This window comes from Pollachius pollachius (genome assembly GCF_949987615.1).
Source record: "Pollachius pollachius genome assembly, chromosome: 6".
Lineage (NCBI taxonomy): Eukaryota > Metazoa > Chordata > Actinopteri > Gadiformes > Gadidae > Pollachius > Pollachius pollachius.
In genome coordinates this window covers 25,659,961-25,725,958 of record NC_136939.1, presented here as the reverse complement: position 1 = coordinate 25,725,958, position 65,998 = coordinate 25,659,961, and the positions used below count along the sequence as shown (strand labels likewise).

The following is a 65,998-nucleotide window of genomic DNA, read 5'->3' as shown; positions in this document are numbered from 1 at the left end:
TGACACACTTTTATATTATATATATATATAAATAGATAAGGATATTATATCCTTTTGTTCAGAGGATTTACAATTTGAAATAAACACCGTTCAATTTCCCAATGTACGCTACCTAAATCAAAACGTGATTTGTTATGCGCATGCGCACGCCGTTAATAGCCCTGCGATGTTTTTTCGGGCTTACGGTGTTACGTGTTTTTAATTGCGCGATTATCTAACAAATATGGTTTATATTGCGCCTCCATTACCCCAACCGCCCCCTCCCCTCAAGGTGACCAGGTGCGCGCGCATCATCCCTCTCCCAAAACTTTCCACCGCGGATCTCAGGCAACGTCGCGCGCGCGCTCCCGCGTCTCCGTAACACCGGCTGACTTTCACGCTCCCTCGCGCTCGCTCGCTCGCCGGTTGATGGAGCGGCTCGCGCACTACTCCCCCCCGCCCTCCCCCTGTCGTCATCCGGTGACATTGCGTTGACTTTGCAGTCGAGCGCCAACCGCTCGAGCGGTCTGCGGAACGGCGCGCGATGCAATAACACCCGGGAACACGTGCTCCGCGCCACGTGACCGGCTCGTTTTTCTCGTTTGAGGGAAAAGTTGCAGAGTCAGGGGCTGGAGAGGAGGGAACAGTGTGTGTGTGTGTGTGTGAGTGTGTGTGCGTGTGCGTGTGCGTGTGTGCCTTTGTGCACCTGTGTGCATGTGATGTGCGGATGTGTGTGAGTGTGCCTGCGTGTGTGTGCCTTTTCCTCTGTGTGTATGCCTGTGCGTGCATGCTTGTGCCTTTATGTGTGTGTGTATGTGTCTGTGTGCGTGCGTGCCTATCTGTGTGCGCACTGCATTTGATAAAAGACTCGTTGGTCGCAGTAAGCCTTATGGTCGTCGTGACGACTCGACCTGGAGTCACTTCCCGTCTGAGCCAGTTCAGCCTATAGTGTGTGTGTGTGTGTGTGTGTGTGTGCACGTGTGTGTGTGTGTCTCACTGTTTATATTTGTATATATTTATAAGATGTGGTGATATGTATGTATATGTGTATGTTCTTTTTTGTGTTGCTTTGCAGCCCAAACCTTGCCTGAAACACACACAGACACACATGAAGAAACACACCATTATGCACAGAAAGGCACCCATGCACACCCATCCATGCACACAAAGTCACACATGCATACAGGAACGCATGCACACAAGTACACACACATTAACACAAAGACTCAAAGTGACACAAGACTCACACAAGTGCCCTCCCTACCTTAATGCTCAGATGTTTCTGTGTTTTTGTGTGTGAGTGTGTGTGTATGCATTCCTGTGTGTGTGTGTGTGTTTGTGTGTGTGTGCATTTGTTCGTTCATGTGTGTGTGTCTCTTTGTGTGTGTGTGTGTACAGCATACCTGAGGTCTGGCGACCTGTGTAATCACAAATCCCACCACCGGGGCCAAGGGACCAGAGGCCCCTTGGCCCCGCCCCCTAAGGGGCCCCTCCCCCCCACACACACACTAAGGCCCCCCCCTCTAAGGGGCCCCTCCCCCCCACACTTAGGGCCCCCCCCACTAAGGGGCCCCTCCCCCCCACACTAAGGCCCCCTTCCCACTAAGCCCCCCCCCCACTAAGGGGCCCCTCCCCTTCCCACTAAGGCCCCCCCCCCACTAAGGGGCCCCTCCCCATCCCACTAAGCCCCCCCCACACTAAGGCCCCCCCCCACTAAGGGGCCCTCCCCCACACTAAGGGGCCCCTCCCCCCCACACTAAGGGGCCCCTCCCCCCACACTAAGGGGCCCCTCCCCCCCACACTAAGGCCCCCCCCACTAAGGGGCCCCTCCCCCCACACTAAGGGGCCCCTCCCCCCCACACTAAGGGGCCCCTCCCCCCCACACTAAGGGGCCCCTCCCCCCCACACTAAGGGGCCCTCCCCCACACTAAGGGGCCCCTCCCCCCCACACTAAGGCCCCCCCCACTAAGGGGCCCTCCCCCACACTAAGGCCCCCCACACTAAGGGGCCCTCCCCCCACACTAAGGGGCCCTCCCCCACACTAAGGGGCCCCTCTCCCCACACTAAGGGGCCCTCCCCCACACTAAGGGGCCCTCCCCCCGTGTATCTTGTGTTTGTCTTTATGTGTTTAGCGTTTGTACGTGTGTATGTGTTTGTGTGGGGGGTTGTGTATTGTATGTATGTGTGTGTGAATGTGTGAGTGTGTATCTTGTATGTATGTGTACCTTGTGTGTACGTGTGTGTTGTTACGTAATTATGTGTGTATCCTGTGCGTATGTGTTTGTATTAATGTGTGTGTCTTGTGTATGTATTGCTTGTATGTGTGTGTCTTGTGTATGTTTTGCTTGTATGTGTGTGTATCTTGTGTATTTGTGTGTAGTTAAGAGTGCATCAACTCAACTATTGTTCTTCATAAGTTTCTTTCTTAATTTCTTTATTATTCTCTCCAAACTTTGGGACCTATCTCCTTCCTCAATTTTTCACCTAGAGACACCATTCGAACATTAAAATGTTCAGAATAGCTTGGAATCGTGCGCTTCTTTTCAGATTTGTTTTAATATTTTATACTTTGTAAGATATTCTACTTGTAAAATACTATCTTTTTTAACATGGGAGTCAATGGGAGGACGGCAGAGGCGTCCTCTGGTGCTTCAACTGTTTCAGACGTAATTAAATACATTTTCAACTGTTAATCATCTTTCAAACCATTTAACAAATCTACACACTTGTATCTTCAATAATATCCAAACGGAATTTCAATATAATTTAAACTTTATTCAGCATCACAGATTTAGTTTCGTACCGGCTTCGTTTTCAGTTGGTCTCATTGATTTACGTTGACGCTGGAGCGCGAGGACGTTCAGCAGTGTTGCCATATTGGGCGGTTTTCCCCGCCGGATTGGGTTACTTTTGCAGGGCGTTCAGGCAGTGTTGCCAGATTGGGCTGTTTTTCCCACTCTATTGGGCTGCTTTTAATCACGCACCGGCTCGACCGACACACACACACACACACACACACACACACACACACACACACACACACACACACACACACACACACACCAGCAGTGCAGGGCAATACATTTGACCTTTCAGGTTCTTCAGTTTAATTAATTTTACATTTCTGCATTTTTAGCAATGCTTTGCGCTTTTCATTCAGCTGTCACTTTATTTGTTTCCAACCATTTACATTTTCTTAAATGGTGTGCATGTTTACATTGTTTACTCCATTTGGACTTTTGGACTTTTGTTAAAATCCCTTCACTTAATTTAAGCCATTTAACGTTTCTTTATGTTTTAATCTATGTGGCTATATTAAAAAATATTTTCAGCCTCACACTCACTGCATTTTCTACAATAAATTTTCTAGTTAGGAAACTACACAGCCTATACCATAAGTCAAAAACTTTTGAAATTTTCAGGTATGGTTACCAATAACCCCCTCTACCCATAAACCCAAATTTGTGGTACTGCACCCAAAGGTGGAGCTATTGTAAAAAATCATGAATTAGGCTTATTTCTCCACACCAGATTGACCTGGACTCAAAATTCTCTCAGAATATTAATCTCTAGAATCAGAAGCATTTATAAGAGCTAAACATGATAAAAAGATTCACAGGCTACAAAAATATTCAAAAATTTACAAAATCGCCACATAAAATCTTTAGACCAAGCCTCACAAAAATCATCGTACAGAATTTGTTTTATTTAGTTCTATTTGAGAAACATTGGCCAATAAAGTTAGAGCAGTTAGCCCATTTTTCTTATATGACCATTTTGTTATTGTATAAAAAAAAATAAGACTATTATTAGATTGATACCAATACCCCCCACTACCCATAAACCCAAATTGTGGTACTGTACCCAAAGGTGGCGCAATTTAAAAATATATATATAAAAATTATGAACTAGACTTATTTCTCCTTACTAGATTGACCAGGACTCAAAATTCTTTCATAATATTAATCTCTAATATCAGATGCATCTTTTTCACCCTGGTCTTCTGCTCTTAAATGTTCCCACAATTTCATAGAAAAGCCAAACGTACACAGTCTCAATCCATTTTGCCTATATGACCATTTTGTTATTGTATAACAGTCCAAATTTTCAGATCTGTACTCTTTTATGAAAGCCCTAAATTCTCTTGTGAAATGTGTGCTTGGAGTTTTCTTGATGTTGTGTGCTTATCAATCGACATTTCCACCATGTGAATGAGGCTTCATTCAGTTCAGGAATGTCAGTGGCTCAACGGGATAATACAGTGTACTGGTGATCCTTAGGTTGAGAGTTTGATTCCTGATAAGAACAAGCTGAACATGACAATCTGTCATTCCCCCTCATTTAAGAAACACAACATTGAACAGCACCTGAAATTCATCAGGCAATCAACATTCCGGCTCATTAGTTTCCAAGAATCGGACTGCCAAGACACAGTATGGCATTAAAGGTCCCATGGCATGAAAATCTCACTTTATGAGGTTTTCTAACATAAATATGAGTTCCCCTTGCCTGCCTATGGTCCCCCAGTGGCTAAAACTTGCGTTCGGTGTAAAACGAGCGCTAGGTGTTCTGCTCGCCTTTGAAAAAACGGAGGCTCAAGCGCGGTGATTTGGAATGGGGTCCCATATGTCGTCATAAAGGATCTAAGCTCCTCCCCTTTCTCTGCCTTGCCCCCCCAGAGAATTTGGCCTGCCAATGAGACACGACCGTGAGAGCGCCACATGTGTGTGTGTGTGTGTGTGTGATTACACATCACACAGTGTAACACAAGTGTTTGCTGTTGGTGTTATGGCGCATAACACGTCGGTTCTTTGACGTCTCTTGTATTTCCACAACGAGACTGTAGTTGGGGTTATCTCAGCCATGGTTGAGAAGGAATTGGGGGAAAGGAACTTTGACTCCCTGAAGTACATGAACTGCGACACGCTGCCTGCTGTCGGTTGCCGCGAGGCACCACCGCCGCGAACCACCACCGCCCAGCAGCGGGCAGCCAGCAGCAGGCACCGCGCGGTTCAGTCTACTACAGATTGATGTGGAAGTGGAGGAACGAGACGAAGAGACGTCGGAGAACCCGACGAAGTCGTTTGTGATTCATAATATCGTCTGGAGGCGCACACAGATTTTGGCCTTGATAATATGTATTATATGATATAGATATCTACATATTATATGATATTATTTAGATATAGAGCTCCAGGACTGTAACACAAGTGTTGTACACTTCCTTGTTATTTGGATAACCGTTCTGCTGTTGGTGTTATGGCGCATAACACGTAGGACTCTCGTCTCTGGTATTTCCACAACGAGACTTGTAGTGGGGGTTATCTCAGCCATGGTTGAGAATGAATTGGGGGAAAGGAACTTTGGCTTTGACTCCCTGAAGTAGATGAACCACGACATAGAGGAGAAAGGAATTGTTGGCCGCGAATGGCTCCCGCTTGAGCCCTGCTTCCTGCTGCCGAGGGACCACCGCCTCGGCACTGCAGGAGGCAGTGGTGCCTAAGCGCTGACCGCTGCCGAGGCGGCGGTCCCTCAGCATCGGGAGACAATCGTGGGCAACAATCCCTTTCTCCGCTATGTCGTGGTTCAGTCTACTTCAGATTGATATGGACGTGGAAGAACCAGAGACGTCGGAGAACCCGACGCGATCGTTTGAGATTCATAATATCGTCTGGAGGCTCACACAGCTTTTGGCCGTGATAATATATATTATATGATATAGATATCTATGTATAATATGATATTTTTTAGATATAGAGCTCCAGGACTCCAGTGTGTTCTAGAATATTTACAGAACACGGCTAAAGGCTTTGTGCGCCTCGCCATTGCGATACATCCACTGTAAACAGAGCGCATGATACCGTGGCTGCAAGCTGCTCAGGGCCACACCCCCACCCTCCTCCTTGACCCGCCTCTCTCCTCTTCATTTGCATTAAAGCTACAAACTCCGAAATGGCGCATTTAGGGAAAGCTCAATGTGCGACTGGCTCGTAGTGGCTGTAATTCTGCACCACGGCTGAATTTCGGGAACTTCTTCAAATACTGTGTTTGGGGCCTACTTATATCTATATTAAAGCATTGATAAAGTAGCATGCCATGGGACCTTTAAGGGGAACTTCTTCATTAACAAATTTTTCCTTAATTAACTCTGTCATATTTATATTTCTTCCGTTAGTGTTCTTGACTAGAAATGTTTAATTTACCCAGAATTTCTAAAATTTTTCAGGTATATGGTTTGAAGAAAGCCCTTAATTCACTTGAGAAATGTGTGCTTTGAGTTTTCTGGATGTTGTGTGCTTATCAATAGACATTTTGACCATGTGAATGAGGCTGCAGTTCAGGTTTATAAGTGGAACATCTTTCCTTAAATATGACAATTATATGCTATGTTTATATATCTTCCATTAGTTTGTTCTTGACATTTAATTTTGCTCAGACCCCGTTAATCACCGCTTGCGGTTATATTTAAGTTTGTATCTCGTGTGTATGTATCTTTTGTATGTATTGCTTGTATGTGTGTGTATCTTGTGTGTATGAATTGCTTGTATGTGTGTGTGTGTTTGTGTAATTATGAGTGTATGTGTGTGTAGTTAAGTGTGTATCTTGTGTGTATGTATTGCTTGTATGTGTGTATATCGGCGAAGTGTGTGTGTTTGTGTGTGTGCAATTATGCATGTATGTGTGTGTAGTTAAGTGTGAAACTTGTGTGTATGTATTGCATGTATGTGTGTTTCTTGTGTGTATGTATTGCTTGTATGTGTGTGTATTTGTGTGTGCGTTTATGTATATTGCTTTTGTGTGTGCAGATGTGTCACGATGATTTACGGTTTACGCCCGAGTTGTGCGGCCGAGCCCTTCATCAAAGTGTGCGTCCTTGTGTACCTCCACTCTCCCTCTTTGTAAATGTGTGTGTTATTTTTAAATCTATTTTGTTGTGCGTAACATTTGTCCCTTGATGCGTTCGCACGTGTGTACGTGTGTGTTGGAATGTGTGTGTTGGCCTCATTAGTGTGTGTGTCTGTGTGTTTGTATTTGTTTGTGTCCATGTGTAATGTAATCCTGTGTGTGTGTGTGTGTATCCGTTCGTGCCTGATTGTGGGTGTGTCTGTGTGTACATGTGAGTATGTGTGTGTGTGAGTGTTATGTGTGTGAGTGTGAGTGTGTGTGGATGTGTGTGTTTGTGGATGTGTTTGTGGATGTGTCATGTGTGTACGTGTGAGGGTGTCTGTGATTGTGGATGTGTGTGGGTGTGTCTGTGTGTGTTGGGTGTGTGTTTGTAAATGTGTGTCTGTCTGTCTTTGTTAATATGTATTGTATATTTCAGCGCACAACAATGTTTGTCATACACACACACCTAATAAATCGTCCCCTGATTTCTCCACACACATCCTATCGCTGATTTCCGATCCGATCTCCAGGCGGTAACCACGGTGATGTCTATTCGATAAACCTCCCGTCAGAGAGCGGCCGAATCCTGATTATCCTTCAAGTGTTTTTCCAACCACAGATACTGAGCTGAGAGCTCCAAATATAGCAACCTCTACACACACACACACACACCCCTTGGTCCTGTGAAGTTTGCATCCTTGATGTACTTGTCCCAGTGATGTCCCAGTGTCCTCTGTGTGTGTATGTGTTTGTGTAAGTGTGTCTGTGTGTGTGTGTATAGCTTGAATGTGTGTGTGTAGTGTATGTGTCTGTATTGATGTGTGTATCTTATGTGTATGCGTCTGTATTGTTTATTGATTGTGTGTGTGTGTGTGTGTATCAGGGTGTAGAGAAGTGTGTGTGTGTGTGTGTGTGTCAGGGTGTAGAGAGGTGTGTGTGTGTGTGTGTGTGTGTGTGTGTGTGTGTGTGTGTGTGTGTGTGTGTGTGTGTGTATACCAGGGCGTAGAGGCGTGTGTGTGTGTGTGTTTGTGTTGCTGTTCCCAGGTCGAGGGTCAAGTTTGTGCGACGCTTGGTCTCGACCAATCAGGTCAGACTGCAACTTAGTCTAAAGATTTATTGGAACCGATAAGACTTTAATGTTTACACAAAGTAAGACAAATATGAAGCTTTGAATTCCTGTTCTTTAAACAGCGAGTCGGTAGAGTAAACAGAGCTAGCTCCCCAGCTAGCCTGCCAAAGGTTAGCTGGTAGCCTGCCAGAAGTTAGCTTTTATGCAGCCAGAAGTTAGCTGGTAGCCTGCCAGAAGTTAGCTTTTAGGCAGCCAGAAGCTACCTGGCAAAGGACAGGTGTTAGCCTGCCAGATGCTAGCTGTTAGCCTGGCAAAAGTTTGCTTTTAGGCTGCCAAAAGCTACGAATCCTCCTAGCTTGTCTTCAGTAAAAATAGAATCCTACAGCAATAAACGGAAAAAGTGACGTACAACATTTATCGGCACGGTACTATTTCACAAGCTACAAACACTAACGTTAGAGCTTTACAGGTGTGTGCCCAGCTGCGTCGACAGATACACAAGGTGAACTTATTTCAGCAGCCCGGTGCGAATCCGTTGACCCCATTTCAAGACTGAAACAGGAACGCGGTACCATGGGGAAATCATCTGAACACACACTGCAAATACACACAGCTAAACAGCGATTTGTTCTGCCTTGTGAAACAGGGACTTATGGGACGTGCGTGGAGGTACGACCATCCCCTATGGAGGGATTTGATCCAAAATTGATGTGGCTACATTGCATTAGAATTAGCATCAGAAGTTAGCCGTAAGCCTGCCAGAAGTAAGCCGTTAGCTACACAATGCTCAGTACTGTTTTAAACTACCAGGACGTACAATATACATTAAGTGATGCTTAAACTAGCAGGATTGGTACCCAGTATCATCACTCCTCAGCATCTCTATCACAGGGGATCGAAATGAACCTGAGGGACCCTCGTCGAATCCAACCTCCGACAGCTCAGACCTGTGTCACTCTGGCCAGGGCATAATTCGTTCTGCGATCACGTCGTGTTTGTGGTGGTTATTCGGTGGCTGCACAGCTGAGCCACATTTGTTTTTTTAATAATTTATTTTATTTTATATATATTTATTATCTAGGTTTATTTTATGCATTAAGGACGGACGTGACAGCTGATGGAGGAAAGTCCCAGAAAAGACTGGACACGCGTCGACACTCAAACAGAAATAAAGCCACGTCGTCCAGATTCCCTGGCTTACAGCGCCCTCCAGTGGCCGATCTGAGAAATGAATTATCCAGCGAGCCACAGAATTGATCATAAATTACCAAGTAGAGCCGATTAATGAGATTATATGAGTCAGATTAGTAATTATATGGAACTTCTGTGAAAATCTAAATTGTGTAATCCTTCAGTCCTGTAATGTTTTTGTGGTATTGCTATAAAACACAGCACAACACACAAACAAAGACACAACATACACAACAGAGACACAAAGACACAGTAGCCAGCTGCATGTTTGACGTGGTTTATTTTTCGTGTCCGAAACTCAACCAGAAACAACCACCCACATCCGCATGGGGGGGGGGGGGGGGGGTTCCACAAAAATAAAATTAAAATTAAATACAACTAAAAATTGTAAAAACACTTTTCTCCAAATAGCTTTTTTATAAAAACTTAAAAATGTCACCCAACAACGTATCTTTCTGGAACCGGGGTGCTGAGAAGGTAAATGCTCTGAAGTGCATGCTTCGAAGGTCACCTCGCTTAAGCAAGAGACACGATTTTTTCTTAGGTCAAACTTAAACGCTGCGATGCCCATTTCAAATTAAAAGCCTTTGTAGGAGTCAACTTAAAATGGTCGGGCGAATCCCGTCAGGAGAGAATGCAGCAGCCAACCAAGACTTTACGCTTTGCGTCTTTATCAACGACTTTAAATTAATAAATAAGGGGTCTCGTGGACGCACGAAGAGGTTCGATTAACGTCCGATAAACGTCAGATAAACGTCAGATAAACGGCCGCAGATCGGAGCTAATTTTCAAGACAAACCGAACTCTAAAGTTCTCTCCTGTAAGAACGAAAACAGGTTTATCCTTAAACAAACACATCTGATCACTTTAGCGATTCCAAACTCCAAATCAGGGGGTGGGGTCATTACTTTGTGACATCATGAGTCATGAGCACCGGATGCAAAAAATTGTATTTTTGGGTTGGTTTTTTTTTGGCATTAAAAATAAAAATGACCGAGGGACTCAAACCGGCCTGGGGGAGGAGGTAGTACTGTCTGTACCTGTATCATAGCGCAGAGGGAGGGGGCGCGAGAACCCTACCCACTAGAACCCACCCCCCACCACCCAGTAGGAGTGAACCGAGGATAGAGGGAGGGGTGGAGAAGGAGGAGGTGGAGTAGGGAGGGTGGGGGTCGAAGGAGGGGTGGAGGTAGAGGAAGAAGAGAAGGGAGGGTTGAGGTCGAAGGAGGGGTGGAGGTAGAGGAAGAGGAGGAGAAGGGAGGGTTGAGGTCGAAGGAGGGGTGGAGGTGGAGTAGGGATGGTGGGGGTGACCACCCGTGAATAGAGCATTGAGGAAGAGGAGGAAGAGGAGGAGTAGGAAGAGGTGGGGTAGGGAGGGTTGAGGTCGAGGGAGGGGTGGAGGAAGAGCTGGAGCAGGAGGAGGAGGAGGGAGAGGTGGAGCAGGAGGAGGAGGAGGAGGAGGGAGAGGTGGAGTAGGGAGGACGGGGGTAATCATTGAAGAAGAGGTGGAGGAAGAGGTGGAGTAGGTAGGGTGGGGGTGAGCGTCGAGGAACAGGTAGAGGAAGAGGTGGAGGAGGGAGGTTGGAGGTGGAGGTGGAGGAGGGAGGGTGGGGGTGGAGGGAGGGGTGGAGGTGGAGTAGGGAGGGTGGGGGTGAGCGTTGAGAAAGAGGTGGAGACGCGTTCGTCGTGGTTGCGGGTGCCGTCATGGCGATCAGTTGCCGTTGGCGTCCGGGTTCGGCCACGGCTCGGAGCTCCGTCGATGCCCACCGCCCCCGGCCCCGCCCCCGCCCCCGCTGCTGCCGCCCCCAAGGGTGGGGCGCCACATGCTCCAGGGGTTGTAGGCGGGGCTGAGCTGGCCGGGCGGGGCCGGGACCTGGGGGGAGGCGGGCGAGGGGGGGCAGACGTCCCCCCCAAGCAGGAGGTCGGAGAGGTGGCGGTTGGGGCCGGGTGGCGAGGAGAAGGTGTGGAGGGGGGAGGAGTCAGCGCTGGTGGACCAGATGGAGGGGCTGAAGGAGGGGCTGAAGGGGGGGCTGGTCGACCACAGGCTGCTGCTGCCCAGGATGGACTGGGGGGGGGGCACATCGTTAACAAATTAGTATGACGACATTGCTAACCAATCAGCACAGAGACATCGTTAACAAATTAGCACATAGAGAGCGCTCTCTCCCTGTGTAACACACACACACCCACTCTCTAAACCCCTCCCGCACAGACTAAACCCAGAACACAGAAAGGAGGGGTTCTTAAAGACATTAGGGTGGGGGTTCTTAAAGACATTAGGGTGGGGGTTCTTAAAGACATTAGGGTGGGGGTTCTTAAAGACATTAGGGTGGGGGTTCTTAAAGACATTAGGGTGGGGGTTCTTAAAGACATTAGGGTGGGGGTTCTTAAAGACATTAGGGTGGGGGTTCTTAAAGACAAGAGGATAGGAGGTTCTTAAAGACATTAGGGTGGGGGTTCTTAAAGACATTAGGGTGGGGGTTCTTAAAGACATTAGGGTGGGGGTTCTTAAAGGCATTAGGGTAGGGGTTCTTAAAGACATTAGGGTGGGGGTTCTTAAAGACATTAGGGTGGGGGTTCTTAAAGACATTAGGGTGGGGGTTCTTAAAGACAAGAGGATAGGAGGTTCTTAAAGACATTAGGGTGGGGGTTCTTAAAGACATTAGGGTGGGGGTTCTTAAAGACATTAGGGTGGGGGTTCTTAAAGGCATTAGGGTAGGGGTTCTTAAAGACATTAGGGTGGGGGTTCTTAAAGACATTAGGGTGGGGGTTCTTAAAGACATTAGGGTGGGGGTTCTTAAAGACAAGAGGATAGGAGGTTCTTAAAGACATTAGGGTGGGGGTTCTTAAAGACATTAGGGTGGGGGTTCTTAAAGGCATTAGGGTGGGGGTTCTTAAAGGCATTAGGGTGGGGGTTCTTAAAGACAGGATAGGAGGTTTTTAAAGACATTAGGGTGGGGGTTCTTAAAGAGGGTGGGGGTCTCACGGTGGTGGTGCTCCCGGTGGAGGCGGTGCTGCAGGGCCAGGGCTCCAGGGTCTCGCTGGGCCAGGCTGAGGTGGGGGGTGGGGGGCAGGGCGCCGGGGACGACAGGTGGCCGAAGTCGGACCAGCTGGGCGGGGGCTCCACCACGCTGCGGGCCAACGTCATCCCGCTGAACACTGGGGGGCGGGGGGGCGCAGAAGGTTGCTGGTTGACTAACGAGACCTCCAGGACACTGTATATCATGGTTGTACATATTGTAAGCCTCATAGCATAATTGATATCTTTAGCCTGATAGCATAATTATTTATCCTGATAGCATAATTAGAATAATTTCTTAGCCTCAAAGTATACTTTGTTAGCCCCATAGAATAATTACTAGCATTATCATAATTTCTATCGTTAGCCTCATAGCATGATTAAACACAGATAGCTAGGATAAGGATCATGTTTAACTCGATGGACCAAACTCTATGCAGTTGTTAAAGCGGGGAAAATTATCTGTAAAGTACAAGAAGTCTGAAGTTTGCTATATAACACTTTAAAGATTGGCCGTTTTCCATTGATTAACAAACTGGCTCCTGATAGGCTGAACAGACTCCAGTTTACCTCCTGATAGGTTGAACAGGTTGCTGCTGCCGAAGGCGGAGAAGGTGTTGCTCATACCCGATGTTGCCCGGCCGTTACCGATAGGGCTCAGAGGACCGGGGCTACAGAAGACACAAAGAACGTAAACCAACAACCTTCTGCAATCTGTAACTTTACAGTCAATCTGTAACATTTCAGTCTATCTGTAACTGTAAAGACGTCTGTCTGGGTGTGAGTCCCAACCCAGACAGACATGCAATAGAAATTGCATGCCTTTAGGTCGGGTTGGAGTCCTGACATGGGTAACTTTGAAGGGTTTGAGACCCGAGTTCTTCCTGGGTTAGAGTCCTACAATCCGGGTTGGAGTCCCAGAGAAAGGACCAAGTTCCTTTAGGTCGGGTTGGAGTCCCGACGTGGGTACCAGAGAGACTGTTGATCTGATCTTAAATACATTGCACAAAATGTATTTACTGATTTGCTGATCTATTTTACTAATTTCTTTGCATATATTTTCTTTTACTTATCTATTATTTTATTTTAGTGTGTGACAATGTTTATATGTGAATCACTTTGAGTCTGCCTTGTGCATGAAAAGTGCTATATATAATAAAGTTGCCTTGCCTTGCCTATAGTCCATCTGCAACTGTAAATTAAATTTGCAACTGTAAATTAAATCTGCAATTTAACAGTCAATCTGCAATTTTACAGTTAATCTGTAACATTACAGTCCATCTGCAACTGTAAATTAAATCTGCAACTGTACATTCAATCTGTAACTTTACAGTCCATCTGCAACTGTAAATAAAATCTGCAACTTTACAGTCAGTCTGCAACTTTACAGTCCATCTGCAACTTTACAGTCCATCTGCAACTCTAAATTGAATCTTTACAGTCAGGCTGCAACTTCACAGACAATGCTTGTAAAGTTTCAATCAATTAGAATATACTGTCAACGTCTGCCTCAAATGTCTCGGATCGCAGTTATAAGTATTATATATTTAAAAATAAAAACGTCTACTGATCAAACTGGCACATTAATGAAGTGATTCGTTTCATCTCTGCTTGTAACTTAGTGATGACAGTTAGGTCTTATATCATAGTGATGATAGTGTTGTCATGACGATTCAGAGGTAAGAGGGAGAGAGAGACAGACCTGTCGGAGCAGTCACTGTCCACCGAGGTGGACGGTGCCACGCCCGTCCTGCTCATGGGGCTGCGGCCAGAGCTGCTGCCCCCTGGTGGACAAGGAAGGAAAGACCGCACGTGAACAAGATGCATGCGTGCTTCTGGTTCACACACACACACACACACAGCCGTACCAGCAGATCGATTCATTCTGGAATTCCTCCATTTGATAATTTATTCATTCATTTGATAATTCATTCATTTGGTAATTCATTAATTATTTCGAGAATTCATTCACACACCTAGAGCGAATCACGTTGCGCGCGTTGAGTGACGTCCACGGCTGCGCACAGCGTGATTGGCTAAAACCAAGGGTGGAAGAGGCGCAGCCGACCCAAAAGGTATAGGTGTCGTTTACCTGGGCTTTTGTCATAACCCGCGGCGACGGCGGCGAAGGTGGGGTTCCCGTTCTGCCCCGGCAGGGAGGTCGACTTGATCAGCTTCCCTTTGGGGGCTGGCACGACCTTTGACCCCAGGTCACTTTAAAGAGAGAGAGACAAAGGGGGCGGGGTTAAAGAGACAAAGGGGCGGGGTTAAAGAGAGAGACGCCGTCTACAGCGTGGACACGGATCAGACCCTTCATTTATTAATTCGAGAATTCATTCATTCATTCAGTCCAGAACGCATTCATTAGTTCGAGAATGCTTTCATTCGAGAATGCATCCATTTATCGAGAATGCATTAATTCATTCAGTCGACAATGCATTCATTCATTCAGTCGAGAATGCATTCATTCATTCAGTCGAGAATGCATTCATTCAGTCGAGAATGCATTCATTCATTCGAGAATGCATTCATTCAGTCAAGAATGCATTCATTCATTCGAGAATGCATTAATTCGTTCTAGAATGCATTCATTAATTCGAGAATGAATTAATTCGTTCGAGAATGCATTCATTAATTTGAGAATGCATTCATTCATTCAGTTGAGAATGCATTAATTCATTCCGTCGAGAATGCATTCAGTCGAGAATGCATTCATTCATTCGAGATGCATTCATGCATCCATTCGAGAATGCATTAATTCATTCGTCTGTCTGTCTGTCTGTCTGTCCCCTACCTGAGTGGTGAATGTCCCAGGCCGCTGGCCCCGGGGTAGAGGGAGGAGCTGGAGGAGGAGGAGGAGGAGGGGGGCGGGGGGGGCGTTCTCATGGGCCTCTTCAGGAAGGGGTCGGCCTGCATGGTCTGGAGGGAGATCTGGTGGAGGCTGTCCACCGCTGGGGGAGGGGGGAGAGGGGGAGGGGTTAAGGACCAATGAATCCATCCAGTAGAGAAATCATCCATCCGTTCATTCAAGGTTTCATTAATTAGTTGAAAAATGCAGTAATGCGTTTGAGAATTAATCCGATCATTCGAGAATTCATTAATTCATTTGGAAATTCATTCAATCCTTCACTCATTCAAGAATGCATTGGGGCATTCATTCAAACATCACGCATTCATTCATTCATTCATTCGTGAATCAATCATTGCTGAATTCATTCATTCGTGAATTCATTCACCCATTCATTAATTTGTGAATTCATTCGTGAATTCGTTCATGAATACGTTTGTGAAAACATTTGTTCATTCACTCATCTGTGAATTTATCCATCCATCCCCCTGCTCCTCACCGCTGGTGTTCTTGAGCAGCGGGACACAGTCCCACTCGGGGGGCGGCGACACGTTGCTCTCCCCCTCTGAGCTGCTGCCGCTGCTGCTCCTCCCTGTACATCCTCCTCCTCCAACACCAACTCCTCCTCCTCCGGCACCGCCCACAGCGGGGCTGGGGAGGTGCTTGGGGAGCAGCAAGGGGCGGAGCTCTTCCAACTTCCCTCGAGGCACTGGGGGGGGGGGGGGAAGAGAGAGAGAAGGGGGAGAGAAGGGGGAGAGACAAAGAGAGACAGACAGACAGACAGACAGACAGAGAGAGAGAGAGAGAGAGAGAGTGGTCCATGAGATGATGGAGGAGGATCTCTGAACCTCTGCAGAAGGTTCTTCTAATCCACCTCAAAGAACCATGAGGTGATTAAGGATGGACTCCGAACGACCCACACACCCACAGACAAACACACACACACACAGACAGACACACGCACACACAAACCCACCTCTGGGTTTGGAGGGGAGGACCTTGGTGACGGCGGCGGCCCCAGGGCCGGTCAGGGCGGGGCCCAGGGCCGTCTTGGAGGTGAAGGCCTTGCGTTTGTTCTCCAGCGGGGTGACGTAGGGCAGCTCCAGAGAGCTGAGAACCGGGAGAGGGAGGAGCACAGGGAGGGGGAGGAGCAGAGGGGGGAGGGAGGAGGAGACACATCAATTAATCATACGCAGGGGGGAGGGTGTTTGGGGGACAGAGGGAGAAAGAGAGAGAGAGAGTGGGGGGGGGGGGGGGGGGAGAGAGAGAGGGGGACACACAACACCAACAGACCACATCACGACAACCTCTGACCTTTTAAGTACACTGGTATAGTCATAAGCAGGGGGGAGTATGTTTAGGGGAGAGGGGCAGAGAGGGAGGAAGAGGGAGGGAGAGGAAGAGAGAGAGGATAGAGAGAGGGAGAGAGGGGGGAGAGGGCCAGAGAGAGACTGGGGGAGAAAGGGAGAGAGGGGGAGAGGACCTAGGGCATAGGGTTCTCCTGGCAAGGGGGGGGGGGGGCGGTCGGATTACCCAGCAGAGGGCCTGTGAGGGTGAGTTATGATTAACAACTGGTGGGGAGATCTTCACCCACAGGGGGGAGGAGGGGGTGTGGGGGAGTGAGACTGAGAGGGGGGGAGAGAGAAAGAGGGAGAGAGAGAGAGAGAGAGACAGAGAAAGAGGGGGGAGAGAGAATAGAGAGGGGGGAGACAGGGAGAGAGGGGGAGACAGGGAGAGAAGAGGGGGAGGCAGGGAGAGAAGGGGTGGCTCCTGACCTGGAGCTCTGACTCTTGTCCTTTGTGTTGGTGGCTGGCTGCTGCTTCTTGTTCTTGGGTTTGAAGCTCTGCTCCTCCTTCTCCTTCTCCTTCTCTAGGGGAGGAGGAGGCTGGCTCCTCTTCACCGCCAGCTCCTGGAGAACGCAATACCGTCACAGACAATGTTATAAACCAACACCAGCTCTTATAAAAATGAACTATAACATCACACACTGAAGGTTATGAATCAGGGATCAAAAACTACTGGATACTGTGAGGAGCATATGAGGTACTGAGAGAGGGAAAGAGAGTGAGGTAGTGAGAGAGTGAACAAGAGTGTGTGTGTGTGTGTGGGGGTAAACGATAGTGAGTGAGATAATGAGAGAGTGGGAGTGAGTGAGTGAAAGAGATTTTGGACAGAGTATGATTGAGTTAAAAAGACTGAGTGAGTGTGAGTGAGTGAAAGAGTGTGTAAGATGGTGAGTGAGAGAGATAATGAGTAATTGGGAGTAAAGAGAGAGTGAGTGAGTTTATGTGTTAAAGTGAGTGAGTGAGTTAAAGAGATTATGAGTGAGAGGCTGAGTGAGATGGAGAGTGAGTGAGTGAGTTAGTGAATAAACAGTGTCATTGTGCTACTGTGCGGGTCTCTCTGTGTGTCTGTCCATCCGTGTCTCTGACCTCCCTGAAGCTGGCCTCCGTGTCCGTGGTGCTGGTGTCCGTTGCGACCGACGAGCTGTCATCCGTCTCCTCCCGCGGAGGCTCCTCCCCCTTCCCCGCCTTTGGCCGGAGCTCCGCCTCCTCCCTCCTCTTGGGCACCTTGGGCTTTCGGGGAAGCTTGACCTTGGCCCCTAGAGGTCACAGGTCACAGCGGAGGAAGGTCGTCAATTGACTGACGCCTGACACACGGTGTGTGTGTGTGATTGTGTGTGCTTGCGTTCGATGTTTGTAAGTAGCATTTTATAACGATCCATGACGCTAATATTTCAACGTGTGAAGATTTTAGAAGCAAACATTTGGTAATAGTACTCGATAAATGACCTAGCCTGGAAATCCAGACCCGCATCTAGAAAGCTGTAGGGTTTGGCAACGAGTAATGAAAATGGCCCAACTCGAGGGGCGGCACCAAGCATGCATTTGAAAATAGCACTGCACGCAATTGGATAACACTACGACCAATCAGAAAAATACAAGGGGTGACGTATCCAGACTAGCGGAGCTAACTAATAGATAAGACTCTTGCCGTATCCGGTCGGTAAAACAGTTTCGGCCCGCCTATATCAGATACACCGATGTGATTGGTTAATGTTTGGATCCAGGGTAATTGGGGAGTGAGTATATTGCTCGTTTCCATAGTAACTCTCTGAGAAAATTAAAATTTTGCTCTCGCAAGAACTCTGGATTTCCAGGGTAGACCTCACCCATGAGGCGACTAGAACCAAGTCTAAATCTAAATCTACTAGATTTAGTCTCAGACTTTAGTCTTTATTTAGTTGATTAAATCAGATTTTCTGATTAAAATCGATAATCTGGTTTGGTTTGAAAAAATCGGAGATTAGATTTTTAGGCGAAATCGCCCAGCCCTCCTTGGGGCAATAAGGTTTGATAGAAGCTGATGAAATAATAGTAGGATCAGAAGTATAGCGGAGCTCACAACCTCAAAACCAATCTCTTCAAACCCCCTCTCTCCTCATAAACACACACACCTCTGATCTGCGGGCAGGGCGTTGCCTCCCTCCCCCTCCCTCCCTCCATCCTCCCCCCCTCCTCACCTCTGATCTGTGGGCAGGGCGTTGCCTCCCTCCCCCTCCCTCCCTCCATCCTCCCCCCCTCCTCACCTCTGATCTGCGGGCAGGGCGTTGCCTCCCTCCCCCTCCCTCCCTCCCTCCTCCTCCCCCCCCTCCTCACCTCTGGTCTGCGGGCAGGGCGGGGCCTCCGGCTCCTCCCTCTCCGTCTCCGGCCTCTCCAGATCCTTATCCATGGCCTCCAGCAGCTTGTTGTACTCCAGCTCCTCGTGGCCCCCGGCCCCGGGGGGGAGGTCCCTCACCCCCGACCCCCCCGCCGCAGCCCCCGCTCCGCCGGGGGCCCCGGGGCCCGAGCCCTGTGCCTGGGGCTGCTTGGGGCCCGAGGAGCGCGCCTTGCGTCCGGGGTGCTGGCCCCCCAGGACTGGGCCGTCGGGGGCCCGGGACGCCGCCTGAGGGGGGTGCTGTTGGGGGGGAGGCGGCGGGGGAGGCGAGGGCCGGCCGGGACCCCCGGGGCCGCGGCTGGGCTTAGCCGTCGCCGGCCTGTAGGGGGAGGAGGGGAGTGGGAGACAGCGGTGAGGCTGGGCGGCGAGGGGCAGACGGCCTACGCTATGACGCGTGAGAGGTGTTTACTGTAGGTGGTCGATAAGGACACCTCTTAATTGAATAACTCTTAATTTAAGGCCTCTTAATTGGATAACTCTTAATTGGAGGCCTCTTAATTGAATAACTCTTAATTGAAGGCCTCTTAATTGAATAACTGTTAATTGAAGGCCTCTTAATTGAATAACTCTTAATTTGATAACTCTTAATTGAACGCCTCTTAATTGAATAACTCTTAATTGAAGGCCTATTAATTGAATAACTCTTAATTGAATGCCTCTTAATTGAATATCTCTTAATTGGATAACTCTTAATTTGAGGACTCTTAATTGGAGAACTCTTGATTGAAGGCCTCTTAAATTAACCCTCCCTCCCCTCCTCCCCCCCCCCCCCCCATCCTCCCGGTGTGCGTGTGTCGGTGTGAGTCTCCCCTCCCCTCTCTCTCTCCCCCCTGGTGTGAGTCCCCCCTTACTGTGAGGCGGCGTTCTGCAGCATAGCTCCCTCTCCTCTCCCCCCTCCCTCCCTCCCCCCTTACTTTGAGCCGGCATTCTGCAGCCTGACGATCTCCCTAAGGTCAAAGGGCTCCCTCCCCTCCCTCCCTCCCTCCCTCCTTTCTGAGAGGCGGCGTTCTGCAGCCTGACGATCTCCCTAAGGTCAAAGGGCTCCCTCCCCTCCCTCTCCTCCCTCCCTCCCTCCCTCCTTACTGAGAGGCGGCGTTCTGCAGCCTGACGATCTCCCTCAGGTCGAACGGCTTCCCGGTCTCCAGGGGAACCATGGCCGCCTCGTAGCAGAGCCTCTTCTTGAAGCCCTCCCAGATGCCCAGGGCCTCCAGGTAAGCCGTCACCACCACCAGCAGGAACATGGAGCTGGGGTAGGGGGTCACAGGTCAGGGGTCAAAGGTCAGGCTGGGATCGGCCTGGCCGATACTGGCCTGGCTGGCTGTGCATCTCAATCTGTGTGTATGAGTGTTTCTCATTCTTTGTGTGTGTGCGTGTGTGAGTGTCTCATTCTGTGAGTCTGTGATTGTCAAATTTTCTGTCTGTCTGTCTGTCTCTGTTTGAGTGTGTCTCTGGCTCTGTGTGTCTGGCAATGCAATCGGTTTTGTAGGTGGCAATTTGTATACGGGGAGTGGGATAACCTAGTGATTGTTAGTGCTTGGCACTTGGTTCTATGAACATCCTTACTGTACCCACAGAGATATATTGTTGTTTCTCTTACTTCTGACAAATGAACTTATTGTAAGTCTCTTAGGATAAAAGCATCTGATAAATGCCCTGAAAGGCAATTTAACATGATGGGAGAATAGTATGTCCTCTGTTTGAGACTTGACTTCCCTTGTCGCCCTGGACACAAGTGTGGCTGTGAATGGCTCAGAAGAGATGGTTGTGTTGGATTGGATCCTGTTCTCGGGGGATGTGAGTGTTGCTATCGCCCATCCCCGGTCTGACAGCGACCTCTCGACAGACCGCATGCTTGTGTGAGTCCGCATGCGAATGCGCTCTTTGCATTCTGAATCAGAAACCATAACATTGGGTGTTTTACAAAGATAAAATCCAAACTCTCATCGTACTACCAGCCTGCTGTCCGATATTCAGTATTTGTTTATTTGAGATAATGTGCATGCTCGTGTGGAGGGCTATACAGGAAGTCAAATCTCAAAAAGAGGACGTTATACAGGGTTTATACAGAAATTCTTAAGTTGAATTTACTACCTTTTAATACCTTTTTAATAACTTCACCATATTTTTTAATACCAGCACGACTTCAAGAGAGAGAGAGAGACCATAGGAGTTGGATTAATCAAGATTACCCAACGGGACTTGGTCCATAGTTTTTAATTAATATGTTATAAAGTAGACATAGACAGAGAGTGCCAGAGAGAGAGTTTTTGTGTCCAGTGTTGAAGTTAAGTTATAATTACCTCGTTAAATATTGTTATTACAGTGTAAAGGTTTTACATGAAAAAGTACTGCGTAGTAACGCGTTACACACAACACTAGCCGCGTTTACATGGGACACTTCTGATCCGATTAGATTACTAATCGGAATAGATCTATTCCTATCATACAATCCGTATGTACTGTATATAGGCCTATGGCATTTACAAAAGTGGTAAGCTTACGTTCGTATGTCTCTCGCGCACAACGGTTATGTTGGTCTGGACTTATATGAAATATGTAAGGGATAATGTGGAAGCAGAGAACGCCGGTCATTATCGGGTAAATAAGCACCGACAGGGCAAACCGGAAAGCGATGCGAAGCGTCTCGCTTCGCCCTGAAGGGTATTACTTTCAATAATGACCAGCAACATTCTATACATTATTACACGGCTCCTTGCCTAAACGAAACAATATTCTCACACGGTGTGTCATTTTACAATTACCATTCGTAGTGTTGATCAGCAGAGAAATAGTCCCCCAAAGACGTTGACGTCGCTTAGAAACCGGACACGCTGGGGTTGATAAGTTACCGGACTACTTACAGAGTGGTAAGAATGGCAATCAGGCAAAAAAATCCACTTTTCTTGACAGCGGTCAAGTTCGGTATGCATAAAAGTACCGACTGACCAATTGCGAAATACTGCAGCTGCTGACGCCATCTCCCTAAGTTAAAAGGTAGCCGCACCCAACCCAAACCAATCAGAATAAGTGAATACATGTCGATTATAGCGGACTACCCACCTCTTATATTCCGCATGGAATTCTATTCCGATCAGAGAGTTGTATTCCGATTGAGCCGTATATATGATAATTTTTTATTCCGATGGAGCTGTTCTTCCAATTCTAATCGGATCAGAAGTGTCTATGTAAACGCGGCTGTCTACCGCTCACACCGGCCTCACGGTCACGACAAAATCCATACCGTAGCGCAAATTCACACCAGTGTACTTTCTATAGAGTGATTATCAGTCTACGTCACTCCCCGCTTTACGCACATGTCATATGCAGAAAGAGACGAGAGCGACAAGAGCCGCAATCATGTCTTGTTGTGTGGTTGGTTGCATAAACCGTTTTAATAAGACTGATTATCCCATTTATTCTTCTTCTTGCTTGCCAACATAATAAAACAATTCAAATACTTTAATAATTATTCTTTTTCTTATTCGTATTGCATGCTTATTAAATGTATACTGTTTGAGTTCACCTCCCTCAAAAAGGAATTACGACCAAACATGTTTATGACACCTCAAAGGGCATTATCCCGCTTATACCATGGTCACTTGCCATGGAAAAGAAACTTAGATCATTCATTCATATTTTCATGCGTTTTACAATCCAAATATAAAGTTTTTCACTTGGCAACGGGATGTATTCTAGTCCACTGAGCTATGAGCCAGAGAGCTAACTTTATGGATTGTACATATTTATAATTCGAAATTCATCCCGGCATTTATACCACAGATACTCTAGTGTATATAGCATATAACCGCGTTGTCTCATGACAGTTTAATTCATTTTTCACAATTTACCAGCTCTCGTTTTGAAGAATAATCACCGCGCCATTCGTTTCAATGGGATCGCGACGGTCTATAATTTCAACGTAAAGTGTACATATTTATAATTTGAAATTCGTCCTAGCCTTTATACCACAGATACAATAGGGACTATATAGCATACAACCGCGTTTTCTGATTACAGTTTAATGTAACTGTAAGCTGACAACATTGCTAATTAACACCGCAACTGCAAATTACCAACACAGAGATAACCATGGCAAACGGTCAAACCAATGTTCTTTTTGCGATCATTCTGTGCGCGTATCCGCCGTGTTGATAAACAAATTATCCCCCATACGTTTATACCGTACAAGTCTTTAAATATCGATTCCTCCAGCCAGAGGTCCAAAAATTTGCATTTCCCCATTATTGTTTTTCAAATGACTTTGAACTAACAGAAGCGAACTCGCGAAGTGGTTTGGCAGAAAGCCAGCCGGGTATATCCAGTTTGTTTCAGCGCGCGCACCACGTGACATCATTGATATCACTCAAGTCCTTTTCGTAACATAAAAATAAATCCACGAAAGTTTTAGTAATTTTAGGAGATAGGCCTGCACGTAAATTACAAAAATTGAAAAACTCAAGCCTTGTTGGAAATTTAATACCTTGTCAGATGACGTTTATTACTTTTTAATGGCCTTAATTTGGGCTAATTTAATTTACTACCTTTTAACAACTTTAACAACCACGCGGAAACCCTGTTATAGGATCCCATAATGCCTTTACTTGTTCAGTTGCTGTCAGTGTCTGATAAAGGGTCCGTTGCGAAACACACACACACTTTTTAAGGACATAGAACCAAGTGCAAAGCTGTGTGTGTGTGGGTCTGTGTGTGTGCCAGTGTGCGTCTCTGTGTGTGTGTGTCTTTGTCTGCACCTGTGCGTGTCTCTGTGTCTGTGTCTGCACCTGTGCTTGTCTCTGTGTGCATGTCTGTTTGTGCGTGCGTGTGTGTCTGTGTGTGTGCCTGTGTTTCCCTGTGTCTCTGCGTCTATATGCGCCTCTGTGTCTGTGTGTGTGTCTATGTGTGAGTCTGTGCGCCTCTCTGTCTGTGTGGTCACCTCATGACCACGGAGATGATGATGTCTGTCTCTGTGTGTGTCTGTGTGTGTGTCTGTGCGTGTCTATGTGTCTTTGCGCCTCTGTGTCTGTGTGTCTGTCTGAGTGTGTTTCGGAGTGTGTGTCTGTGCCTGTGTGACTGTGCGTCTGTCTGTGTGTGTCTGAGTGTATGTGTCTGTGTGTGTCTCTCTGTCTGTCTGTGTGTCCGTGTGTCCATGTCTGTGTCAGTGCCTGGTGTCTGTCTGTCTGCGCGTCTGTGCCTGCGTCTGTGTGTCTGACTGTGTGTGACTGTGTGTGTGTGTCTGAGTGTGTGTCTGATTCAGTGTGTCTATGTCTGTCTCTTTGTCTGTCTGTGTGTGTGTCCGTGGCTGTGTGTGCCTGTGTGTCTGTCTGTCTGTGTGTCTATCTGCGTCTGGTCACCTCATGACGACTGAGATGATGATGTAGAGCTCCAGCTCCCAGCTGGGCCGGGGCAGGGCTGAGGAGCAGGACGCCAGCATGTGGTACGGCAGCGAGGCGTTGAGCGAGAACACAAAGTGAGAGCCCCCTGCCGTGCTCAGCCTCAGCTCACGAATCACCCGCGACGCTGTGAAGTCCGGTGTGAACCTGATGGGGGGGGGGGGCGACACGGAGAGATGGGTTATGGATCAACAGAGGCATCGTCGTGGAACCGGAAGGTTGCTGGTTCTATCGCCGGGGGAGAGACATCAATGGATGAGTTTTAACAAAATACTGAATATAGATGAAAGAGAGACACAGAGACAGAGATGCTACCCATGCTCTGTGAAGGTTAGGCGGTAGCTAAGGAGGTACAGAGGGTTGCCTTGCGACCTGAAGTTGCTATTTGGATCCCCGGCTCCAAATAGCACCGGAGTGTGGAGGTGTCCCTGAGCGAGACGCCTCACCCTGACTGCTCCTGATCAGCTGGCTGTCGCCCTGAGGGGTCGACTCCGCTGTCGGTGGGTGAATGGGTGAATGTGTGTATGGATGGGTGAATGTGTGTGTGAACGGGTGACTGTGTGCCTGAATGGGTAAATGTCAGGCAATATTGTAAAGCGTTTTGAGTAGCCCCTGGTCAGAAAAGCACTGAATAAAAGCAGTCCATTTACCGTTTACCTTTCAGAAATAAGAAAAAAGCAGGGGATTTCTTTGTTGACATTAAATACATTGGACAAGTGTCCGAAAAGCCCAACTTCCTCAAGGACATCGCTGGCCAGACAGAGCTCCACACAAAAAATATTCTAAGACAAATAGCCACTTTTAAAACGGAGAGAAAGTGGTTCTGTTCGTTATCTGGCCCTTCAAGACTCTGCTGCTGTGATCCTCTGATATAGCAGGGCCTGGCTGGTAGAGTTATAATCAGTGTTATGAGTGACACCTGGGTCTGAACTATGAGGTGGACAGGCTTGTTATGCCCGGGACAGAATGAACCAGCTATCTGTGCTGGGAATGGGTTAACCTATCGATTTCTATGAACATCCTTACTATTTCTATCAGTGGCGGCTGGTGATCAAAAATGTTGGTGGGGCACGGTAATAGACAGGGGGTCTGGGGTTTCCCACCCCCATAAAAGAAATTGAATTTGGGGAGTGGGTGACCCGTCGATAGCGATGCCGGCGTAGTTTTTGACTCTGCTCTCACAGTCTTATTCTTTCAGTAATCCTATCATATACCTCGAATACTTCGACATATTATTCATTATGAATCCTTCCCCAAACAACGATGCACGGAAAAGGGAGATTGGACAATCGCCTGTAAAGAAGAAATTCAGAGATTCGGCCATTTCCAAGGAAGATCTCGATGAAGCTATAGCTAACGGGATAAAGCTAGCCCTCGAAGCACAACAACGTGGTCTAGAAGTTGCGGTAGCCTCCGCTGTCAGAGAATCTGTGGACTCTATCCTGGTCCCAGCGCTGAGTGATTTACGAACCGAAATCCAAAAGACCAATGAAGCTGTGACGGAGATCAGCAGTGAACTTGAGCGTGTAGCCAAATCTACTAAGAAGACCCAAGACCGCGTGGACTCTGTTCAGGCAGCTGCACGAGAGGATAGGCGCTCGGCCGTTGAGTTAAAAGCACAGCTAGAACAACAACAAAGTAATAACATAAGGCTGGTTGGCTTACCAGAATCAGTGGAGGGTGCGGATGCAATCGGCTACCTCAAAGATAACCTCCCCAAGTGGATTCCTTCATTGGTGGGCCGAGACATTGGCATTGAGCGGGCGCATCGTGTGTATGGAGGAGCGGCTAACTCCAACAAACCACGCACCCTCATCGTCAGATTACTGTGTTGGCAAGACAGATCGGCTATCCTTAACGGGGCGCGTCAAGTTTATCCTGTGAAGTACACCTCCAACAGAGCCACTTCGGCAACATCAGCAAGCACGCTCCTGTTCTTCCCAGATTACAGTCCAGCGACGACAGCAAGGAGAAAGAGCTTCAGTTCTGCCATAAAGAAAGCTAAAGACATGAACCTGGAGCCATTCCTCATCTACCCTGCGCGGATTAAACTGCAGTACAAGGGTGAAAAGAAGATGTTCGACTCCCCCGAAGCCGCCGAGGAGTTCCTCAACTCTCTTCCACGGAGGTCCGCCTTCACACCTGTACGGCGCGACGGTGGTGCTAATGTCGCAGTCTCAACTCCGATCGTTGAGAAGAACCACGGGGATCCTCCGAACGCAAGAGAAGGCAATTTGGTGGGCATGAAGGAATGATCTTTCATCACTTAACATATACAAGTTAGGTAGCGATGGACAGTCTCAGCATCCTTATTAAGGTACTTTGTAATGTTTGGAATATAGGGTGACCTAGGCTCTTCTGATAGTTCCTTCCAGTATAAGCCTAGCTTCACCAGTTCGAGAGGTAATGTTTTTTTTTTTTTTTTGTTATGACTGTGTGGGCTTATCTTCTACTGTAGCCATGCGTTGGTGTGGATCGGTCACGTATCAGACGATGTTTGTGTTTTTACAGACCTACGGTTTTTTGCTTGTGCGGTTTTTGTATATAGTTTTTCCTACCCCTTCCCCGTTACAGACGTATTCATACTCTTTGTTAGAACATCAGCGTTGGGGCATCTGCGCAGTAAATGGCAGGACGATCGCACACATATGCTCCATCTTATACTAACACGTTTACATTTTAAGACAGATCTTAGCCATATAATATGTCAACGCAGTCATTGAAGGTATTATCACTTAATGTGAATGGCCTAAACTCCGCTATCAAACGAACTCGTGTTCTTGAATATCTTCATCGTAAAAGGTTGGACATTGCCCTGATCCAAGAAACGCACCTAAAACAATGCGATGTGGCACGGTTTCAAAATAAACATTACAGATTAGTTGTATCATCATGCGCCCTAAATAGGACCAAGGGAGTTTGCATTCTTCTTAACCGGAAAATGTCCTGCGAGGTGAATGTCACTGGTAAGGATGAGATTGGGAGACTTGCTTTTGCCCGTGTTAGCATATTTAATCACAAATTGGCCTTCGCATCCGTATACTGCCCAAATGAGCCTGATAGAGACTTTTTTGCTTACATTGGAAACACATTAGAACAAAATGACTGTTCTTTGGTGGTGGGGGGTGATTTCAATGCAGTCCTTAATCCATCTCTTGATAAATCTAATTCGGATGCAATAACCAATCCTTCATCTACCCTATTGAACGCACTTATCACAGACTTAAATCTTGTTGATATTTGGCGCATGCGGAATGCCACTGCTAGGGATTATACATTTTTCTCTAATAGGCATAAGACATTTTCCCGGATAGATTATCTTTTTCTTAGCCCAACCTTGGTTGCCGGGCATACGTCCATTGCTATCTTACCAATTCTGCTATCTGATCACTCTGCACTGTTATGCAACGTTGATCTGCCCAACATTAGGACAAAGGCCCCCAGGTGGCGTTTAAACACATCCTTACTAACTAACTCTGGCTTTCTTAGTTCACTCAAAGTTCAATTAAATGATTTTTTGGATATTAACACAAAAGAATGCTCCACTCCACAAATTTTATGGGAGGCCACAAAGTGCTTTATTCGTGGTTTCTGTATTTCATTCTCCTCAACTCTAGCTAAAACAAAAGCTTCCCAGATCACAACTCTTGAATGCAAAATAGAATCGTTAGAAAACTTACAAAAACATAGCTTCTCAGATGATCAGTCTAAACTGCTGAAATCTTTGAAAGGTGAATACAAGACACTGGCTGTATCAAAGGCGGAATTTATCCTGCATAGAACTAGACAAAAGTACTACTTTGAATCAGAGAGGCCTAGTCACCTGCTGGCTCTAATGCTTAAGGAATGTGAAACGAAAGCTCACATCCCAGCAATAAATAAGCCTGATGGCGAAATTACGACCAATCCGCAGTCCATTAATAATTCATTTTTAACATTTTATGAAAATCTATATAAATCAGAAATTGCTTATGACGACACAAATTGTAAACATTATCTTGACAAATTGGATCTTCCCTGCCTTGAACAAACAGACCAAGACGATCTGGAAGCTGCGTTAGAGTTGGATGAACTACATAGAGCTTTGAAATGTCTCAATAAAGGCAAATCGCCTGGCTTGGATGGCCTTCCCCCAAAGCTTTATTTAGAACTCTGGGATTTGGTGGGCACACTCATGCTTGATTCATTTAATTTTGCAATCAAGAGTGGGACCTTTCATAGAGACCAAAAAACAGCACTCATCACCGTACTCTTGAAGAAAGGTAAAGATCCCTTGGAGTGTTCTAGTTTTAGACCAATATCTTTACTTACAAGTGATCTTAAGATACATGCCAAAGTTCTTGCTCCTCGCCTTGAAAAAGTTATTCAGTCTCTAGTCAATGACGACCAAACAGGCTTTATCAAGGGACGCTATGCATCTGATAACATGAGAAGGCTGCTACACATTAAAGATGTGGCAGAGACACACCCAAATCCTTGTGCCGTATTTTCACTTGATGCCGAGAAAGCTTTTGATAGGATAGAGTGGAACTATATGTGGGCAGTTATGCAACGTTTTGGATTCAGACATAATTTTATAGCAATGATCAAGGCGCTATACCACTCTCCCTTAGCAAGTGTTCTAACGGGGGGCACAATCTCTTCTCCTTTTACCCTGCAGCGTGGAACAAGACAGGGGTGTCCACTCTCGCCACTTTTATTTTGTCTATCTCTGGAACCCCTGGCACAAGCCATTAGGCAATCTACAGCTTCCCCTATGAAAATTGGTCGTCATAACCATGTTATATCTCTTTATGCGGATGATATAATTTTGTTCTTGGATAGCTTTGACACCTCTATTCACCCAGTCATCAAGGAATTTGATCTTTTCAGCAGCCTGTCAGGCTATAAAGTTAATTGGTCTAAATCTGCACTTATGCATCTAAATAATATTCAAACAAAAGCTCCTATTCCCACCTATGTTCAGACCAAAAGCTCTTTTACATATCTGGGCATTACAATCTATAGAAACATACATAAAATTAGCAGAGACAACTTCAACACTATGCTAAGCAGAATAAAGTCGGACATTCATAGATGGAGGAATCTAAAGACATCTCTTCAAGGTAGAATTAATACAGTTAAAATGAACGTATTGCCCCGTCTCAATTTCCTTTTCTTTATGTTACCACTCTGCCCCCCTCCAAATTATTTCAAAGACATTCACTCCATGATTTCCAGTTTTATTTGGGATGGGAGACGGCCTAGGGTTCGTTTGACTACACTGCAATGACCCAAACTGCTAGGGGGTTTAGCAGTACCAAACTTTGAGCTTTACTATTGGTCTTTTCAGATCAGAGCACTCAGCACATGGATTGACCCACAGGCTACCACCGCATGGAAATTGATCGAAGCCGCTAAAATATTACCACACAAACTGCAAGAAATCCTATTCTCTAGTGTAACAAACAAAGTAATTAAAAAGAATTTTGGGCCCATCATTGCAAACTCTATACGGGTGTGGAAGAAAGCAGAACGTTGGATGGGTGCCCCTTCTAAATTCTGTCAGAATACACCACTATGGCATAATCCAAAGTTATTATCCGGTAAAAAGCCATTTCATCAACCATCTTGGTCATCTCTTGGAGTGAATACATTAGGTGACCTATATAACGCTCAAGGTCTTTGCTCCATACAAGACTTAAGAACACGCTTTTCTCTTACTGCGTCCTCTTATTTTGTTTACTTTCAGCTAAGATCTGCCTTAAAAACGTATGGGGTTCCCTGGAATTCTCCTCTCCCCTCACATCCCTTGCTAAAATGGATTGCACCATTACTGGGCAGATCTTCTGTCTCCATAATATATAATTCACTGGTTCAGCACGGGGCCAAGGCTTTACCAATTGAATCCATATGGAGCAGGGAGCTGGGGGGCTTGAATGTAAACTTGGATTGGGAGAGAATTTGGTGCAATTTAAGTATGACTTCTAAGAACCTAGCTCACCAACTAATTCACTTCAAGACCATACACAGGGCCTACATCACACCCTATACGAGATTTCAGATGAAATTGCAAACTACTCTCAACTGTCATATATGTAACACTGCTTTACCCGGAACATTCTTACACATGTTTTGGGATTGTTCGGTCATCTCTAAGTTCTGGTTGCATGTAAACTCAGTGTTAGCGGATATACTTGATATTTTTTATGTTCCTAATCCTGTTTTTTGTCTGCTTAATGATAATTCTGATATAAATCTAAAGCGAATTCAGCTCAAAATGCTATTTGCAGGGTTTACCTCTGCAAAGAAAACAACTTTGAAAAACTGGTTTACTCCAGATATGTGTATGAAGTCATTCTGGATCCATAGCCTGCTCAACATTGTCAATCTTGAACATACAACTGCCCGACTTAATATGGCACGACCAGTGACTGTTCAAGCTTGGTACTCTTTCTCATCCAAAATAATCTCTTGGGCTAGGGACAACAACAACTAGACAGTCTTTGTTGTGATTTACCTGCTGAACATGTTTTTGTTGCTGTATGTATTGTCTTACCAACCTGATATTTTTTCTTCTTTCTTTTTATTTTCTACCTTTAATTTAACATATGACTTTTGATATGTCTGTAACCCGAATGACCAATAACTAGCCTAGCCCAAATCATTGACGTTCAGACGCATTTAAATGGTTGCTGGCAGTGACAAGTATATCACACAATGAAACAAGGATAAACGCTATGTATTTTTGTTGATTTATTTCGTATTGATAATAGTTGATTAATAGTTGGCAGATATATTCAAGGTTATATTTAACGGAGGGGCGGCGCCCTAGCGCCCTCTATTGACCCACCGCCACTGATTTCTATGAACATCCTTACTATACCGATATATCGGTAGACCGAAGAAACCTCAAACTCTCCAGAAATCCCGACCTCTCCAGAAAACCCTGAACTCTCCAGAAACCCAGAACTTGCTCTACGCGACCCAAACAAACGCGCCAATGGCATGGGCAACTCACATGATGACGATGTCCCTGGAGGCGTTGGGCTCCAGGGAGAACTCCTGGCAGTGGAGCACCTTGAAGCCGAAGCCCTCACAGGGCCTGCCGTTGATCTCCAGGGACCGCACCACGATGGGCAGCCGGCCCGTGTTCTCCACCTTGAACGACCGCCGCAGCGTGAAGTTGGGCTCCTTCGGCCGGTTCTCTGAAACATGTCGACCAGGGGTTAGGGGGAGGATGTCGTAAATATAAGGCATGTTAAGCCCTTTGAGACTGCACCTTTGATTAAGGGCTATACAAATAAAATACAAATTCACCACGGGCATGGTGGGGGTTAGGAACGATGGCGTGAAATGAGCTAGACAACTTTATTGACAAAGCGCTTTTCGTGCAAAATAGTGTTCGCTTAAGGAGACGTAATACTCAAGAGACAAAGTGTTACTTTTAAGGGGAAACTATTTACTTTAAGGGGACAAAGTGTGTCCTTAGGGGGGCAAAGACTGTTTTCATCACAAAGTGGTGTCATATTGACATCTTCTGTGGAATGACAAATTTTTATCAATTTTCTTTTTTAAACCACCAGATGTCTCGGATGACCCTAGGGTTCACACACACACACACACACACACACACACACACACACACACGTACGAGTAAACACACACATACATGTACGGGTAATCCCACACACACAAGTAAACACACAAACACGTACGAGGACATACACATACACACAAGTAGGAGTACACACACACACACAAGTAGGAGTACACACACACACGTGTACGAGCACAAACACACACACACCATCGACCACACACACTCACACACACACAGGGTGTGACCTACTGTCAGTGCACTCCTTGAGGTGGGACTCCACCATCTTGAAGCGCAGGAAGCCCCCCGGCCCCGGGTACTTCCCCCCGAGCCTCAGCCGCTCGTAGCAGCCCTGGCCCTGCACCACCAGGAACTCCACCACCGTCAGGTTGTTCCTGGAGGGGGGAGAGACACACACACATACACACAGAGAGAGACACACATACACATAGAGAGATACAGAGAGAGAGGTGCACATACACACACACACACGCACAGAAACAAACACACACACACACACACACACACACAGACAAACACATTTAGATAAAGCGACACACACAGAGATAGAGAGAGACACACACACACACACAGACACACACAGGTCAGAGGTGAAGGCTTTTGTCAAAGCGTCACCTTACAACCACCACGCGACACATTCAGCGCTATATTCCCAGCATGACCCTCGTGAAACGCACACCGTGGGGCCGTACGACAAAAGCTGTAAGTAACACAATCTGCAGTTTGACCCGCTGTGGGGGAGCTCAAATTTAGTTAATTGGATCATGACTTAACGAGCTACACCTGTGTGCACTTCGACACACGCTCTGTGTGTGGAGAATGAATGCGTGTACGTGTGTGTCTTTACTTGTATCTGTGTGTGTGTCTCTGTTCTATGCTCTGTCTGCCTGTTCTGTGCTCTGTCTGTTCTGCGCTCTGTCTGTTCTGTGCTCTGCCTGTTCTGTGCTCTGTCTGCCTGTTCTGTGCTCTGTCTGCCTGTTCTGTGCTCTGTCTGTTCTGTGCTGTCTGCCTGTTCTGTGCTCTGTCTGCCTGTTCTGTGCTCTGTCTGCCTGTTCTGTGCTCTGTCTGTTCTGTGCTCTGTCTGTTCTGTGCTCTGTCTGTTCTATGCTCGGTCTGTTGTACGCTCGGTCTGTTCTATGCTCTGGCTGTGTGGTCTATGGAGTGTGTGTGTGATTATGGCCCGCTGTAATCATGGCCGACTGCTTAGAGGACATTCTTTGGACACGGCTCCACTCACTTAAGTGTGTTAAGTGGCTTCTAATTGACGTGGAAATGCGGTCAACAATTACAGCTAAATTGTTGCGCTTTCTCTTCTGGAAAATCTCGTTTTTGATTGGTATCGGATATTGTTCTTGTCTTGTATTGTTTCGGATATTAAACAGAAGAAAGGCCAACACTACAGTACATAGCAGACTATTCAGGAAATAAGTATATGGGGAGTGCACCGCAAATCCATCTGTGTGTATTCTACACAATATGGAGCCCAAGAGGACCCTGTGGGGCAGACCCTAGCCTCCCTCCAGCCCCGACCCAGACCCCCTACCTGAGGATGAGCAGCGAGGTCACCGTGTGGTTGCCCTGCGGGGAGAAGCGCAGCCTGAGCCTCCGGTGTTCCTCGGGGTTCAGGGGAACGTTGTAGACGTGGGGCCGGGGAGCGCCTTCCACGAAACCCCCGGAGGACCGGGGGGCTGCCGACTAGGGGAGGGAGGGGGGGAGGGAGGGAGAGAGGGTGCACCTTTTATGTTTACATTCAGGGTGTTGAGCAGAAACATGTTCACCCATTCACACACACATTCACCTGTTCATACACATTCACCATTCATACACACACTCACCTATTCATACACACACTCACCTATTCATACACACATTCACCCATTCACACACACATTCACCCATTCACACACACATTCACCCAATTCATACACGCTCCCTTTATTGGCAGTGTCCCCAGGTGAACTCACCTGGTTCCTGTGGATCTGGAACTCCAGGGTGCTGGCGTCAAAGTTGGGAAGTCGCTCCATGGGAAAACTGGGAAGGGGAATAAAGAATAGTGGGAACAGCCACGGGGACACAACCCCAAAAAGGGCAAGAACCAAAGCGCTTACTCACACGTTCGTCACATATCGTTAGCCTCATTGCACATATGATATCGGTAGCAGAGGGGGTGTGTCCCTATACAGTTGGAGGCGTGTCCATTTAGCAAGGGGCGTGGTCTTACACAGAGGGGGCGTGTCCCTACAGTTGGGTGTATCTCCCAATGGCAAGGGTGAGTGGTCCTATACAGAGGGGGCGTGTCCATATATAGAGGAGTGTGTCCCTATATAAAGGGGCGTGGTCATACAGTGAGGGGCTTGGTCATACACAGAGGGGGCGTGTCCATATAGAAAGGGGGTTTGGTCCTACACAGAGGGGGCGTGTCCCTGCTAACGTTTGAGCCTTCTCACTATGTTTCAATGAAAGACGATAGTGAAGAGGTTTGGCTATAGAGGGGGTGTGTCCCTATACAAAGGGGGCGGGTCTTAGCTTACGTTTGGGCCAGCGTGTGAGTGACAGCGGCGGGGTTGGAGTAGAGCGCCAGGGGGAGGATCTGAATGTAGAGACGGCTGTCAGCAGGGTTCTCCAGAGTCACCTCCACCTCCTGGAGAGAGAGGGGGAGAGAGGGGGCGGGAGGGGGAGAGAGAGAGAGAGAGAGGGGGGGGGAGAGAAGGGTGAAGGGGGAGGGGGGGGATAGAGTCAGAGACACAGAGAGAGTCAGCCCACTGAAGACTCCCTTGACGTCATGGTGTCATAGTGTCTTAGTGTCATGATTTCTAAACGTCTTAACGTCTTCATGTCTCTTAAAGATCTCCTATTATACTACTTATCTGGTCTTAATTTCTTATTAATGACTCCTATAGAGCAATCTGACACAAATCACAGCACAAAAAACTATGTAGATTTTCTGTAAACTCTTCCTCTCATCTGGGCGCTTTCAGCATTCTCTGTCAACACTCGGCTTCGTCCTTCTCCGCCCTCTCGCCCCCTTCCTGCCAACCCCACTCCGTTGTGATTGGTTACCTTCCGGAAGAGCATGTTGCAGCATTACCATACATGGAAAATCCGGATTGTTCTACGTAGATAAATCCTGGATATTTGAACAAGTGAATTGCGACTGGCGTCCCTAGTGTTTAGAGCTCTGTACAGCCACCCCAAACGGTCAGCAGGGAATACGTCTAAATGCATGTACGTCATTATTTGACAATTTAGTATGGTTAAACATGCCTATAAATCATTATAACAACGTTTATAGATCATAAAAGTCGAAAAAGCATAATAGGTGAGTCTCTTGTATGCCGCTGTGTCTGTGTGTCTGACCGAGGAGCTGTTGATGGAGGTGAGGGGGAAGATGACGTGTCTGGAGGAGTTGATGATGGACGGCCACTTGAGCTGGGCCAGGACGCGCGTCTGCATGTTCTTCTGGAGGTCGGCGTTGGCCTCGAACACCGCCTCCGCTCTGAGGGGGGAGGAGGAGCAGGAGGAGAGGGTGGAGGAGGGGGGGAGGAGAGAGAGGTGGTCACAGAGATACAGACAGAGAGACAGAGAGAGAGGGTGGAGGAGGAGAGGGTGGAGGAGGAGGGGAGAGAGAGACAGACGGACAGAGAGAGTTATTGAAACATAGATGTTGAACATACACATACCATACCTGTAAGGGAACCTTAGTTAAGTTAAGGAGACCTACATGTGCTGGGAGCTCTCCTTGAGGGCCTTCCACCTCTTGTTCAACATCTGGTAGAGGTCCACGTCTGCGTCCCACATGTCCTCCTGCAGGGCCAACCCGGGCCCCGGGGCCTCCGCTGAAACACACAGCAGCTGGGGTCACTCACCATCACTGGACCCTACCCTTAAGGGTGGCCACACTGTTATACGGCCACACTTCAATTAGCTCCTTAGTGCTTAGTCAAGATGATCTTAAGAACTTAAACCCGCAGTATCTCTACCCTAACCCTGGTTAAGTTAAGTGAAAATACACTTAACTTAAGTTACACAGTCATGGGGAATGAGTGATGTTTTGCCTGCATATTGATAGAGAAAATACTAAAGTATGGATACATGAATGTACGGTCATGTGTCCATACTTTCATGTGTCCATACTTTAGTATTTCTCTCCACTCCAACACAATCAAGGTGAAAGAGTGATGTGTTGCCTGCTTAGTGGTGGAGAAAATACTAAAGTGTGGACATGATTTACAAATATAAATGTCGAGTTGAAATTATATTTCTAATTTTAAAAAATATAAATATTTTTAAATATTATTGTAAGGGATTTGTAGATAATAAAAGCAAAATGTCAATATTCACACACAGCTATTACATGTATATGACTCCAATGAGATATGAAATATCAAACATATTTTTGAATACAATTTCATATTTTGTGAGCAGGACGGACTCACATTTCAGAATAAAGGGCAGGCCCACGTAGCAGTAGTCCCCACACTGCAGGCTGGCATCAAAATATATCTTTGCCACCTGAGAAAAAAAACAAAACACAAGGGGCGCTGAATATTAAGACATTCAAACTACGAAACACAGGAGGGAGGGAGACGTGGAGGGTTGGCGTGATGGGAGAATGGAGGGAGGGAGAGAGGGATGGGAGAGGGACACAGAGACACAGTGATGGGACAGATTGAGGGAGAGAGAGAGAGAGAGAGAGAGAGAGAGAGAGAGAGAGAGAGAGAGAGAGAGAGAGAGAGAGAGAGAGAGAGAGAGACGGATAGATGAGATGGGAGGAGGGATGGAGAGATGGGAGGAGGGATGGACAGATGGACAGACAGCCTGGCGGTACCTTGGACTTCCTCTTGGACAGACAGAGGGGCAGACAGACAGAGTGACAGACAGAGGGCGTTCAGGCGTGCCAGTACCTTGGACTTCCTCTTGGGCTCTAGCTCGTCCCGGCTGGTCTTCAGCCTGCGGTAGAAGAAGCGCTTGTCGTCGCTCAGCGAGCGGATGTGCAGTAGCTTCACCCGCTGGGAGAAGGAGCTGATGATGCTGAAGCTCTGGTGGACTGTCTTTCCCTGGAAGAGGGGTCAGAGGTCAAAGGTCAGAGCAGAGGTCGGGGTATAGGTCAGGGCAAAGGTCAGGGCTCTCCTCTACTGGATACCCACAATGCACTGCTGAATACCCACAAAATGCCCACAATACACTGCCGAATACACACAATACACCACTGAATACCAACTAAATACCCACAATACACCACTGAATACCCACAATATACACACATGCACTACTGAATACCCACAATACACCACTGAATACCCACAATTCACTACTGAACCCATGAAATACCCACAATCTGGAAGCAATACAACTACGAAAAATGTATTTATTCTGCACAAAACGTCCTAGCGGTCTGATTCCCTGAGCAGCGTTCTGCGGTCCAGAAAATAAACTAAAAGCTTTATTAGCAGCACCTACCGGGAACGACGGGGGTAGTACGATGTGTTTGGGGTGGCTGGTGAGGGTTCCCACGGCGATGACCGCCTTCACCGGTACGGTGAGAATCTGTTGACCGAACACAACGTTAGACACACTCTCAGCATCATTATCTAATGCAAATGTAGAAAAAATAAAAAACACGCAAATGTGCTACAGACACACACACACTAAGAGGACACAAACATGTAGACAGACACACACAAAGACAGAGAGGAAGACACACACACACACACACACACGGTGGGATGAGACAAGAACAACACACATGGGACAGACATACTCACACTAATAGGACACACACCAACAGGCTGAAAGACACACAAACATGCAGACAGACAGGCAGTGGGAAGACACAAACTGGCACAAACGGGACACACACACACACACACACACACACACACACACACACTCAGCTGTGGGCCGGTGGTACCTCATAGTCGGTGGTGATGTGTATGGCGGCGTTGTAGTGGCCCTCCAGTCCCCGGGCGGACAGGGTGACCCTGAACACGGCATAGTACCCCGAGGCCAGGATCACCTGGGGGTCAAAGGTCACAGAGAGAGGTCAGAGAGGGAGGGAACACGGCATAGGACCCCGAGGCCAGGATCACCTGGGGGTCAAAGGTCACAGAGAGAGGTCAGAGAGGGAGGGAACACGGCATAGGACCCCGAGGCCAGGATCACCTGGGGGTCAAAGGTCACAGAGAGAGGTCAGAGAGGGAGGGAACACGGCATAGGACCCCGAGGCCAGGATCACCTGGGGGTCAAAGGTCACAGAGAGAGGTCAGAGAGGGAGGGAACACGGCAAAGTACCCCGAGGCCAGGATCACCTGGAGGTCAAAAGGTCAGAGGTCAGAGAGGGAGGACGGGAGGGAGGGAGAGACAGAGAGGTCGGAGAGGGATGAGTGAGACAGAGGTGGGAGGTATGGACACAGAAAGAGAAAGAAAGAGAGAGAGCGAGAACAAGAGAGAGAGGGAGGAAGGGAGGGAGGGAGGGAGGGAACACGGCATAGTACCCCGAGGCCAGGATCACCTAGAGGTCAGAGGTCAGGGAGGGAGGGAGGGGGAAAGAGAGAGAGAAAGAGAGAGGGACAGAGAGGGATGAGTGAGACAGAGGTGGGAGGTATGGACACAGAAAGAGAAAGAAAGAGAGAGAGCGAGAACAAGAGAGTGCGAGCACGAGAGAGTGAGAGCGAATGCTCAGGACGCCTAGGAGGTCAGACTCAGAGAGAATTGTCATGGGGACGATGGATGAGGGGGTGGGGGGGGTGGGCGGGTACCGTTTTGTGCGTGGAGGCGGTGGCGTTGAGCAGCTCCCGGGAGCGGCTCAGCAGGCTGGTGCGGTTCCCCCGCTCCGTCTTCAGCAGCTCCACCACCACACTCTCCCCCGTCACCTGCCACGGCCGCAGCACCAGCTGGGGGGGAGAGACAGGTGATACATAAGTTAAGGCATCGTTTATGCCAACCGATTTTCCCGCCCAATTTGGAATCGACCAATGAATGGCCTGCAGCGCTGTTAAGCCCCACCCACATTTTTTTTTTGTTCAACATTAAAATAATAAACATACAACATGGTATGGTATCAAAGCCATAAATCTGGTATGGTGACCACACTAGTTTGAGTGAGTGAGTGAGTGAGTGAGTGAGTGAGTGAGTGAAGACAGAGTGAGTGAGTGAGTGAGTGAGTGAGTGAGTGAGTGAGTGAGTGAGTGAGTGAGTGAGTGAGTGAGTGAGTGAGTGAGTGAGTGAGTGAGTGAGTGAGTGAGTGAGTGAGTGAGTGAGTGAGTGAGTGAGTGAGTGAGTGAGTACAGACAGACAGACAGACAGACAGACAGACAGACAGACAGACAGACAGACAGACAGACAGACAGACAGACAGACAGACAGACAGACAGACAGACAGACAGACAGACAGACAGACAGACAGACAGACAGACAGACAGACAGACAGACAGACAGACAGACTGACTGACTGACTGACTGACTGACTGACTGACTGACTGACTGACTGACTGACTGACTGACTGACTGACTCACTGACTCACTGACTCACTGACTCACTGACTCACCTCTATGGGGTTGCTGTTGAAGACAGTCAGCAGGATGCTGCTGGTGTCCGTGGCGCTCAGGACCCCAAAGTCCAGGAACCGGGGGTTCAGGCTGGGAGGGAGAGCCAGCGGCTGGGGGGGGGGGGGGGGGGGGGGCGGGGAGACACCGAGGGAGGAGGGGGAGACACCGTTAGAAACACGTCGACTCCCACTACAAGCTTATGTATTAATGTAAACATTTATGAATAGAAAAGCAATAATGAATTCAATGAATGAAAACAGGACTTGTTCCATTTTAGAGGCTAAGCACTCATTCATTTATATATTTATGAACAGGGTGCGATTTGTGAAAAAACCAGAGGGGGGGATAATTTTGAGAAACATTTTAAAATGTTTCAAAATGAAGAGGGACCCTGTGTATTTTGGTTGTTAATTATTACGATGTAATGGTGAAAATACTTTGGGTGGGGGGGATAATTTTTATCCCCACCGAGGATAAAAATAATTCAGCAGAGGGTAGGACGTGTAAACCAGAGGGGGGGATAATCCCCACCATCCCCACCGGCAAATCGCACCCTGTTTATGAATATAAAAAGAAATGATGAATTAAATAAGTGAAAGCAGGGACTTTTTTTCATTGAACAAACTAAGCACTAATTTATTTGCTTCAAGGTTACCTCCAGAAAGGGAAACACACATACTCACAAAGAGACACACAGGGACACAAACAGGGACCCACAAAAACACACACACACACCAGAGCGCGGAACAGGCCGCCTTTTCCTGTCCGAGCCCGGCCCACGTCCAGAGAAGTAACCGAGCCCAACCCGAGCCCAACAGGCATCAAGATATATATGTCCGAGCCCGACCCGAGCCCGACACAGTTAAAGTCTATTTTTCTCATACTAATGACAAGTTTACGTTTGTGTGTATGAAAGCACGCCTTTCTTAAACAACTGCAAGGCATTTGGAAACGTCAACACATGAGGGCGACAAGCGCGCGCGTGAACAGCGAGCACACGAGTGCTCGCGCTTGTCACACAGAATCATAACCAATTTAAATTCGAATAGGCCCAACAAAAATGCCACGATAACGATAAATTCCACAAAATTACACAAGAGGTTCTGAGGTCCTTCAGGACAGCCTATGAAACGTCTACACAAAAGCAACGCCCACGCCAATTCCAACTCCTTATCGCGCAGATGTGACCGGCCGACCCGAACACGAGTATCACTTCTAAATATTTGACGGTACCAGACCCGGCCCGTCGGGTACCGCCGGGCCGGGTCAGGTTCAGTCGGGCCCGGGTGGGGTTTCCATGCTCTTACACAAAAATACACACAAACCCCGTGGCGTAACACCATCCCCTTAGTTTCACCGCGTGATGTCGCAAACGCCTCACAAACGTCTCACAAACTTCACACACATTCTTCGCACAAATGTTGGTCACTTTCTATTCAGATCGTCGGTTGTTACGAATGCTGAGGCTGCGCACGGACAACACACAAACGTTGCACTTGCACGACTCCGAGCTTCGGATGCTGAGGCTTTGTCGCCGCAGTTACCTCCAGGAAGCCGGTGTAGGCCCTGATGGGCAGGTGGAACTTGGAGGCATTGGTGACCAGCAGGATGTTGCTGTCCACGTGGGTGGAGGGCCGCAGCGGGCGGAACTCCAAGGAGAAGATGTACAGGGACCCCTGGGAGGGGATGAGGACGGGGTCCGTGAAGTTCAGCACCTGGAGGCACAGCGGTGGGGGGGGTCAGGAGTAGGCTAACGATGCTATCGACAAATAACAATGCTAGGTAAGCTAGCTCTCTCCGTGGGCGTTGTTAGCTGACATTCACGAATGCGCCTTCGCTAACAGTGTGGCTTTGCTAGGAGTTTACGTTAGCAAACTAAATGTCTGTCCCTGTGTGTGTGTGTGTGTGTGTGTGTGTTTTTATCCCTGTGTGTGTGCATTTGGAAGTGGTGGTGTTGTGGGTGTTCATGGTGCTTGTAATGTAGTGTAGTGGTGGTAGTGTAGTTGTGGTCGAGGAGATAGTGACGGTGGTGGTGCTGGTAGTAGTACTGAAAGTGGTGGTGGTGTGATGGTGGTGGTGGATGTGCAAGGGCTGGTGCAGATGTTGGTGGTGTTAGTGTTTAAGGTGGTGTTGGGGTTGGCGGTGGTGTTTAGGGTGGTGGTTGTGGTCAAGGTGATGGTGATAGTGGTGGAGTTAGTGGTGGTGCTGTTGCTACTGGTGGTTGTGTTGTGGGTGGTGGTGGTGGTGGTGGTGTGAGTGTGGTGGTGTACTGGTGGTGGTAGTAGTTGTGAAAGTGGTAGTGGTGCTGGTGGCTTTAAGGGAGGTGTTGGTGTTTGTGGTGGTGGAGTTGTGGGTGGTGCAGGTGGTGGTGTAACCTTGAACATGGCGCTGGCGTCGTCAGGTAGGGCTACATGGTGCACGCGGATGGCGAAGTGGAAGGTGTTGGTAAGGTGGATGGGTTTCACCAGCACCTCCGTCACGCTGTCACGGATGTGGAACAGGGTGACGGTATGGTCGAAGCCCAGATACCTGAGAGAGAGAGAGGGGGGGTGGGGGAGGGAGGGGGAGAGAGAGAGAGGGAGGGAGGGAGAGCGAGAGCGAAAGAGACAGAGAGAGCGAGAGAGACAGAGAGAGAGGGAGAAAGAGAGAGACAGAGGCAGAGAGAGGAACACACACAGGGACATACATACACAGGGACATAAACATACACACACAAGAGTGGACAGACAAAACACACAAACACAGGGACATACAAAGACACACAAACAGGGACAGACACGCACAGGGACACACACATACACACACAAACACCAAAGAGAAAGAGGAAGAACCAGTCATTTCTCAAATTATCAGTAAAACTACAACAGAGAATCATGAATCACATGACTCATATTTGTTTTATTTCTCCTTTATGTTATTGCGCTGTTTATCAGTCTGTAGGTTTTCGTATTTGTGCACACAATTTTTAAGCTTTTTACGAAAAGTTCCCCTCCACACACACACACACAATAGGGTTGGGCGATATATCGATGTATTAAATATATCAATACTTTTTCAAACGAGATATGGAAAGAGACGCTATCGTCAACATCGTAATATAGTTTAATTTGCGTTGAAAGTACAGCACATTTGTTCCAAATAACAGCAGTTTCGAACCGCTCCTGCCCCCTGCTATTTCGTAACTCTGACGCAGCCCGGCCTCCCTTCCACTCACGTCACTGGGATCCGGAGTCCGCCGGCAAACACGGCGCCGATGAGCTTGTATGTAAGCGGAAGACAAATGGCTTCATAGTTTGGGAATGGTTTGGGTTCAAGGTGTCCAACGAATTACAGAATCTGGTATATTTGTAGAGAGTGCTACAAATCTGTCGCAACTAAAGGGTTGAGTACGACCAACCTCTTCTATCACTTGCAGCATCACCACAAGATGCAATATGAAGAGTGCTCAAAAATGCATGCACGAAGCAAAATCTTAAGCTGTCTCGATATTAAATATTTTTTATTCCGATAAAGGCAGTACAACAATTGTCCCAAAATTATTGCGGACTCCCGGACACCCTTGGCGGGTGTCGCTCCATGTCGTGATTAAATTCTGTGCTTCAGATTAATGAGGAAGAGGAAGAACCAGAGACATCGGAGAGCCCGACGCAGTCGTAATGATTCATAATATTCCGGAGCCGCACACAGCTTTTGGCCGTGATATTATATATTATATTGTAATGTTCTCAAATACGAGGCAGAGGCAGTGTCTAGTCCACGGTTTATTTAACCATCAAACTGTATGCAATTCCGAACGGTAGGAATAGTAACAGTAAACACAAACGGCAGGTAGGTATAGTAATAACGGTAACTCCACGGTAACTAACTTAACGGTTTCTCACTCCGCGAGACCCAAACATATAACATAAACAAATAACCTAGCAACAGGGCCAGCACCCCCCCAGCAAGGCAGGTCAACAAGCACAGCGACGCAGGCAGGCTGGAAATGAGAGCACAGCGGCGCCACCGATGTAGAATGACGAGTTGGAGCGCGGCAAGAGCAACTATGTTACTGCGTCAACAAATATCGATATTTATCTTATATCGACATTCTGCTTAAAGATATCGAGATATGACTTTTGGTCCATAGTGCCCAGCCCTAACACACCTCTTCACCCTGGTACACACACACACACACACACACACACACACACACACACACACACTTACCCGTCCAGGACCTCAGCCTGGTACGGTATCTCCAGCTTTGAGTAGCTCTTCTCTTTTGCTTTGACGGTAATTTTCCCCAATGACTGCGACGCCTTCTGGACCTTGGAGGCTGGGAGGAGAAACACACAAACACAAAGCATGCTAACAATGCTAACAACAACAATCCCAACAATGCTAAGGACAACAATGCCAGCAATTCTAACAACAACAATGCCAACAATGTACCTATGCTAAGAGTGTAACTTAGCTAACAGTGTACCTTGCTAAACACACATGAACATAGGGACACACACAGTCACACACATCCAGAGACACACACACAGACACACAGACAAACACACACACACACACACACACCAAGTGTATCAAGGAGTTCCCGTTTTTCAACCTACCATCAAAACTAATACTTGCGACTTTGGTATATTTATTTTCCCCGGCTTTGAGCGTGATTGCCTTGAAGTCTATCGTGACGGCCTCGTTGGCCGGACTGGCTCTGATACTCTGGCAGAGATCGGAACAGAAGAGTTCGCGATTAGGACTCAGAACAAGACAACAGCAAGGTTTAACCTTTAGCACCACCGTTGCATTTTAATCTATCTTTCATTCTACTAATAGAAAAGGATGGCTAGCCGGAGACACTCACTACAGGCTTATAGTGAAGACTATGAATGGTTCATAATGTATTCTATATTGTTAAAGTGGCAATGTCTAAGATGAAACCCATCCTAGTTAGTAGGCGACTTTGAGTTCAAATGTCTCCGGCTGGGCAGAGAGAGAGAGAGAGAGAGAGAGAGAGAGAGAGAGAGAGAGAGAGAGAGAGAGAGAGAGAGAGAGAGAGAGAGAGAGAGAGAGAGAGAGAGAGAGAGAGAGAGAGAGAGACGTTGTGTCGGACCACTCACCGTAATCTGCACGTCTTTTGAGCCCGAGTTGAGCAGGTGTAAATTCAACTGCTTCGCTTTATCTGTAAAGGGCGACGATCAGAGTGAGAGTCAAGACGTCAAACACACACATCATCATCACTTTATCTGTAGAGGGCGACGATCCGAGTGAGAGTCAAGATGACAAACACACACATCATCATCACTGAACATGAAAGAAAACACATTGACTTTGTCTACTTATCTCTTCCCAACACACAACGCTACACCCTGGTGTACACACACACACACACACACACTTCTACACCCTGGTACACAAACACACACACACCTCTACACCCTGGTACACAAACATCAAACCTCAATACATCCTGAGCTGTTATGGAAGGTTTGGATGGGCGTGTCTGAGGGAGGGCTGCGTTACCTTGTGAGCGGAGAGTACCGAAGTCTAACATTTCTATGGAGGAGTATATCCCAGGAGCTGTGGACCAACCAGACACAAGCAGAGTCAGAACCAACCCCGGTTCAGAGTGACAATAGCAATGTAGGTGAGAGAGAGCGAGAGAGAGAGCTAGAGTGAGAGAGAGAGAGAGAGCAAGAGAGAGAGAGAGCAAGAGAGCGAGAGAGAGAGAGCAAGAGAGAGAGAGAATCACAGCAGAGATCACAGCAGCCAGATTCGTCACTTGTGATGAGAGAAGGACCTCAAACTCCCCATAAACAGACTTACAAAGAGACAGAGAGAGCGCGAGAGAGATAGATAGAGAAAGAGAGGGAGAGAGACAGACCGACAGTCAGACTTCGGGCTCTATCTTGCATCCGGCGCAATTGACTCTCACTGGCGCATGTGTTGTTGCTAGTTTGCAACTGGCGCAGAGCGTTCTTTTCCCTCCTGCGCCACGTGTCGGTAAATTAGGGAATGATCTTGGGCCCCAAGGGGCGGTTCGATGAAAGGAGGAGGCGTGTTCTGGCGCAAACGTTCCCTGGTGCTATTTTGCAGTTTCAGAAACCACTTGCGCCACAAACCAGGAAATACCTGGTTTAAAGTCAGTGGCGCGTTGTTCAGATGCTATTTTAAGGGTGCATGCATAATGTTGCTTGCGCACCTCGCGCATACACTTTGCCTCTCTCATCTACCTAGCCACACATTCTTGGTAAATTATTTGGAAAAGAACAGCTGATATAGCGGTAATAAGACACTTTCTTGACACAGACATCGTGTACATGGCCATAACTTTTAGGATTGATGAGTATTTGATCGTAAGAAAACATTGTTTTACCGCGAGTGAGTGTTAAAAAGAATGAATGAATGCGGGTGCGCGTGTGTGCGTCCATCTGTTTAAACACACGCAAACTAAAAACGTAACGCATAATACAGTCCATGGCAATGTATATTAACGGGGGGACACATGCATATTAGAAACACAAGTCAATAACGATAATGCATACAATACTGATAAGATAATGTATTGCGTATATCAATAAATAGAACTACAGTTACCGCATATCATGTGTGTTAAGTTTTTCTTGCCGAAATTTATTTGAGGACTCAGTTTTTCTGAAGTTGTGGAAGAAAACCTTATTCCATGTGTGAATTAGGCCATATTATTTGGCCATAAACTGAGCCATTTGAAGTTTGAAATTCATGTGCATCAGTCTCATCGGAGACTGCAGACGCGTTGTCAAAATATCAACTCGTCAGATTCAAATGCGCTCATGGCTCTTAAAGGGGATGGGAGCTGGCACTCTCATTGGTTTATTGCACGTTATGCCCAAACCACACCAAAGGGTAATTAGGCCAACCGTTTTTAGATTTGCGCCGGGCGCAAGAGTCATTTTTGCGCCGGTAAAATAGCGACATCGCCATAGAACCGCCCACAAAGCTACTTGCGCTTGGCGCTTCTCACTTGCGTTTCAGACCGTTAAAATAGGGCCCTTCATGTCCACCACCACTACAACACAATTCGGCCCTCAACCCATCCTCCTCGACCAATCAGAGCCTCCCCCTAAACCCGTAAGCCCTCAACCCCTCCGGAGAGACTGGTGACCCCCGGGGGTCTGGGACACGGGGGGTCGTACCGGCGGTGACCTCCACCTCCACAGGCAGGATGATGAACTGGTCGGGGTCCGAGGCGTTGGTCTTGATCCTTATGAAGGCCGTGTGGTTGTCGGCCTCTCGCGAGGAGAAGCTGGCCCGCATCACCCCCTTGGTCTCAAACGGAGGGATCTCCTGTTGGGGTTGGAGGGAGGGAGGAGGGCGTAGTCAGCAAGGGAGAATCCAGGGGTGCCAAAACTACGCAGTTGTCGGGACCGGCAAGCCCCCATCACAGATCTAAAATGCTTTGCCTGTATATACTGTATATGTAGGTATGTATGTGTGTACGTAAATCATGGCACCCATTGCACTCCTGATCATGCCTGGAAGAAGGGGTCCACCACTCTACGTTCCTCCTCAAGATTTCTTCCTTGCTAATTAAGTTTTTTCTTGCCCTTTGGGGGGCTAGGGTCGGGGGGATAAATATACGACCTGTGAAGCCTTTGAGACTTGGCCTGTGATTAAGGACTGAACAAATAAAATTGAATTTGAGTGACAGTAATGCAGCAGTGAGTATTTGTGCTGACAATAGGCCGCAGAGGAACCTCGCCGGACCAGCTTCTGCATGATCTCAGATCACTCAGGGATTTGCAGGACACTCACTTTGGTTGGAGGCTATTTGAAACATGTACTTTCCTTTAAGACCAGCAGCAGTCTGATGAAATGAGCTGCGACTCACAGCATGTGCTACGGACGGACACAAGGCAGCTCTGTTCCTGGTGTGTGTGTGTGTGTGTCTGTGTATGTGTTTGCGTGCTTGCTGATGTGTGTGAGTGTGTGCGTTTGTATTTGTGTGTGAGCGAGCGAGCAAGTAAGTGACTGAGTGAGTGATCAATTGAACGAGTGAGTGAGTGAGTATATTTGGGCACGCTTGTATATGTGTGTGTGCGGTTGATTGGGTGAGTGAGTGAGTGAGTGAGCGAGTGAGCTCTCACCCATAAGTGCCTTGTGCCCCCCTGCTGCCCCGTGGGCAGCTCTAGATGGAGGTCCCCCCCACTGGAGTACATCTCCACCACCTGGGGACAAAGGAGGTCAGTCATACATGCATTCATGCATTCAGTGTAGAGACATATACATATAGATATATATTTATAATAGAGATAGAGATATATAGAGATAGAGATATCTATAAATCTATTTGAGCAACCGCACTTGTCGGTTGTTTTGTGTCAGTCTTTGTTGTGTGTTCTTAGCATGGAGCCGACTGTTAACATTTCAGTGCATTATATGTAATCTATATCTAAGCAAGACGGAAAGAGAGAGACTGAAAGTATTCTTTCTCTCTCTCTCTCTGTCTTTGTCCGTCTGTCTCCCTCTGTGTGTTTCCATCTCACACCAACTCCCTCTTCCCCTCTCTCCCCCTCCCCACTCTCTCCCTCACTCCACCTCCTCGCCTGCAGTGGTTCACTGTGGGGATTGTGGATGTTGATGAGGGGGAAGAAGCTCTCTCTCCCTCTCCCTCCCTCCTCACTTTCCCCCCTCCCTCCCTCCCTCCCTCCCTCCCTCCTCACCTGTAGCGGCTCGCTGTGGGGGTTGTGGATGTTGATTAGGGGGGAGAAGCTGCTGTTGACCGGGACCCTCGCCCCGATGAAGGGGCGGAGCCGGTATGGGTTGGGGATCCCCACGCCAAACACCTGGGGGTCAAAGGTCAAGGTAAGGGGGTCACAGGTCAAGGCTTAGGATTCAGCCGATGAGGCGCAGTGAATCACTAGCGTTAAGAGAGTAGATTTAGGTTAGAAATCACAATTTGCCCAAAATACGAGAATACGACAGGTTCACGATATAAATTACGATATTTGGGGCTATATTTCCTGTCTAACTATTTACGAATAAAGCATAAAAATGCAATAGAAATTCTTAAAAAACAACAAGAAAATATTAATTATATCGATATTTAGCGGCAGTGAATCGATTCTCGTATTGCAATAAGAAGGCGACGATATATCGCTGTATAGATATTATGTCCAACCCCTCGCAACCAATAGCTGAAGACTATGATAAATAAACAACCAATAGCTGAAGAGATGATAATTAAACAACCAATGGCTGTAGAGTATGATAAATAAACAACCAATGGCTGAAGACTATGATAAATAAACAACCAATAGCTGAAGAGATGATAATTAAACAACAAATGGTTGTAGAGTATGATAAATAAACAACCAATGGCTGAAGACTATGATAAATAACCAACCAATGGCTGAAGAGATGATAATTAAACAACCAATGGCTGTAGAGTATTATAAATAAACAACCAATGGCTGAAAACTATGATAAATAAACAACCAATGGCTGAAGAGATGATAAATAAACAACCAATGGCTGTAGAGTATGATAATTAAACAACCAATGGCTGTAGAGTATGATAATTAACTAGCCTATGGCTGAAGAGTATGATATGATAATATCGATTATGCTATGCGGCTAATGATATGTAAACGTAAAACTCTCCAAGCGACAGGATGATGATGATGATGATGATGATGATGATGATGATGATGATGATGGCGACGGGGACCCACCTGATATGTGAAGACCCCGTGGTGGGAGGTGTTAATAAATAATGTGTTCTCCACGTTGCCCACCACCCGCGCCAGGAACACCACGTCGAACGACGTGTTCCCCCCCGGCGGGATTATCTGGGGAGAGACAGGAGAAGGAGCGAGAGTCAGGGCAGTTTCAATGTTTACATTTAACAGACACTTTTATCCATGCGTCTTACAATAAGTAGAAAAGAAAATCAACAATATATCACTGTGGTAAGGATGTTCATAGAACCAAGTGACAAGCACTAACAACACTAGTTTAACCCGTTTCCCGTCAACAACCAAGATAGCCAGGATAAGATGCTACACAACAAAGTACTATAACTAAGTGTGACATACAATATGTCCGTATATTAAGTGCCAGGATGTAAGTGTGGGAGTGAGTGAGTTTCTTTGAGTGAGTCAGTGTGTTTCTGTGAGTGAGTGTGTTTCTGTGAGTGAGTGAGTGAGTGAGTAGCATAACTTTATTTGAAACAAAACAGACAACTAGCATGCAAGAACGACTTAGGGCAGAACTAAACCGTAGGTTGCTACAGATGTCTCTACTTTGAGGAGAGATTTTCAAAGACAACACATGGTGCGGTAGCATTTAAAAACACACAGCGGGGCCACGGACCCCACATGAGGAGGAGTCGTTAGTCAGAGCACGGGGGGGAGGGGGGGGGTCCTTACCCTGTTCTGAAAAAACGACGCGTGGAAATGCGCCGTTGTGGCTGATATCGAAATCAGGCTGATTTCTTCTGGGCTGGGATTGTGCAAATAAACTTTTTCCATTTTGGGCATCCCCACCGGCCTGGGAACACACACACAGATAGACAGAGAGAGACACACACAGATAGAGGGAGAGACACACAGATAGAGACACACACACAGATAGAGGGAGAGACACACACAGATAGAGATACACACACAGATAGAGAGAGAGACGCACACACACACAAACACACAGATAGAGATAAAGACAAACACACACAGATAGAGATACACACACACGCCATTAGTATTCAGTAACAGTTTTACATCGGGTGATTATTGATGAAAGCTGTGTCTTTGCCTCATGATAATAAACACCAATACATCAAAGTGTGTGTGCTTTAGCAGTTTGCAGAGACACAGGCCCCAGGGGCAGGTTGACTTTAATGGGAGCAGATGTTATTAAAATGCTGTGAATTAGAGATTTGCATTTAATGCAAAGCAGCTGCAATGCAAACATTTACCAACCCAAAACACACAGAGGGAATAATGTACCTTTGTCTGAGTAAACTGCTTAAGCTCACACAGTTTGATGTATGGATGTTTACTATTTGGAGCCAAAGACACACTTTCTACTTACTCAATGGGTCTGACATTAGCAGAACCAGGGGCAGTATAATAATCATAATAATAAACTTGATGCCTACTTTTGCACTTTACTATATTGCACCTTTATTATTGCACCTGAATAACATACAGCAGAACAATATATGTATAATGTATAATGTATGCACTATGTCTGTCTGTATATGTGGTTTATTTGTTGTTTTTTTGTGTAATTACTTGTTGCACGGTGTAATCAACAATAAAGTTCACTTTGACTACTGCGCATTTGTCAAAAGATGCATTGTGATGTCCTTTGCTTTGACGCTAGTTAATTCAGTTAACGTAGCTGAAAAGCTATGTGTTGCTACATGTTGGTTTGCTATGTGTTGCTTAGCGTACTTACGCTTTGTGAGTACGTACGCTAACCAACGTGTAGCTTTGTATGTAGCTTTTGAGCTATGTTAACTGAATACGCAACCCTTTACGTACACTCAGCACGAATGGTTCAGCTAACGTAGATCAAATGCTACGCTTGCTGACTAGCGGTTAGCTACTCACTGTTCGTGGAAGTCCAGCATTGGCGGCTCGAACCGTATGGGCCTGCTGTTGCCTCCAGGAAGGGGGAAGCTAGAGAGAGAGAGAGAGAGAGAGAGAGAGAGAGAGAGAGAGAGAGAGAGAGAGAGAGAGAGAGAGAGAGAGAGAGAGTTAGAAGCCTGGGGGATGGACACTGCTCTGCCTTTGCTCCATGTTTAAACACATGGAGCAAACACCTGTGTGTGTGTGTGTGTGTGTGTGTGTGTGTGTGTGTGTGTGTGTGTGTGTGTGTGTGTGTGTGTGTGTGTGTGTGTGTGTGTGTGTGTGTGTGTGTGTGTGTGTACATGTGATATATTGGCGAATATATGTCCACAAGCCCTGTGGAACCAGAATGATGTTCCTGTGTAATTAGCATACATTACGGCCCATAGTACCAGATAAACCCAGTCCACAACACAGGAAATGATTGAAACATGGACCAGCCTTCATCGATTTTAAGGTGTTTTAAGATGCAGGAACAGACCCTGTCCAAAACGAGGGAAATTATGAAACATAAAAGGCCTACATGGAATTTAAGGTGTTTTAAGAAAAAAAACATATATATATATATATATATATATATTTAGGGGATTTTGTTGACGCTTTTATCCAAAGCGACTTACAACCATTCATTCACTCAATCAAACACCGACGGCGGAGTCGACGCCTCAGGGCGAGAGCCAGCTGGTCAGGAGCAGTCAGGGTGAGGCGTCTCGCTCAGGTACACCTCGAAACTCAGCTAGGATGAGCCGGGGATCCAACTAGCAACCCTCAGGTTACCAGTCAACCCGCTCTACCTCCTGAGCTACTGTCGCCCCCTGAAGGTGCAGGAAAAGCCAGTATTCCAAGCATTTCTTTAGAGCACCGCTGAATACTGAGAAGACCTTGGGAGGTTCAGAGCTGTGGCAGATGGGCTGATACCAACAGACACACGAGAGAGAGAACAAACTGTCAAATGTGTGGTTTTCACAACTCGAGAGAGATAGCGTATATGTTTGTTGTTATCGACGCAGTTCCTGTAAATCTTTCGGTGGCTCGTTGGAACGCCAGCGAAGAAACAGGGCCTGGTTAAATGTGTCATGGTGATGGTGCAGATTAGCAGATGCTCATGAGAAAACGGTTTAAAAAGTGGTTTTAAAAGTGCTGCAGAGTTTAAAACACTAAAAGCATCAGAATCAGAATTGCTTTTATTACATCTTACTGTACACTAACTACACAAGATTCAAATTCTTCGGATTGGTTCCTCCACAGCCAAATCGCAGCAACAATACAAGATAAAGTAATAAGATAATAAAAATAAAAATATTTTAAAAAAAGTTTAAATAAGTAGCAGAAGTTGTCATGGTACCAGTCACGGTTGATTGAAGTGCAAGGATGTTGCGCAAATGACAGAAATGTGTATTTCAATAATCGTTTTTTTGTTAACATTGTAGTAAGCAGGCCTGTTGCATCAAGTCTTATCTAGAAATAGAATGTTGAGCTTGGTGTGATACGGGGAACTTGCCTATCAGCGCAGGCATTAATGATTAGACTAATGGTTGATTATGACGTGATTATTGTGAATAAGTGACACCTGCTCACTCAGAGGCCAAAAGCACCTTGTACCCTTTGAGTTCACACAGAAACAAATGCTTGCACACAGGGCTGATATATATATTTGTATCATTATATTATTAATTATTATTATTATCGTTGAATATTAAAACCAGATTCTCTAAAACAAACCAATGAGTCTTATTTTCTTTTAAAATGTACATCTGATGGAGCATTACACAGATCTGAACTGTCCAATAAAACCTTGGACCTGACCTTGCGGAGGAGGCGGGACTAGGAGCTCCGGGAGCCCCCTGGACCGCTCTGCCCTTCACTCTGCCTCGTGCACACATGAGGCAGAGTGTCTGCGCGTGTCCTCCTGCACGCTTCTGCACATGAGTGTGCGTCCACTTGCATTTGCCTGCGCCTCTCATCGTGTGTGTGTATGTCAACGCACGCGTGTGTGTATGTCAGCTCGCGCGTGTGCGTGCCCGCGTGTGTTTATGCCCGCGTGTGTTTATGCCCGCGTGTGTGTGTGTGTGTGTGTGTGTGTGTGTGTGTGTGTGTGTGTGTGTGTGTGTGTGTGTGTGTGTGTGTGTGTGTGTGTGTGTGTGTGTGTGTGTGTGTGTGTGTGTGTGTGTGTCCGTACGTATGCGTGCATGCGTGTGTGTGTATGCAAACGTGTGTATGCGCGTGTGTGTGTGTAAATATATATATGCCCGCGTGTGTTTGTGTGTATATACATGCCAGTGTGTGTGTGTGTGTGTGTGTCCGCGTGCAGCCTGCACACCCGTCTGCATGTTTGTGCAGCTCCCACTGTCCCCGCAGGCAAACAGAGCCGGGGCTGTGAATACTGGGACTCATAGAGCAGCAGCAGCGTGGCCTCCGAGTCGTCCACAGAGAGGTGCGGTCTCTCTCTCTCTGCCTGGCGGTAGGCCTGAACGATTAATCAAATTCAAATCGAAAGCTCTATGTAATAGAACGCAATATGCAAATCGCAAAGGCAGCGATAAAAATAAATAATAAAAGATTTGTTACCGTTACTGACTGGAAATCAGAACGTTTCATTTATTTTTATTTTACAATACAATAGTTAAATAAAGAAGTTATAATATAAATTAATCTCAACACATCGGCCTGGCCTAAAGGAATTTGCAGTTTTTATGTTGACTGCTTCCAATGTTATGTTGGTCATACTAAAGAATGTTGTTTTTTTTGTGAATAATACGCAACATAAAGAAAATATGGTCAAAATAATCGCAATTAGATTATTTCCCCAAAGCGTTCAGCCCAAGGCGGGAGGCGATCTAGTGGATCGCCTGTCTGCAAGCCATCCAGGAAAAGACCGGAAGGTCCTGGGACTGAATGTGCAGAGGACTCGGGTTTGATATGTTTTGGAGACATTTGAAAAATGAAACTAAATGTACTACAAAAGACCATCTAGTGTCCCTAGTGTCACACAGTCTCTCACACACAAACAGTCTCACACACACAGTCACACACACATGCGCACAGTCACACATGCGCACAGTCTCACACACACACACACACACACACACACGGGTAAAGTTTCTCGGAAACGCAACGCTCTCAATTAGACTAGATCTACAGTTTTGCGTCATCTTTCATATCAGATTGACACCAAAAATAAAAAAAAGAGGAAAACGTTCACAACACACCGAAAAACAGGAACCACATTCGAGAGAGTGCACGTTAATTTTACATTTACATTTAGGGCATTTAGCAGACGCTTTTATCCAAAGCGACTTACATTAAGTGCATTTGTTACAATAAGTACATTTGTCATAAGAAGTGAAACAATATATCGCTGTCGGTACAGTAAAGATGTTCATAGAACCAAGTGCAAGTATTACAATCGCTAGGCTAACCCATTCCCTGTGTAAAGCAAAGATAGCAGCTACTGTAGATGCTACACAATTAAGTACCTTGAATAAGTGCAATGTACAAGTGCAAGGACGTACAACATTCAATGGTGGCTGTGCATTGGTTTCTATGCAGAGTCGAGGTGAACTCTGAACAGGTGAGTTTTGAGTCTTTTGCGGAAGCTGGTGAGCGACTCTGCGATCCTGACATCGGTAGGGAGCTCGTTCCACCACTGAGGTCCCAAAACAGAGAAAAGTTGTGACTTTGCTGATCGACCTTTGCTTGCTCTTAGCGATGGCGGTACCAGACGTCCAGCTGAGGTAATTGAGCGGAGGGATCGAGCTGGGGTGTGTGGCTTTACTAATGCTTGGAGGTAGGCAGGGGCAGTCCCATCGACTGCCTTGTATGCCAGCACCATCATCTTGAATCTGATGCGAGCTATTACAGGGAGCCAGTGGAGGTCTCGGAAGAGGGGGGTTACATGTGAGATCTTTGGTAGGTTGAACACAAGGCGCGCTGCCGCATTCTGGATGCGCTGCAAGGGTTTAATTGCAGAGGCAGGGAGTCCAGCCAGGAGCGAGTTGCAGTAGTCAAGGCGATGACCAGTGATTGGACTAGAAGCTGAGCTGCTTCCCTTGTGAGGAAGGGCCGGATCCTGCGGATGTTGTAAAGTGCAAATCTGCAGGATCGGGCCACCGCAGTGATGTTTGCGGTGCAGCATAACTGATTGTCCAACACTACACCAAGGTTTATGGCAGTTGGAGAAGGAGATACAGTGATGTTCTCAACAGTGACCAGTAAGTCCATGTGTGGGCAATCTTTCCCTGGTATTAGGAGGAGCTCAGTCTTGTTGAGGTTAAGCCTCAGGTGATGGGCAGTTGTCCAGGTGCTGACTTCTGCCAGACATTCAGATATGCGTGTTGCAATCAGGGCTTTGTCAGATGAGGGAAAAGAGAGAAATAGCTGAGTGTCGTCAGCATAGCAGTGATAGGAAAAGCTGTGGGATGTAATTACAGAGCCCAGAGATCTGGTGTAGAGGGAGAACAGAAGAGGCCCCAGTACAGAGCCTTGAGGGACACCTGTATCAAGCGTGCAAGGTTTGGACAAGGAGCCATTCCATGTTACCTGATAAGTGCAATTCATCAGGTAGGATGTGAACCAGGAAAGGGCAGATTCAGCTATGCCAAGTTCGGCGAGAGTGGCGAGGAGGATCTGGTGGTTCACAGAGTCAAATGCTGCAGACAGGTCAAGGAGAATGAGAACCGATGAGAGGGACGAGGCTCTGGCCGCACGGAGGGACTCAGTCACCGCAAGGAGAGCCGTCTCAGTGGAGTGTGCTTTTTTGAAGCCTGACTGGTGAGGGTCAAGCAGGTTGTTAGATGAGAGATAGGAGGAGGAGGACAGTTGGTTAGCGACGGCACATTCCAATGTTTTAGAGAGGAATGAAAGAAGAAATACCGGTCTGTAATTCTGGATGTCAGTGGTATCAAGGGTTGGTTTTTTGAGGAGAGGCTTTATTCTGGCAGTCTTGAAAGACGTTGGAACAATGCCAGAAGTGAGGGAGGAGTTAATTAGTGCAGTGAGAAATGGCAGGATGTCATTTGAAACAGCCTGGAGGAGGGAGGGAGGGATAGTGTCAAGGGGGCAGGAGGTGGTTCATTTTCTTGGAAACACAGTCAAGGGCAGGGCAGAGAGCGACAAGCACTATAGCGTTACCCAATTATTGTATGTTTGTACGTCCTTGTACTTAAAAACACTACTTGGCATGCTGTAGCGTCTTATCGTAGCTATCAGTGTTGCATATGGGGAATGGGTTAACCTAGTGATTCTTAGCGCTTGACACCTAGTTCTATGAACAGCCTTACTGTACCGACAGAGATATATTGTTGTTTCTCTTTCTTCTGACTAATGGACTTATTGTAAGTTGCTTTGGAGAAAAGTTTCTAATAAACGCCTTGATTGAAATGTAAATGTGGTGTGTGTGTGTTTGTGTGTGTATAGAAGCATGTTGAGCTGCGTGCAGATGGCCCTGCGGCCGGCTCAGGGTTTGAGCTGGAGGATGGCGGGTGGGGGCGGTAGGACAGGACGTCATCTGTGTTGCAACAGCTCTGTAGAAGCCTTAAGCGTGCAGACGTGGTTGCAGGCCAGCATTTCCGCCGTCGAAGCGCAGACACTCTGTGCTCTGAGGTTAGAGCTGTGAGGCAAAGCTTGTGCTACACCAGTCCTAGGAGGCGGCCTCACCCCCCCCTAGGAGGCTGCCTCACCCCCCCCTAGGAGGCTGCCTCACCCCCCCCTAGGAGGCTGCCTCACCCCCCCCAGGAGGCTGCCTCACCCCCCCCCTAGGAGGCTGCCTCACCCCCCCCTAGGAGGCTGCCTCACCCCCCCCAGGAGGCTGCCTCACCCCCCCCAGGAGGCTGCCTCACCCCCCCCAGGAGGCTGCCTCACCCCCCCCAGGAGGCTGCCTCACTCCCTCTAGGAGGCTGCCTCACTCCCTCTAGGAGGCTGCCTCACCCAACCTAGTAGGCTGCCTCACTCCACCTAGTAGGCTGCCTCACTCCACCTAGTAGGCTGCCTCACTCCCCCTAGGAGGCTGCCTCACTCCCCCTAGGAGGCTGCCTCACTCCTCCTAGTAGGCTGCCTCACTCCTCCTAGTAGGCTGCCTCACTCCCCCTGTAGGAGGCTGCCTCACTCCCCCTGTAGGAGGCTGCCTCACTCCCCCTGTAGGAGGCTGCCTCACTCCCCCTGTAGGAGGCTGCCTCACTCCCCCTGTAGGAGGCTGCCTCACTCCTCCTAGTAGGCTGCCTCACTCCTCCTAGTAGGCTGCCTCACTCCCCCTGTAGGAGGCTGCCTCACTCCCCCTGTAGGAGGCTGCCTCACTCCCCCTGTAGGAGGCTGCCTCACTCCCCCTGTAGGAGGCTGCCTAACTCCCCTTGTAGGAGGCTGCCTCATTCCCTCTAGGAGGCTGCCTCACTCCCTCTAGGAGGCTGCCTCACTCCCTCTAGGAGGCTGCCTCACTCCCCCTAGGAGGCTGCCTCACTCCCCCTAGGAGGCTGCGTCACTCCCCCTAGGAGGCTGCCTCACTCTTCCTAGTAGGCTGCCTCACTCCCTCTAGGAGGCTGCCTTACGCCTGATTTCCACCGGGGACGTACGCGCCGCGGAACGGCTGCGAACTCTGCCCTGCATCAATTTCCACCGGGCACCTAACGTCAGTGTAGCGCTGCCTTGCGAGCCAGCTGTATTCACGCGAGATCACGAGATCACGCGATAACCTTCCACTCCCAAAACTACTGCAATTAAATGCCAGGCTTTGTCCGTTCTGACATTGTCCTTAAAAAGGAGGATTTATTTCATAAATTATTTTATGTTGCTCCACTTCGACCATCAGTCTCTCGTCGTCCATGTTGCCGACCCTCTGAGACCCTTTGATTGATTGACTGCTGACCTGGTTCCACAGGTCATGACGTAATGTTGATGTGAAGTTGTGATAGGCTACATGAGTATAGTGTTTTATTTTGAAAATTGACCAGGCTCTATGGCTTTTACTATTTCACTTCCTGCCCGGCTCGATCTGCTCTGTTGAAATTGACGCGGTTCAACAACGGCTCGCATCAAAAATAGAAGTGCTACGGAATGATAGCGCTGCGGCGCGGCGTGCCGCTCCTGGGACGCTGCTGAGACGTTCCGCAGCGCGCCCGGTGGAAATGGTTTCATTGATTAGAGTGGCAGCGATCAGCAGCGGTGAGCGCGGCGCAGCCATTCCGCGGCGCTTACGTCCCCGGTGGAAATCAGGCTTTACTCTACCTAGGAGGCTGCCTCACTCCACCTAGGGTGACTTTACTAGTCTCCTCCAGACACAGGAGGCAGGGTGGAGTTGTTGAAGCTTTTTGTTGTAAGGTTTGCATGACCTGGTGCTCCACAATGACATGCAGGAGCTCTCTCCCTGTCTGTTTGTGTGTGTGAGGGTGGCTGTGTGGTGACGGCTGGTTTAACCTGTGCAAACCTGTGATGACTCAATGTGCAACAGGTGTGCAGCATCACCCACCAAGCATCCAATCAGACTCCAATCAGACTGTGGTGAGGTGTGGCTCATCCACACAGGCCCACAAAAAAAACAGGACACCATACAATGCAATCAATCTTTTTTCGGGGAGGGAGGGTGAGTGGATGTAGTTTAGCTCCATCAAAGTTTGTGCAACGGATTGCGAACCTGCTCTGTCTGAAAACACGTGACAGCAGAGCAAGGGACGTGTTTTCAGCGACCAACTCTGCAGAGTAGTGATCATAAAGAATAGATTGTACAGCGTTTGCGCACGCGTGTGTGTCCACTTGCATGTCCGCGCATGTGCGTGTGTGTGTCCGCTTGGATGTGTGTCTAAGCTTGTGTCCTCACGTGTGTGAAGACACCATGAGCTCTCCCCTTCACACATTAATAACGTGACATTTGCCACTCAGTGCAGCTCTCTTTACACCCGTCTTTACATCCACATCGCCTCCGACCCTTCAGCCAAACACAGCAATGCCTTCACGCCCCCCTCGCCCTCATATAAACACCAAGGGTCTGCTACTCACTAGGCCACACACACACACACACACCACACAAAACGAAAACACACGCACACTCAAACACACTCACACATACTCACACACTAAAACACACGCTCATGTACACACACACACAGACACATGTCGGAGAGAGAAGTCTCTTAGGGCGCACTCACACTAGGCCATCTGTAACGTGCCCAAGTCTGTTTGACACTGTACCTCTTTATTTATTTATTTATTTGGGGGGAGGGGGCGCCAGTGGATCAGGGTAAGGTCAGGGGGGCGTTTGCTCAAAAAAGGTTGAGAACCACTGTTATATGTCATCAGCAAGCGTCCGCTGCTTACTAGATCAACAATGGAGAACAACACAGAACACATTGACACTTTACTGACTTTGTTGCTTATTTGGAGCCGTTCTACTCAGATACAGCCCGCTCTCTCTTGCACGCCTTTTTCACGGCCCACACATTTACACTCCCCGTTTTACACACCCCAATTTGCCCTAATGATCATGATCTGCTCATGATCATATCGCTGCGCTGTCTCCACGACCAAACACAGCGATATGATCATGAGCAGTTCTAACTGGAGAGAAAGTGAAATCCGCAAGCTGCTGATCATCTGAGAGAAGGTGATGCAGTCGTATTAAACAAAGAGGTTGAAAGATGGTGTGATCTACGAGAGAGACGCAGAGGAACTGTCCTTACGAGGCTTTTGTCTGCATAAAAAACAAGTGGTCAGCAAAATAAAGAATATGTTGCCGTTTTTGGACTTGTAAATAGTTTATCACTCTTGTAGCCTACACCCAGATGTGGACTTATTCTTGCATGCAGGTGTCTTCATTCATAAAAAAATAAGAACATTCGGGAGTATGCACCAACGTGAAGCCACTCGTGAACCGCTTGCTGCCATGTTTATTGTTTAATGGGTTAGAAGGGTCGCATAGACTATCAATGCGAAAATAACAAACCGTGACTGACACAAACATTGCACACACACTGATTGACAACCACAAACACACACCTTGATTGACACACACACACACACACACACACCTCTTCACCCTGACTCCCACCCCTCTACACAGACCCACCCTGACACCCACACCCACACACACACAGATAATTTGCAGACATAAAACTGAAGCGTGTGTGTGGCGTGTGCGTTGTGGACTCTATTGGTGTGTTCCTGAATCCTTGGACGCAAGCCTTCCTAGTTGCACTTTTGACGTCATTTTCCGGTCTCAGAGCATTTATAGCGTTCCTGTTAGTCTTTGTGATTGTGTCATGAAATTGCCTAGTCGTTGTTTATTATTAGCTACATTACCTCTTTAGCAAACCAGCCTGAAAACAAACAATACAACTTTACATTGTATTGCACGCACAGCAAGACCATGCAATGTATAACTTGGTGACCGGAATAAAGTAGCAATGTAATCAAGTGTGCAAGAGCATTTAAAATCAACAGTAAAATTACCAACGTGGTAGAAATACAAAGAAAATAAATCTCTTCGCGGGCGCAGCCATTTTGTTGAGAGCGTCATCACTGCTCTCAGTCTACTCTCAGATTTCCGAAAGATGAAGACAAAAAGGGGGCGTGCCTCCGAGAGAAGCCGCAAGAAAGCTGGGAGATCTTTGACTTTTGACTCGGAAGTCTGGCACCCGATGATTGAGGGACACAGCATCTGTCCCAGATGTGTTTCGCAAACACACCTTGGTACAAATTTGTATACGGTATCCAGGGGCAACACCTGAGTAGGCAAATGACCGCACTACAAGTCACATGATCTCGGACCATTACCTTCATGTGATCAGGGCCCAGAGCCAGCCCATAATATGCTAATCGCGGCCTCAGCGAGCCATACGTCCTAGTCAAATCCATCGCTCACGGACACACACACACACACACACACATATACACACATCTGTATGCCTGCACAGCTACACAAACACACACACACGGAAGATAGCTAACACACACAACATACAACAAACAAACAGGAAAGACAGACTTGTACAAACAGGTCTCACACACACACACACACACACACACACACACACACCTTTCCCATCGCACTGCTTGGACGAGACCGGATTGCAAAACACACACACACACACACACAGACCCCAGTGTACACATCTGCCAGCCAACCCAAATCCCTTGAAAATGTAAATACACAGAGTCACACAAACTCAAAACGTGCAGACACACACCTTTTAAACAAAATGCACATGTCCACTTCTGTTTGCGTGCACTACTACACAAACAGGCTGACACACACACACACACAAATGGGAATCACACACACAGAGACCTTTTATTCCAAATGCAAATGGCCGCTTCTGAGTACATGCAACCAGACACACACACACACACACTTCCTAGAACCCCCACCAGGACTTCTTCACACTTGACTTTAGAAATGTCTTCAGGTCAGCCGGTTGACTTGTCGCACATGGCGTGACAGATGGTGTAGAGATCACCACCGCCACCCCACAGCAGCCAATCAAACGCAACGATGCAGTGACAGCTGCTCTGGTCGGCAGCACAAGGTGTGGCCCCGGTGGCTGGTATGTCGCACGTGTGTGTGTGCGAGTACGAATCCACAACACTGCCCTTTTAAAAACGCAGTAATATAACTGGCTCCCGACGCATGAATGCCTCAAATGTGCAGGTAAATTGCTGACGTTTTCCTGGTAAAAAGCACATTATAAGAAAGGATTTAGGGATTGACATTGAGGGCGTTTAGCAGACGCTTTTACCCAAAGCGACTTACAATAAGTCAATTTGTCAGAAGAAAGAGAAGCAACAAAATATATCTGTCGGTACAGTAAGGATGTTCATAGAACCAAGTGCCAAGCACTAACAATCTCTAGGTTAACCCATTCCCCGTGTACAACTGGCTAGGATAAGACGCTACATGATGCCAAGTACTATATTTAAGTGCAAGGTCGTACAACATACAATAAGTGTGTAGATTAAGAGCCAGGACGTGCAACATACAATAAGATGTACATTAAGTGCCAGGACGTATAAACATACAAAGTGATGACTCAGTCTGAAAACCAGGGTTGACCTTGAATCTTCGACAGGAAAGACATTTAGTTGACGTCATCTCTTGCGAGGACACCCTTCATAATAACAGACTCCAACCAAAGACTGCCGGAAACACATCATCTCATCTACACGCGATACAGAAACCTATATCCATGACCAGACGCAACGCAACAAGAACAGCAACGACGACAAAAAAGACTGCTTCTTTAGAACAATCTTTTAACCTGCATAACAAGTGTGTTTGTGTGTTTAAAAGTGTGTCTTACCTTTTGTGGTGATATGAGTTTATGTCTGGCTCTGCCTGTAACACAGAAGAGCGATAACGTCAGGGGACAGGACACAACCGAAAACACACAGACACACACAGACAGAAAGAGAGACACACACAAACAGAGACACATGCACAAGGAGACACACAATCATACACACAGAAAGAGACACACAAACACACAGAGACAAACGCAAACACACACAAACATACAGACACACAAACACACTGGAAAGGAAGAACTAGGAACTATTAGTTCATGTCTGAGATTCTACTCTTTAGAAGCACAGACTTATTTAAGGGTAGATCCTCTCGTCTATCATATCTGAGGGAAACACACACAAACGCAATGACGCCACACACGGAAGGGAAACACAAACACACAGGGAAGGGATAAACACACACACACACCTTTTTGTTTGGTTGGGGTCCATCCTATACCTCACGTGAGGCCTTAACATAAACCCGAGCCCTGGTGAATAATGGAGGAGCCGGGGCCCGGTGGAGGCCATGGTCATATGGGGAGAGCAACTTACACATGGAGCCGACTCACAACAGACTCAGGCCCTATCGAACAGACTCAGGCCCTATCGAACAGACTCAGCCCCTATCGAACAGACTCAGGCCTAACACAACAGACTCAAGCCAAACACAACAGACTCAAGCCCAACACAACAGACTCTAACCCAACAGACTCAAGCCAAATAGAACAGACTCAAACCCAATGAAAGAAAAACACAGACACACACCAATTCCAGAATCACAATCAGAAGGCAGAAGCAAGCTAAAGCCGGCTTCTTAACAAACTTCCCTTTTTCTAAATGGTAATAACCAACAAACACATCCTGCTTCAGCGAGGCTGTGGCCCAGACCGACGGTGTCAGTACCTTTACTTCCCCTACTTCCCAAACAAGATAGGATGTGTAGTAAAAACAGATAGTGAGGGGAGGGCTGGCTGTACAGTGGGATACTGACCTGGACTTCACTCCCCAATGATATGAACAGGTAAGAGGACGCGCTACAGATAGTTTGTTCCTCCTCGCGTCTGTAAATGGACTGCATTTATACAGCGCTGTTCTAACTAATGTGTGTATGAATGACATTCACCAATTCATACACACATTCACCCATTCATACACACACATTTACCCATTCATACACCGACAGCAGAGTCGACCCCTCGGGGCGACAGCGAGCTCGTCAGGAGCAGTCAGGGTGAGGCGTCTTGCTCGGGGACACCTCGACACTCAGCTGGGAAGAGCCGGGGATCGAACCAGCGACCTTCTGGTTAGCAGCCAACCTGCTCTACCTCCTGAGCCACATGTCGCCTGTATGTCTGTGGAGGTTCACATGAGGTGTACATAGCTGACCTTACCTGAAGGAGGCCTTCATCACCAAAGTGAAACACCTCTAGGATGGTGTCTGTCTGGATAAAAGCTGTGGAGAATACAACAAGCAAGGCGCAAGTAATTAAAACCAGAGTAGTAAACGCACGATAAACGGACTGCATGTACACTACCGTAAAAAGGTTTGGGGTCAGCCGGACAATTTCATGTTCTCCATTAAAACGCACACTTTTATTCAAGTTTCAGCTGTGCTGATATAATTGCACAAGGGTTTTCCGATCATAAATTAGCCTTTTAACAAGACTAAACAATGTAGCATTAGAACACAGGAGTGATGGTTGCTGGAAATGGGCCTCTGTACACCTATGTAGATATTCCATTAAAAATCAGCCGTTTGGAGCTAGAATAATCATTTACCAAATTAAAAATGTCTAGACGTAGACATGTGTTTCTGATTCATTTAATGTTATCTTCTGTGCTTTTCTTTAAAAAATAAGGCCATTTTCAATTGACCCCAAACTTTTGAACGGTAGTGTGTGTACATAGCGCTTTTCTAACCAGTGGCCACTCAAAGCACTTTTACAATATGGCCTGACATTCACACACACCCCCCACCACTGGCTGAAGTAGCCTGCAGAAAGCAAACTAGCTAGAACATACACAACACACACACACACACACACACACACACACACACACACACACACACACACACACAGGACTAAACTAAACGCAGCGTTTAGTATGGGGGGGGGGTTAACTAGTCCTTTAAAGTTAAAAGGACGTCTTCTCTGTGTGTGGGTTTGTGTGTGTGTTTAAGAGTGTTCATGTCAAAGTGTGTGTGTGTGTGTGTGTGTGTGTCACCAATCAGTACGTCACTATTAATAACTTCCTGAAGAGCCGAGGCGGACCCTCCTCTACTAGTGAACACACAGACACCACTTTAAGTCAAGGACCAGGGGGGGCTAGCCCAAGGGGGGTCTACCTGCCCTGCTAAACGTCCTGTCACGACCCAAACACCGACACTAGCGCTAAGTAGCGAGCTAATGCTAACAAGCGAGCTACACCGGAGGGGGGTACCGCCACCCTGTCACGTCCCAGGCAGAGATCCTCCACTAACACCGCGGTCAGCGCTAACGTTAACGCCGACGCTAACCAGCGACCTCCGCTACCACTGCGGTTAGTTGATGCTAAGCTAACGAGCTACGGCGGCTACAGCGGCGCGGTGTACTGCTGCTAAGCCGAGCCAAGACTCCCGGCTTCAAGGTCGTTTTGTTAAACTTTGACGCGGTTAGGATAGTCGGGTCCACGGGGGATAGCGAGCAACTAACGTTAGCCTGGCTGTGTTGGGCTAATGCGGCTAGGCTAACGGCCACACACACACACACACACACACACACACACACACACAACAACAACACATACACACAGTCCAAGTTGAGCCACGGAACGGACTCACAAACCTTGCTTGTTTGCCTGCGCCGCGCGAAAAACCGCGAGCAGTAATATCCGAGCGAACATGGCGCGCGTCGCGAAGTTAGCGAAGTTTGGGAATCTTTCAGCTTGCGCCATTTCTTGTGTGTACTACGCGCTAGCTTGCGCTCTCTGAATCAGTGTCTCGCGCTCCTCCCCGAACATGAGCAGCGGCAGCGCGAGGCGGGGCGACGGTGACGCGCCGTGTCTTCGTGGACGTTTTCGGGCAGCGCGGTGGCGCGTTGGCGCGGCGCAAGAGCGTCGCGGCGTTGAGGAATTCGACACCGCGTTTGTTTTGGGGTAGAAATAAAGGAAATTAAAGATTTTTAGTATTTTATATATTTTATTTCATAAATAGGGTTATTGTATTGTTGACTTTTGTAAAAAAAAAATATATATATAAATACGAAAAATATACATAAGGATTTAAAAAAAAATGTTATGCATGTTATATTAGCCTATATTATAATTTATTTATATCTTATGATTATGTTGTTTGAGCCCTATTTAATTTGTCTTTGAAGGGATTTTTAACCAAATATATGATTGCTTCATTGTTGTAACGCTGTAATTATTTAACCTTAACGGCAGTAATATGACAGCACTTATTTTCTATTCGTTTTTTTTATTTATAAAATAATTTAGAAATAACAATAAAAATTGTTATTTAGAAATAGTTTAGCTTTTGTGCACACCAACAAATTCAACACACCAACAATTTATCCTTCATTCATTCATTCATTCATTCATTCATTCGTTCATACATTTGTCAATATCCGTGCGCGATTATCCCCCTCTGAAAAATCGTCTGCAGAGGGCAGCAGAGCCAAATCTAAATTAAGACACGGGTTCAACCTTAACGGCGTAAGTGCGCATTCCCCCTCCTCGACCTCTGACCTCTGACCTCTAGGGCCAAACAGACACATGTCGTCATCCGTGAAGAGAATGTCTCCTTTTTGACGAAGATACTTTTTATGTTGTATATTTTTGGCCTAAATTGATGGAATTAACTAGATTGAATGACATTTTCTTTGCATAACAATTCAATT

At 47.2% G+C, this 65,998-nt stretch overlaps 1 protein-coding gene across 1 annotated transcript; it reads right to left on the bottom strand.

The window, feature by feature from the left end:
* Window positions 1-9,390: 9,390 nt before the first annotated feature.
* Window positions 9,391-65,078, bottom strand: LOC307076870 (transmembrane protein 131-like). Its single transcript, XM_079738087.1, has 41 exons — window positions 64,940-65,078; window positions 63,506-63,567; window positions 62,129-62,163; window positions 50,832-50,900; window positions 49,647-49,767; window positions 48,951-49,067; window positions 47,940-48,062; window positions 47,364-47,444; window positions 46,413-46,563; window positions 44,761-44,817; window positions 44,358-44,419; window positions 43,851-43,959; window positions 43,459-43,567; window positions 41,625-41,778; window positions 40,794-40,964; window positions 39,249-39,359; window positions 38,460-38,594; window positions 37,613-37,717; window positions 37,162-37,248; window positions 36,606-36,758; window positions 36,138-36,213; window positions 35,423-35,537; window positions 35,059-35,197; window positions 34,233-34,342; window positions 33,666-33,732; window positions 33,245-33,396; window positions 31,933-32,075; window positions 31,102-31,288; window positions 24,063-24,248; window positions 19,795-19,956; window positions 18,654-19,030; window positions 17,427-17,596; window positions 16,770-16,903; window positions 15,971-16,104; window positions 15,494-15,703; window positions 14,941-15,097; window positions 14,239-14,360; window positions 13,849-13,930; window positions 12,717-12,817; window positions 12,114-12,286; window positions 9,391-11,192 (listed from the first exon to the last, which is right to left on the bottom strand). The coding sequence occupies exons 1-41, from the start codon at window positions 65,046-65,048 to the stop codon at window positions 10,839-10,841; spliced, it is 5,472 nt and encodes a 1,823-aa protein (XP_079594213.1). The 5' UTR covers window positions 65,049-65,078; the 3' UTR covers window positions 9,391-10,838.
* Between the last annotated feature and the right edge of the window lie 920 nt (window positions 65,079-65,998).

Excerpts from the sequence above, each read along its gene's own strand:
- LOC307076870 (XM_079738087.1), bottom strand. The coding sequence starts at position 65,048 with ATGGCGCAAGCTGAAAGATTCCCAAACTTCGCTAACTTCGCGACGCGC. Across the intron at positions 38,595-39,248 it reads TCAACAGCAACCCCATAGAG|CTGGTGCTGCGGCCGTGGCA; the intron begins GTGAGTCAGTGA and ends TCTCCCCCCCAG. Across the intron at positions 13,931-14,238 it reads GGGTTATGACAAAAGCCCAG|GGGGCAGCAGCTCTGGCCGC; the intron begins GTAAACGACACC and ends CTTGTCCACCAG.